Here is a 72,089-nt window from a genome sequence, read left to right as displayed (position 1 = left end):
TCGACCGTATCATCAGAGGCCCTTCCTGGCCTAAAGGCTCAGCATATTCTTTCTCTTGGTAGAGTAGATGCTGAGGAAGATAGGCGGGGAGTTCTCTTAGGTACTTTCCAATTGCTTCCTGTCCCGGCTGTACCAGTCCCTGCTGCATGAGAAACAATCTGGAAGTAAGGAAATTAGTAGTAGAGGAATAGCCTCGGGTGCCTGTTTTCTTCCTCTTGTCTATTCCTTTTGAAGCTTTAAAGGAATATTGAGTTTGAGAAAGCAAAAGGGTTACTCTGCTGTGTACTTTTTAAAATATGTGCAGAGCTAGGGTTCTGTGGAGACAGATAAGGAATGTGTGCCTACGAAGCAAAGTGCCACGAATTACCACTCCTTCAAGGCTGGCAGGTTTTACAGAGAACTCGAACTTTCTCTGATGGCTGGAGGAACTTGTATTTCACCTGGAGGGTTGGAGAAAAGTGAAATTTCATATCTCATTGGTTTTCATTACTTTCTCCTGTATATACCTGCATGAACCATGGAGACATCTCAGGTGAAGAAGGGAAGAAGACGCCCAGTTCTTCTCAAGTACTCCTGGAAAATGAGAGTACTTAAACCCTGCCATAAAAGCACCCTCTTGTAATCCCAGTACCCGGAAGGCTGAGACAGGATGGCAGGATTGAGGCCAACATCAGCAACTTAGTGAGGCCCTGGTTCAAAACTAGAGATAAAATAGGGCTGAGGGGTGCTGCTTAGAGGTACAATACCCCCTAATCTGTCTGTCTGTCTGATATCTATCTATCTATCTATCTATCTATCTCTCTCTCACTCTTTCTCTTTCTCTCTCTCTCACACACACACAGAAGTACTTGATAACCTTCTGAAAATTATCAAATTCTGAACTGCAAAACCACAAAACCAGAAAATGAATTCATTGTTCCAAATTATTGACTTCTACCACCAAAGAGTAATTTAACCTGTTTTTGAATTCCATATATATATATACTATGGATTGAATCCAGGTGCATTCCATCTCCAAGCTATATCCCTAGCTTTATATTATTTGATTATTATTATTATTTTTTTTTTTTTTTGCGGGTCTGGGGATTGAACCCAGGGGCATTCTACCTCCAAGCTACACCCCAGCCCTATTTTTTGTTCTTTATTTTGAAATAAGGTCCCACTGAGTTGCAAAGGGCCTCACTAAGTAGTAGCTGAGGCTGTCCCCAAACCCAGATCTTCCTGTCTCAGCCTCCCAAAAGCTGGGATTACAAGTGTGCGCCACCACACCTGGCTTATTTGATTTTGAAACAGGTCTCACTAGGTTGATGAGAGTCTCACTACTTGCTGAGGCTGTCCTTGAGGCTGGGATCCTTCTGTCTCAGCCCCCCAAGTACTGGGGTTACAGGCATGAGCCACCAGGCCCATGCCTTTTTTGTGTTTTGCTTTTCTTGCCCAATGTGTCTGTGTGATTCAACCTTGTTATGTGTAGCAACAGCGCATTCTTTTTATTGTTGCAGAGTTATCCACTGAATGAGTAAACCAAGATCAGTCATTCTGCTCCCCACCTTCTGGTTTATATCTAGTTTAGAATATACTATTTATATCTACAAATATAAGAAAATCTATACTCTAAATAAACATATCTATAAATATAACTAAATAATATAAATAAGCATATTAATATATAACATAAATATAAATGTATAACAAAAATTATCAGCTATAAATATATAAATATCTATGGATATTTAAATATCTAGTTTTTCTCTCCAGATGTATATGTATATAGAGTTTAGAACATCCGGTTCATATTTAGTTTAGAACAGATCCATTATGCACTAATTTTTCATGCATCTATACCTTGGGGGGCTATTGCCGGGTCATAGTATAGGCACGTGTATAGCTTTAATTAGTACAATATCCACTAAGCTTTTAGGTTTGATGGGGGCCGGGGGATGCCCCAAGCCCCCCCAAAAGCAATCAAAAGTATACATATAAGACAGAAAGTTTTATTTTCTCTTTCCAATCAGATTTCCACATAGATAGGATTTGCTTTCTGAAACTCCTAAATCTCAAGCTATACACATTTTAAATTTGAACTTTCATGCAGGCTACATTAAGCTTATAGGTGGCTACAAATATGTTTTGTTTCACTACAAAATTGAGTTTTTGTTATTTGCATATATCGAAGCTGGTATACTGATAAACCTGAGCCTATGTGTCCAACAGAGCAATGACAAACGAGAGTTGAGTAGGAGCCGGGGTCCTTAGGAAGGCCCACACTGCTCTGCCGAGATCCCAGCCCTGCCTACTGCATCTTATACCACCTGATCTCCATGGGCATGAGAACCGGGCTCTACTTTCTGACCTCTCAATCAAATTCACTTATATTTCTCTCATGTAGGGTATAATGATTTGGCATTTCCAAAGATGAGAATTTTCTGGACAGTTAGGAATTGTCTTCTTACATATCAAATTTTAAAATGTATGAAAAACATTCTAAAAAGTACTATATACTAGCTTATTCCCAAGAAATGATTGAAATAGAAGGAACAGTTTGGTGTGTGTGTTTCATGTGTGTGCGTGCGTGTGTGTGTGTGTGTGTGTGTGCGTGTGCGTGTGCGTGTGCGTGTGTGTGTGTGTGTGTGTGTGTGTGTGTGTGAAATGAGAGGCAGCGCATGGCCAGGAAAGCCAGGAGAACTTGCTTCTGCCCAGAGCAACTGCCCTCAGGATGTATGCCCAAAGGCCCCATCTTCTGATCAACATCTGCTAACCACGTGAGCAAGATATTTGACAAGGCAAGAGAAAAAAAGCCTCTCTGATCCATTCAATTAAAGACTTCCTGGACAAAATTCAATTCCATTATGATTTGCATACTGGGCAGCTGCTAATCGCTTTAAGTCCTTTTCATGCTGATAAAGATGTTCGTAGGGAGCCAATGTTATTTCATTTTTTGGTACTATGTATTCTAGATAATCTAAAGGACCATTATGCTAAAATTCAAATATGTCTTGGATACATTTAAAAAGTGATGAATTTGCTAGGCTCACTACTCAGCAAATGAAATATTAAAGCTCCCCAGCCTATCCTCATCCACAAAAAGTAAATGACAGAGAAATGAAACCAGAAACCTAAATAGGGTCTAAACTAATGGAAACTGTAAGAAGGCCCCACGGGGATACGGCCATGACAACAGGGTCTGGAGACCGAGCATTAGGCCCTTTGCCAGGCAAGGTTGAACAGCTAAGCCTGAAAGTCAGACCCTGGAGGGGGATCCTGGGAGAGGATCAGTGGGGTTCCTGAGTTCTGGGGAAAGCAAAGCAACACCCTGTGTAGGAAAACACACTCAATTAGGTCCTGAGGACTATCACAAAATGATGCCAACAATCAAACTCTACCTGTAACACAAGGAGAAGTGCCAGGAAGAACAATAGTCAATGACATAGGACACTGATTTTCTGCACCTGTTATACTTTAGGTATTAGAATTTGCAAATATAAAATCACCGTGAAATGTATACACACGATGGAGTAACAATGAGCATAAGCTGACTGCCATGATTCCTTTACATCTGTGAACTGATGTAAATGTGAAGACGTGGAAAGGGACCATGCTATTCCTCCATGGTCGTGAGCTCTTGACCACCCTCCTCCCCCATTGTCTAAATTGCATAATATCTCAGCTGTTCAATTCTGTTCAGTTGCTTTGTACTAAAGGTTTCCACAATCTCTTAGCCACTGTCAGATTCCTATGGCCTGAGGCACACTGACAGGTTCTTTGATTTTGCCCCCCCCCCCACTACAGCTAGTAAGCCCCTGATCTTGCCTCAAACAGTAATGGCTGCTTTTTAGCTCCTATTATTCTTGGTTTTATCATCCCACTTTTTCTGGGAAGCTCATGTCCTTGATGGCTTCTTCAGACATTGGCCCTAGCCCATAGGTAATAGCCTTTAAAACATTCTTTGGTACCTAAAGACATTTTAACGTGCATTCTAATATCGCTCCTCTCTAGAACCACCTGACCTTTGAGCAAGCATGACTATTAAAAAAGTCGAGGGATATTTTTATTTGCTGTAGGCCATCATAGCATAGAGGGAAATATCCCCCAAAGCCATCAGGACCAGTTACAAGTGTCCTTGACAAAATATTGAGTCTTGAGTCCATGAGTGAGTGCCTCTATATCAAAGATTACTATTATCCACCATTATATACCCCTTTTCTTCAGCCTAATATACTCAAAGTCCACTCCTATGTGGGTTTCCTTGCTTTGGATTCACACATTAGCCAGGGGCTCTAATTTCTCAGGTATTTCTCAGCCACATATTCCTGGAGAAAGGCATATTTCTCTGCTGCGATAACACTCAATCCATCAGCTTGGAGGTAATGAGGAATGGTAGATAAAGATTTTATGGAAAACAGGAATCAACTTATCAGGCATCTGTGCCAGGCAAGAGTCTTTGCAACCATTGGCCAAAGAGAGGCTGCTGTTCTCTGTCAAGGCAGAAGGATTGCTCCGGTCCTCTAGAAGGTAGTAGGGGAACAGAGATGTTCAAGGCCTTCAAGCTCATTCACCCAAATGAACCCATCCCTGATTTCAGCATCCTGGCCATCTCTTGAATTTGAAATAGGAGATCTCACAAAGCTGTGCATCCATTCTCTTTTACCTTATAGTCAGGTCCTGGACCTGAATTTCATCATAGTCTGCCTTACAATGACTTACAATAAGTCTCTTTTGAGTTTCCCATAGATGTCCTCTGCCTTTCAGAGCATGCTTAAGTTGGCAATTAACCCAATAGCCTAATATTTTCTACTTGTGGGTCAAAAGCAGCCAGCCTACTCCACAAGCTGCATAATTAGCATTCCTCTAATATTTATTGTATGCTGCTGCTGCTAGATCACCCAGAGCTTGACCTTGTCCTTAAAACTTATCACAATCTACTACAGGTGAAAGCTTAAGTAATTGTGATGCTTCTGCATATGTCTGGATTCATTTTCACTCCAATTTACCACTAAATATGTGTTCCCTGTTGCTTACAGATAGATCAGTATTCCAATTCCAAACTCCTATCCACAGGGCATCTGTCCTACAACTATTTGTTTTAGCTCAGCTTCCTGAAGAAATCCAGAGACAGACATTAGGTATCAATGCTTCAATAAGAATATGCAATCCTAGCCGGGAATGGTGGCACATGCTTGTAAACCCCGTGCTTGGGACGCTGAGACAGGAAGATCACACAGGTTTGAAGCCAGCCTCAGCTACTTAGTGAGGCTCTCAGCAACTTAGTGAGACCTTGTTTCCAAATAAAATATAAAATGGGTCTGGGAGTATAGCCCAGAGGTAGAAAGTCCCTGGGTTCTACCGTCAGTAACACACACACAGGCAAAGATAGAAAGTAAGAAAAGGTGATACATTACTGACTTAGCCACTGCACTTCCATGACCCAGACAGAAATGTATTCAGTGGCCAGAAAATACTTCTTCAATGTGACATGGATATCTCTAAACATTCCATACAGAGAACTATTCCTTGTAACAGCCCATCAGAGAGAGGAACAGAGCAGAACTTTATCTGCCTTGCTCCTTCTCTCCCATAGAAGCAAGATGCTAAGATCAAGGGCAGTTGTTCTTAACTATTCCTGAGAGGAATAGATATTTGGCTAGAGATATTCTTATGCCTAGAACTATTTTTCATTGTCACAAATGGGAAAGGGTGCTTTTGCAGAGAGTGGGCCAGGACCCAGCGTGTTGCTTAAATGCACTATAATACACAAACAGACCCCCACTATAAGAACTAATCAGTTTAAAATGTCCTTAGTGATACTCTTGTAAGTCTAAATGATGGCAAAACTGAAAGAATACAAATAGCTACACAAGATGTGTCTAATTAAACAACCCAAAAGAAAAAAGATGAAAGATATAGAAAACATTTCACAGAAGAGAAAACACAAATGGAGAACAAAACATGAATAGATGCTGAATCTCATTAGTAACTAGGGAAATCAAATTACGGTAAGATTTCATTTCACACCCAATTGCTTGGCAAACGTTAAGATATCGAGAACACCAAGCACAGAGAGAATGGTGTTCAAAGGGAATACTCAGACATTGCTTGTTGGGAGTATAAATTGCTAGCAACTCTGGGGAAAAGAGTTTAGTACTATGTTGTAAAGTTGAACATGTACATATTTAATATGACTACTTAAAGCATTTTGCCTGAGACTATTCTGAATTTAGTACTGCAAAAAAACGTGCACCCTAGTGAACCCCTCAGTTGTAGGCAATTTGTGATGGTGTCCACCTCTATCTTATATCCCACTAGCAATCTACTCCTGTGTATATTGCCCTGAAAAACTCTTGATCATGTAACAGGAGATACATAAAAAATGATCATAACCTCATTGTTCATAATAGTAGAAAGTGGAAACGATAGAAATGTCATTCTATTAGAGAATAGAAAAATTGTGATATATTTGTACAATGTACTATTATTTAGCAGTAAAAGTTAACAAAAGCTACATGCAATAACATGGATGAACTTTGGGAACATGTATGTTCAGTTAAATGAGCAAATCTTCTATAAATAAAATGAGTATTAAAGTCACTTTTATAAAGCTTAGGAGGAAGCAAAAATTGATAGCTTATTGATTAGGGATGTGTTCATGATTGATTCAACTTTTTTTTAAGTAAGGGAATAGAGGACCCAAATTTAGGATAGTGACCACCTCTGGAGAGGAGGTAGGACGATGGAATGGGGAGGTCCTTGTTTCCCTAGATTAAAAGTTAATCAATTCATTAGGTTCCTAGATAGTACTCATTGGATCTTATATCTTTGTTGTCAGGTTTTACGAAATTACTTAGTTTCCTTTGGCTATGTTATTTTATGATTATTTTACCCCTTTTAAAATAATTTTATCTTACTTTTTAGAAATATGAAGCAAAGAATTGCCAATATATTTGGAATGAAAAAATGAAAGCAATACATTCCATAAGTCAACAAGGGCAGGTGTTTTGACTCAGGTTCTCCATCTAGGAGACTTTCAGCATTTATTTCCAGTCGCATTCCTATTTTTGCTGAGCCTCACAGCTCGTTGAGCCTTAGGTTACAATTGCTGCACCAGGCAGCTGGGAGGACGCCATACTTAAAACACAGGACCAGTGGAGGCAATGAAAGTAGATTAGAAAACTATAGAACAGAGCTGCTGTTTAATTTGCACAATTTATTTTCCATGTGCAAGACTTTTAAGAATTGCACATTTCTATTTCACATACCTAATAGCCCTATGGACAAATCTCAATATACATATATTCGTAATATCAATGGACCTCAGAGACTTGCCCTAGAAACTTGGCCCTGTGAGCAACTACAGCCTCAGCATGGGATCATGAGCCAAAATCTTCATTAGTTTCCAGAAAACCCATCCACTATGCTTAGCATACTTAAGAATGGTGCAGCATGTGTGTCCCCTTTCAAGCCTTCTCGCAACCTCACTTCTTTCTCCAAGTACTTATCAAAGTCTCTCCTCCTTTCCTTTTGAAATACGTACAAATCCCTTCATAAGATTATTCTATAACTTTCACAGCCATATTACTGCAGTGATCTTCCCATCCACCAAACCACTCATCCATTGACCAGACGGTGCTCCTCTTCCTGTTGGCCTCACACTTTTTCATAAGAATATTATTCCAAATTAGCATTCATTTTTTTTAATTCTGTACATCATATATCTTCCTGATCTTTTCTGTATTCTCTTAATGATGTTTGTCTATTCCCTTCCTAGCTGCTAGGTGTCTTTATTTCCAAGTCACCTGGTAGCATTATGGAACTGTGTATTTCTATGTCTTGAACACATACTATCTTCCTGCCTTAAATTCTCTTTTTCTACCTTATTTGGCTAGGGAATGCTTTCCTCTATCTAAGCTTTTATTCATATTGAACCCAGAAATTTTCTACCTCTGTGTTACAACCCCAGTCCGATTTTCTTTTCTGTTTTGAAACAAAGACTCACTAAGTTGCTGAACCTGGGATCCTCCTGTCTCAGCCTTCCAAATACTGGGAATACAATCATGCCCCACCACATGTAGCTATTATTGTTATTTTGCAATGTGACCTAGTAACTCATCTTATCAAGAGGTAGAGTCTATGCCTACCTCCCTTCAATCTGGGATGGCCTGTGATTTGCTTTGACCTAAGTAACGTATCAGAAGCAGTTGCTCTGCTACAAGTCATAAGAATCCTTTCACAAGTTTATTTTTTATCTTTACTACCCATATGCAACTAGATATGCCCCAATTTAACCTGTTGGGGAACTTAGATATCCTAGCCACATCCATTAAATCACCAAATATGTGAGTGAAGCCATTTTAAACTATTCATCCCACAACTGACCCATCAGCTGTTTACAAATGACTGAGAAAAGCCAGCTAACATCAGTCAAGCCTTGACTAAATCATCCAGATCTCCTTACATACTCATGAAATCATGAGCAATAGTATATGTTTGTTGTTTTAAACCACTGAGTTGTGGGGTAATTGTGTGTCAATTACCATGTGTATTTCTATGTCTTGAACACATACTATCTTCCTGCCTTAAATTCTCTTTTTCTACCTTAATTGACTAGGTGTTATTCCATAGCTGCAACATTCTATTGCAACCATTAGAGTACCACACTTTCTTGTCTTCTTCCACAAACATGTACACCCATCACAGAGGCACAATTTTTATTGTGTTCCCCAAATTAAATAATACATGACAACTTCTCAATAGGTGGGTGCTAGAAAAATATCAGTGAATAAGTTGATTAGGTATTACAGTGTTGTCCTTCCAAGGTATAGTTTTGGAGGGTGTGTGAATTCCAACTCTATTTTCTATATATGTTACTTTAGAGAATTTGGTTAGTCTTTTCAAGTCTTTTGCTCCTTTGTCAACTGAAGACTAGAATAATAAAAATACTGTAGGATTATGGCAATGGAATATATAGTTTCCTTTCCCCATGCCCTACCTTGCCTAGAGTGAGTAATTAAAAATAAAACTGAAATGGTAAAACATGTATAAAGCAACTTGTGTCATACCTGAGTTATAATTTCTCAAATAAATGATGCCTTTATCAATATGATCATATCATTGTTGCTGTTGTTTGTTTCCTCAATTCCTGTAGCAGGAACTGTAGGTGGTTCATCTATATTCCCTTGGCAGTCATCATTCTTATGCATGCTGACCAAATGATGGCTTCTAGTGGTAAATATCTGGGACTCTACCTGGGGGCTTCCTCTGATTGCTGATGTTCTCTAGGTCTACCTTTAAGCCATTCTATAAATGCCAGGGATTTCACAGTCCTTCCTTTCTTCCAGGGGAGCAACCTTCAACCAAGGAAGATGGGAGAAGTTGGTTAAATACTCCAATTTCTTTGTTCTCAGTTAGGATAAATCCAAAGTATATTTTATCCCGTATCTCAGAATTACATAATAGGATTGTGCCTCTCTTGGTCACCAGAGTGAGAAGGAATATTTTTTTTCTTTTCTTTTCCCTATTTCACATCTTCTTTCCTCTGCAAAGGTATGTCGATATTATCTTCCAAGTAAATACCAGTATCCAATTAAAAAAAATTTGGTGCATGTAGTTATACATCTTAATGGAGTACAAGATGGTAGAGGCATACATGCACACATCACTCAATTGGCCCTTACCCAATTCCTACCCCGTTCCCTCTCCCTCCCTCCTTCTCATGTTTGGCTTAGTGATTGGCTTTCATATTTTTGTGAGTGTACATCATGTGCATTAGGGAGTTTTCCTCTTCCCCCTCACATCACCCTCAGTTAGCTTGCCTTATATTCTCATCTATAGTTTCTTCTTTGTCTAGAGTTCCTCCTACGACCCATTTTCTCCCTAGGGAAAAGCATCTGATTTCTTAATTTTTGTGACTGATTAATCTCACTAACCAAATGACAATTACACTTTCTGGATTATTTTATCCTTATTGATTCAGAATCTGATTACTTTTTCTAGGTAATCTGACATCATTTTAGTGCTCTCTAGTTAATCAAAGAATTGTGTTCAGTACTGTGGATAAGACCAACTGTAGAATGTGGCTTATCACCCTCAAATCTCTGGTGTTTGCATTATGGCCCACTCCTCTGAGTCTATGAAGATTGGCTTGACTTGCAATTGATCCTGGGTAGCTCTGTTTATTATGCTGTGCACACAGAACCATGATATTGACAGAGGTGTAAGGTACAGCTTGCAATTTATCTTCTGCTGCTAAAATCTGTTTCTGTTACCTATTATAAAGCTTGCTTTAAGTTAACCAAGGTGAGGGTATAAAATAGTCCTTAGTACACTTGAGCCTTGGCTTCCCTGCGAACACTATCTCACATATACATCTTGGTGGTTCATGATCTAAAGAGGAATCACAGCCTTTGTGATTGAGAAAAAGCCCAATAGCTTTGCTGGAAATCTCAGACTTCTCTGATGTTTTCCGGTTTGCATTTTCCCATTTTACCGCACACTTTATTACTGTTTACATGTATATTTATTGTGGAATTGCCTGACTTTTCATTTATCCAACATGATATAATTGCTGTACAGAGGCTGTTTTCTGATAACTGGAGGCTTTTAAGAGGAGTATGGGGTAGAGGAAGGAAGGATTCTAACAATTTCCAAGTTTAGAATCATTTCAGACAGTTATGATAGTTGGAAATCAGTACTCTATACTTTTCTGAGACCTTAAAATGTGATTCAGCTGAGTTTTCATGAATAATTCTGAATACAGACTTCCAGGTCGTCCATACTTCCATAGTATCTTATAAACTTGGACCTATCTGAAAAGATCACTGCATATATTCCTCATCCTTCTACTTCCCCTGTGGGCTTTGCACAGTGGTTACACACTCCAGGACATGAAAACTTAACCACTGAGAATGTTAGCTTATCTCACAAATTTTATTTAAATCCATATATCATTCTCTTCCTAAAACACCAGTTTTAAGTTGCATTTTAGTTTTTCTTTCAGTGTCCCATCTGGGAATAACCCAGAAGAAAAGTTTTAGTCTCGAAGCACATTTGACTGACCTAAGCCACTAGTGTTTAAAAAATTCATATGTTTCTTATCTAGAAGGACACCTTTCACACAGACCACCTCTCAGTGGTTTGAGTAACAATATTCCAAGGAGTAAGGAGCATGCAGGAAGCAAGAAAGGAGTTGCAAATACATCTAGGGGGCTCAAAGCTCTGAGTGTTCAAGGTAACTACCTGGAATATGGAAGTTCAAAACAGAATTTCCACAATTTTTTATCAACACACTCTAAGATTTAGAAGCAAGTCACAAACATGCACATCATGATTAGTCCTTTCAAATAGTGTAACAAGTGTTTGATTGTTATGTATTAAAACACATGGGCAACATACCCTACATATGGAAATTAGAATTATGTTTGGAGATTTGCAAACAACATTGGTGGTCACCTATGCTCTGAAACAGATCCAAAATATATTTAAGTCCATCCATCCTCACTATCACCTTCCTAAGCCAACTCACCAGCATCCCTTACTTGAATGAGAGCACCCTCTTTTCCACCACTGAAACTTCATGCCTACTAGGTAGTTTAGTAAAGTAGAATGGCCTTTAAAAACATAACACCGCTTGGGCACCAGAAGAGTTTCAGATTTAAGACTTTCCTTGGACTTTACTGGTGGTATAAACCTAAGCTGAATATCTAAAACAAAATGCTTTAGAATCTGAAACATTTTGAGTATCAGGTAGGCACTCCAAAAGTTTCAGATTTTGCAGCATTTCAGATTTCTGATTTTTGAATTAAGATGTTTGACCTATATAAATCCTTGTACTCTTCTGCTAAAGACTCTTCAGTGATTTCTTTCTTCATTCGAACGAGTGAGACATTTTTCTCACATTATAAAAGATCTTAAAAGCTTGTTTGGAGGTTCTAGCAGGAAAGTGCAGCTATTCATATACCCTTGACCAAAGACTGGTCCTTCTGTATTCGGGGAAGGTCATCCTCTTCAACCGAGCATGCAGCTTTGGGATGGGGTACATATGGAGTGGTGAGAGAAGGAGGAGACACCTCCTAGCCAGCTGGATCAGCTAAATCAACCAGGTGATCAATGGAGTAACAGATGTCACAGCCAGATTGCCCCCACATCGATATGATCATATGACCCAGCTATACCACTGCTGGGTATCTACCCAAAAGAATGGAAACCAAACTACTAGAGTAATGCATGCATATCTATATTTATAGCTGTGCAATTCACGATTGTCAAACTAGGAAACCAGCTGAGGTGTCCATCAACAGATAAATGGATTACAAAACTATGGGACATGTACACAATGGAATTCTACTCAGCCATAAAGAAGAACAAAATCATGTCATTTGCAAAAGAATGGATGGAACTGGAGAATATATGCTAATTGAGAACAGTCAGTCACAAAATGTGAAAGGTTGGATGTTCTCCCTCAAATGCAGAAGCTAGGGAGAAATTGGGACATAGGAGGGACTCCAGACAAAGGAGGAGGAACTAAGCTGAGTGAAGAAGAGGACCTTACTGAGGGAAATGGGAGGGGCAAAGAGGGAAACCTCATTGGTCATGATGCAACACACAAACTCATCAAAGCCAATCACTGTGCTGAGATTAGAAGGCGGGGCAGGGGAGGATGGGATGGGAACTGGGGGAGGGCTCAAGAAGTACTGTGTGCATGTATGCCTCCACCACCCTGAACTTCAACAAGATGGATGAGTATACAATACACCAATAAACAAAAAGATCTTGAACTTCACCTTCTACACATGCCTCTTCAACTTTCTTCCTTTTAAGCAATACAGGCTGGCTTTCTAAGCCTTGATCCATATTCATCTGGATCCTGGTTCATGAGGGAGAGTACAATCTTTGAACTCTTACTAGACAGCTCTTTATCCATCATCCAGTCATCAGCGCAAATTCTCCAGGTGGTCTGCTCTGATACTCAAACTAAAGTAGCTTTCCAATCACCTTTTGTCTCATTAGCCTTTTTACCATGTCCATAAACGTCCCAGTGGCTGCCAGCTGCTTTTACACATTTTAACATACTTATGACAATTGTTCAGGGCCACGCCTTTGCTAGTTTAGCTCACCTTTATATTCTTAGAAGACGCAACCGTTAGCTGCCTGCAGAAGTCAGTCACTAAACATTCGTTGAATAAATACACACATTCCCTGTTTCTTTAGTGCATCATTTAAAATAAAATTTAAAAAAGAAAAAACAAAATGTAACTCATGTCCCACCTTTCTTACAATGGCTGTGGGTGAATTAGAGACTCCAGAGCAGTGTGGCTATTTCTCTTCTGTGGCTTTCTGTGGGAGCTTCTCAGCCTTCTTCATATTTCCTCCGTGTTCATTTTGGCAAGAGGCAGAAGCATTTTGCCACAGTGTGTTTCTGTAACAAATGGTACCAACATGACTCAGAACCCCACCAACATTATGCTCTGTTTTAAAATAAACATATTACTTCTTTTACTTTACAATATCCCAGATGCAGTATATCTTTTCTTTATTCTGTTCACCATTTTCTCAGGCATAGAACTACAGACTCATATATGATTATTTGATCCCCCTCCCAGTGGTATTAGATCCTCTTAGCCCCTTCCCTACCTCTACTGTAGTACTTTCTCTACTCTATAGACTCCATTATGAGTCCATCTCTCCAGTAGATAGCAGGGCTTTGGTCCCTCAGCCTTGGGGGTCTTGCCCACTCACTGGTAATTACATATTGTTAATACAATTGCTTTGCATTATTTATGGTACTTACGTTCTATAGTCATCACAAACACTGAATTTGCAAATACAGAACCATTGCTCCTCAGAGAAATACAGGGTTAGACTCCTACAAATTTCACAGTTCAACATTTTATTAGTCAATGAATCAATAGGTTAATTTAATTTGCATTTCTGTTGAAAACACCTTATTTAATATGTAGTGTTGATTCATCAACATTAAATTTGTAGCAGTAACTCATGCCTGGACAAAGCTTATCTAGCACCTGTATTTTTTTCCCCATAAAGCACATCACAGACTCTTGTGCTTAAGAATTTTAGATAGCATTTCAGTATACAGGGAAGGGAATATTTCAAATAGCAATATTATGAAAACAAAACACAAAATTTGGATAATATGAAAAGGCAAATTTGCAAATATGAAATCCATGAAAATGAGGACCAACTACATATGCACTGACTCAAAGAAAAATGTATATCTTCATGTTCTCAACATTGCACATGGTTAAGCAAAACACTGCCATTTAAGTGAGTAAATAATAAATACTATATAGATCGGGTAAAAAGGAACTAAATACAGATTTCTATTCTTCATGAAATGTCTAGGAACTAACAGTAGTTACTCTCTCCTATCTTATTAAAAAGATAAATTCCAGAAACTGAATTTTTCCTTCTGCCTGATATCCACTGTTGCTTATTAAATTTTCAAGCAAATCCAAAGAAAATTCTTTTGAAATAATTATATATTGACAGTCTACCTTTTATATTACTGGTTAATTTATACTACTCCCAGAATACTTCTCCATTTTTCTCTTTGGATAATACCTGATTTTGCTTTATTATAGAAATTAATTAACTGTAGATACTTATCAGATTTATAAATTATATAAAATGCCAGTATTTTGTGTCATAAAGAATTATAATTTATTTTGGTGTGCTGGCGCATATTTGTAATCCAAATTTTGGGAGATTAAGACAGGTGGATTACAGGCTCGTGGCCAACCATAGCAACTTCATGAGGCCTTCCACAATTTAGTGAGACCCTATTTCAAAATTAAGAATAAAAAATAATGCCGGGTGTGGTGGCGCACGCTTGTAATCCCCACGCTTGGGAGGCAGAGACAGGAGGATCCCGCAGGTTCGAAGCCAGCGCGTGCGCTGTCTTTTTTTTTTTTTTTACTTTTTTTTTTATTGGTGCACTGTATTCATACATCATAGTAGGATACATACTTTTGTAGGCATACTTGCACACTTTTCCCAGTCAGCCCCTACCCAATCCCCACCCCATTCTCTCCCTATCCCTCCCTCCCATGCTTGGCTTAGTAGTTGATATCTAGTATTATGGCAATTTATCTAAAATTAAAAATGGTAATCTCACATAACAGTTTCATTTGTCTGATACCAAGATTTTGATGACTTAAAGATGACATTTCAATATTTCTTTTTGCTTTCTTTCTTACCAGAGAATATTTTTTTTCTATTTTTTAGGTGAAACTATCATATATTTATATATTTATTTTTCAGAAAAAAATCTATCCTAATATGGAATATAGACTCTAAGTACCCAAAACGATCTTGAAAAAAAACAAAGCTAGAAGATATATATTTTCTGATTTCAAACCATATAAAGCTACAATAATTGAAACAGTGTAGTACTATTCTAAAGGCAGATATATAAACCATTGGAATTAAATAAAAGCCTAGAGCTAAATTCTTCCCTATATTGTCAAGTTATTTTTGACAAGGTTTCCACGAACATTTGGTGGTGGAAATATTAATCTTTTAACTAAATATTGTTAAAAAATAATAATTACATGGAAAAGAATAAAATTGGACCCTTACCTAATCCCATATACAAATATTAACTCAAAATAGATAAAAGACCTAAATATAAATCTTAAGACTATAAACTTTTAGGAGAAAATCTGGGTCATTAAACCTCACAACGTTGAAATTGGCAGTGATTTCTTGGTTATGATTTCAATGGCACAGGCAACAGAAGAGTATACAAACTCCCTAAAAAATAAAAAAAATATTGTATATCCAAAGACAATGTAAACAGAGTTAACAGTTACTAATAGAATGGGATAAAATATTTCCAATTGCTATATCTGAAGGTATATTAATATTCCAACTAGAAATCCTAAAAATTAACAACAATAAAGGCAAACAATACCCTTTAGAGATAGGTAAAAGACTAACATAAATAATGAATCTCCACAGATACCCAATCTTAGTTGTCTGTTGGATGGAAATTCTTGTTTCTCTGGTTCTGGTGTGCGTTACCTATTTCTTCTTTGTAGTTAATCTCTTTGAGTATTTTCTCTAGCGCTGGTTTTGAAGACATAAATTCCTTCAGTTTCTGTTTGTCATGGAAGCTTCTTATTTCTCCATCTAATTTGATAGAAAGTTTTGCTGGGTAGGAAATTTTTGGCTGGAAGTTGTTTTCTTTCAGAGTTTGGAATATGTTACTCCAAGCCCTTCTGGCTCTCATAACTTGGTTTGGGAAGTCTGGAGTGATTCTAATTGGTTTGCCTCTGAATGTCACTTGGCCCTTTGCTTTTGTTGCCTTTAAGATTCTCTGCTTGGCTTCCACATTGGTCATTTTGACAATTATGTGGCGTGGGGATCCTCTTCTCCGATCCTGTCTAAAGGGAGTTCTATAAGTTTCCTGGACTTGTGTATCGACCTCTTGCTCTATGTTTGGAAAATTTTCTGCTATTACTTCCTTGAAGAGATTGTTGATCCCTTTGGTTTCACTTTCTTTTCCCTCCTCTATTCCAATTATTCTTAGGTTAGCTCTCTTAAAATGGCCCCATATTTCTTCAATATCAGATTCCTGCTGTCGGATATTTTTTCCTAGATTAGAAACTATGCGTTCATTTTTGAATTGCTCATCTTCTAAGAGTGAGATTCTGTTCTCCACGTGTTCTAATTGGTTGTTTGTGCTTTGGATTGAGGCCTTTACTTCATTAATTGCATCCTTTATCTCTTTTTGGCTCTCTCTGAGTTCTTTTCGAAGCACCTCTATTATTTCTACAGTTATTTTCCTGATTTGATCTTCTAGAAATCTCTGGTTTTCAGTTTTATCGGGTTCTGATGTTGTGGGGTTGTGGGCATTCATTGCTCCAGTATTATTCCTCTTTCCCATGATTTCGGATGTTTGTGCCTTCTCTGGGTTCTTCCCTTGGGTCACTATGACTTCACTTAAGGTGCTCTGGATCTCGAGTCAGTAGTATCTCAGACCCCACTACTCCTTTACTGGGTTTTATCACAGAGTCTCCGACCCAGAGAGTCGATAGAGGCTGCTTTAGACTGTGGGGGGTGCCAGGTTGCACGTTCTCCTATGGTGTGATATCTCTGCTACCGCCCCTTCCCCACTGGGTCAAGTCCCAGGGAGTACAGTACTGGGATTTCTCCTCTGTGGCCCGCAATTTGACTCACTGTTCTTGAGTGCGCAGATGTAGCTGTACTGGCCTCGCTGAATTCGCTGCTGCTGCCGCCGGTGGCAATATGGCGCCGCTGCTACACCCTTGGCTATGGGGCTGGCGTTTTCTTCTTGGTTTTGATTTCGACTCTGATTCCCTGCAGCATGTGCTGAGCTCAGCCACTGGGTGCTTTAGACGCTCTCTGCGTGGAGAAATCCCGCCTGGCTGTTCCACAGTGGCTACCTCGGCTTGCTGTAGCTGTCCTGTGAATTTGCCGGTGCCGCCGGCAGTATGGCGCTGCTGCCGTGTCTGCCGCGTCCTCGGGCGCGAGGCCAGTGTATCTCCTCTGTGGCTCTGTTCTCAGTCCGCTTTCTCTCTGGAGCCTGGTGATTTTTTGTTTTACTGGTGATGGTGTTTTCTGGCTAAGAAAGGCGCTGATTTTTGTGGTAATGGAGATTTGTTGTTAGCGGGGCTGTTAAGCCCCGCTTTTCTTGGTCGCCATCTTCCCGGAAGTCCCGCGCGCTGTCTTAAGAGACCCTGTTTCCAAATAAAAATGTAAAAATAGGTCTGGGAGTGTAGCCCGGAGGTAGAAGGGCTTCCAGGAACCCCAGTACCACCAAAAAAAAAAAAAAAAAAAAAGAATAAAAAATAGGGCTGGGCGTGGTGGTACACACTTGTAATCCCTGTGCTTGGGAGGTGGAGACAGGAGGATTGCGCTGGTTTGAAGCCAGCCTCGCTGGTTTAAGAGACCCTGTTTCCAAAATAAAAAATATAAAATAGGTCTGGGAGTGTATCCCGGAGGTAGAAGGGTTTCTAGGAACCCCAGTACCACCAAAAAAAAAAAAATAATAATAATAATAATTAATAATAAAGAGAGAAAAAAAGGGGAAAAAAAAGAATAAAAAAATAGGGCTGGGGTGTAGCTCAGAGGTAGAATGCCCCTGGGTTTAATCTCTAGTACCACAAAAAGAAAAATAAGAAATCACACTTTATCCATTTTCTATTGCATTTGAAAACTATTTACAATTCTCTTAGAAATATGAATTTATATTTTAAATTTGCTGCAAATATTTTCCAATTAAGTTTGCTTCTCAAAGTTTTAAAATGGCCAAATTCAAATAAATATTAGACATTGTAAACTTACTTTAACATGTGCTACGTCACCACTAAAACTCTTAAGTTTCTTTTTGAACACATCACTAAGAAACATCTATTTATCTATGTATCTAATAAAGCCATTTCATCATTAACTGACCTTAAAAAGAGCAATTTGAACATTTAGTAGGCTGTGTTCAAATAGCAAATGTACCATTTTAAACCTGTTGGCAACATATATGTTAATAGGAGGTATTGATGTCAATTAAAATTAATATTTGCATCTATAACCTTCAAGAGGATTGGATTAGTTTAGGTATCAATAGACTATTTTGTATTAGCTGCTCTAATTAAGGTAATTCATTATTTCCTTAGATTATTGACTACTCTTAAAAATGAAGACAGATGTCATTTTCTAGAATATTGAGTTCTTTACCATAAAATGGAAATTACCTATGTAAAGTAACTGGCCAACAGTGACTAGGAAAATATATTAGCTCATGTTTCTACTAAGTACAAACCACCCCATCCAGACTTGTAATCATTGAATTTAGCTCTTAAAGCCATAAAAGCAGTAACCTGCCACTTGAAAATAACTTGGGGGGAGGCAGTCCTATTTCATACACATTTTAATAGCAAAATAGGCATCTCTATGGTCTTACTAGTGTATCTATTATAAAAATAAAGATACACTCATCATAGATACATCACTAAGTTTTCACATAAGTTCCACTATGTGCATTTTTATTATCATATATTCTCATGTAATTTGATCCCTCGATATTGGGTGTGTAGACCAGCCTGTGGTATGTTGACTATCATGTGTGGTATTCATTAAAAATATAAAATTTCAGTACAAATGGCATCTGACCCTAAAATGTGGGTATATTATTGAGCTCATTGGTAAGTTAATTCCAACCTTAAAATTCTACTTTGTGTAAAACGGGGCAAAGGTTTACCATCAACTGTACCAGTCCAAAGTTCTAGTTCCTGTGTGTGCCCTTTCAAAGATGGCAGTTACCACGCATATACATATGAAGATGGTTAGCGGCAGGATGTCATGGGTCCCATCAGCCTTGCAATCCGGTCACGTTCCCTGCATTATTCACCCTAGTGTTCACGTCACACTATACCAGAGATGTGAATTTGTGAATACTATATTTGTTATGCAGTCTGTGCCATTATGTAGGAAAACCAGACTTTCTCTCTCAAAGAGAACAGATCTGACCTTGGACTCACTAATTTTGAGTTCTGGCCAAATAAACTCCAATGGGTTATGAAATCATGACAGATGTTAAATTCCATCAAATTAAAGTCTTCTAATGATTTAGGAGGCATTGAGGCAAGAGGAGAAAGAGAATCAACTATATAGAGAAAATTGAACATGTTCCCTTTCTTTCTTTCTTTCTTTCTTTCTTTCTTTCTTTCTTTCTTTCTTTCTTTCTCTTTCTTTCTTTCTCTTTTTTTTTATTTTGCAGTACTGGGGATGGAACCCAGGAGCATTCTACCTTTGAGCTATACCCCAAGCTCTATTTTTTTATCCTTTAACTTGAAAAAGGGTCCTGCTAAGTTGCAGAGGGCCTCACTGAGTAGCTGAGGCTGGCCTTGAACATGTGATCCTCTTGTCTCAGCTTCCCAAGTACTGGGATTACAAGGGTATACCACCACGCCTGGCTCTTAACATGTATTTTTTAACCTATTGTTTTCGTAAGGATAGAACCTTTCCAAAAGAAATTGATAAGGATCATCCTTCTTGAAAATATCTTTACTACTGTACCATTTACAATAGCTTTTCCTTTGTATATACGCTGCAACACGGGTAATTTCCTACCTTCAGCTAGAGGCTACGCTCATCTATAGGTAAGCTCCAGATACACAGTGATTCCCTTACCAAGCGTGACGGTGTAAAAGCCAAGCAGAAACAAACTGGCAGAGACAGTTTAATATAAACCTCCTCTGAGGATTTGAAAACAACTTTGCATTTGTTTACTGCTACTCATCTGTCCCCCTGTGATCTTTGTCTCAATATACAATGAAATATTTATAACCACAGCTCAGCATTCTTTCCCCTTCCTTCCCTGAAATAAGGTGAGTTTTGCTTTCATGGGAGAAGACAACATAATTGCAATACTAAAGTTTTGAATAAATAACTTTGAGCGAGTTAAAAACCTAATCTGCTCAAAAATGGATTTTCTTTCATTCAAAGCAAGATAACTGTGACATATGGGACTGCATTTTTGCAGTAATTATTCATGCACTTGTCGACTGCAGTGAATCCTCTCCAGGGAAACTTCTCAGAGCTCACAGAACTCTGCTGTTTTGGGATTTCCTCAAATACGAGTTGAACACTATTTTGTTTTTTTTTTTTTTTCAGGTAATAACAAAACTCAGTTTCCTAGAGGAAAATATCCTGTTTGATTGCCTAGCATTCATTTATGAGAATTTCCCTGGAGACAAGGGAACGATGGCGCTTTTCAGGAATGTGAATTGTGAGAGTCTCTGCTAAATGTTCTTTTCATCTAGTAGAGCAGTGCATAATATGTTAGCTGTTATTTTTGGAATAACTGTTCTTTATATTAAAAAGCCAAGTAAATCATTAACTGAATATAATGATTTTCTGGTCCAGTAAAAAAGCATTTAAAGTTTTTATTTGCTAGATACCCTAGTTTCCAGCCCTTGACACATACTATTTTATATCTGGGCTTAATCTTATTTTGGGATGGTGGGGATGTATCTCAGAAGCCTTTTACCTCTGGGATACATCTCAGGTGTATTTTATTTTTATTTTTAAACAGAATCTCACTCAATTGCTGAGGCTGGCCTTGAATCTTTGATCTTCTTGTCTCAGCCTCCCAAGTACTAGGATTACAAGCACGAAACACCAAGTCTGGCTGAACTTCCTCATTATTGCAATCCATAACTTTCAGAGAACTAAATTAGATCAGATATGTGTAAGATAATCTAGAATATCATAAAATGTTATATTTAGAAAAGTTATTTGGTTCTTAAATGTTTGGGTTATATAGAAATCAACTTAAATTTAATCTGATACAGGATGACAGAAAGGATGACAGCTCAAAACCTGACGATAGTGTTTCTGGAGCATAAGTAGTTTATAACCTCCACTCTCATGGATATTATCTTGTCCTAGATGATTCTGATATATATATATATATATATATATATATATATATATATATATCCTAAAACATCGGGCAAAATGGAAAAAAATGGTAAGAGTGAAGGAGAAAGAGAGTGGTACACAGAGAAGAAGGTGTTGCCACAGTGTTCATTTTTGTAATCTCTTCCCCTCTTCTTAATTGGGGGTTTCAACCACAGATCTTTGGGTTCATAGATAGAAGTCAAGGCTTCTGTTCATTTGAATGGACAAGAAAATCACATCTGTATTTTAATTACTCTGAAACAGGCAACAATCCCCATTAATATTGGAAGTGACTAAGACCAAGAAAGCAGAAGCCTTTTATACTGCATTGCAGTAGCTGTACACCGAGAAACATCCTTTGCACCTTGAATGCTAAGCCATCAGATCTTATAGTGAGAAAACAAGAAATTTGTATGTCCCCATAGCACAAAATATTTTAGCTAATGTTTTATAAACTCCATCTTCAAATTAATTAGTTTCTTTTATAAGCCAAGGCATCTTTATGTTTTCTAAGACATTATATTGCTTGTATGGTTCTGCAGTAATTCCATTCCTCAGAATGTACCCCAAAGAGATGAAAACAGTTACTCAAAAAAATACTTGTCTAGAAGTTCTCAGCACAGCACTATTTGGAACAACCAAAAGCCAAAAATGACACAATGTTCATTAACAGATGAATGCATAAATAAACCGTGGCATATTAATGTAATGAAACATTACATTTAGTTATAAAAAGGAGGAAAGTACTTTATATACACTACAATGTAGATAAGCCTCAAAATCATTATGCTTAGTGAAAGAAGCCAGACACAAAAATCATATATGATTCCACTTAAATGTAACATCCAGAATAATAAAAACAGAAACAGAAAGCAGAGTTTTGGTTGTCAAGGGCTTAGGGGACAGGACAGTGAACAGTAACTACCACACTGGTATAGAGTTTTATTTTGGGGGGATGGAGAAGTTCTGGGATTAGACATAGGTAGTGGCTGTACAATTTAACAAATGTATTAAATTCAACTAAGTTGTTCATTTCAAAGTGGCTAATCTTGTGTTATGTGAACTTTATCTCAAATGAACAAAACCAAGCTGATGTTAAAAATCAGTTCCTGATCTTCCTGAGATTGCAAAAGAATTCCCAGGCATTGCAATGACATGTCCTTTATGTAACCTATCCTGTCGTGGCATGGGCTCCACTTACCTTGGTCCCTTTGAAAGAACTAGGTTTAGTGGTATTCAAAAGTTATCCAATTTTTTCAAGTGTCTGCTAATGCCCCTTGAAGTCTGAGGGTAACATTAGGAGAAAGCAAGTGTGTGGTCACACACACAAGGAGAACAAGGCTTGCTTCCAAAGTAATTCACTTCTTAAATATATTTCTAGAATACATTTAGAGATATGTACATTCTAGTATACATTTAGAATGCACAGTATGACTAGAAACTGCTAAAGATGGCGTTTCACCATTCCAGCACACTGCATCCTGAATGACCAGAAGTGGTACTTGGACAGTGGTAGCATTGCTGTGCTGTCAATCCCATATATTGCTAGGCTTATTTTGGGAATACCTTCATTTTAGGTGGGACGTTTCCACAATTTTATTTACCTTCCTTAGGTTGTTTCATTCAATGAATATACAATATTTAGTAGTAACAAGCTATGAAGAAAAAAAGTGTTTGGGAATGAAGGTGACAGAAAATTACTAGAGAAAAAGGTCAAGAAGATATGTGGGGCTGGGGGTGTGGCTCAGTGGTAGATGCTTGCCTAGCAGTATGTGCAAAACCCTGGGTTAGATCTTCAGCGAGGGAAAGAAGAGGAGGAGGAGGAGAAGGGGAGGAGGAGGAGGAGGAGGAGAAGAGGAGGAGGAGGAGGAAGAGGAGGAGGGGGAAGAGGAGGAAGAGGAAGAGAAAGAGGAGGAGGAAGAAGAGGAGGAGAAGGAGGAAGGGGAGGAGGAAAAAAAGGAGGAAGAGGAGGGGGAGGAAGAGGAGAAGGAGGAGGAAGAGGAAGAGAAATAGGAGGAAGAGAGGGAGGAAGGAGGGAGGAGGTGGAAGAGAAAGAGGAGGAAGAGGAAGAGAAAGAGGAGAAGGAAGAGGAGGGGAAGGAGAAAGGGGAGGAGGAGGGGAGAAGGGGAGGAGGAGGAGAAAAGGAGGAGGGGGAAGAGGAGGAAGAGGAAGAGAAAGAGGAGGAGAAGGGGAGGAGGAGGAGAGGAGGAAGGGGAGGAGGAGGAAGAAGAGAAAGAGGAAGAAGAGGAAGAGAAAGAGGAGGAGAAGGAAGAGGAGGAGGAAGGGGAGGAGGAGGAAGAGGAAGGGGAGGAGGAGGAAGAGGAGGAGGAAGAGGAGGAGGAAAGGGAGGAGGAAGAGGAAGAGGAGGAGGAGGAGTGGGAGGAAGGGGAGGAAGAAGAAGAGAAAGAGGAGGAGGAAGAAGAGGAGGAGAAGGAGGAAGGGGAGGAGGAAAAAAGGAGGAAGAGGAGGATGAGGAAGAGGAAGGGGAGGAGGAGGAAGAGAAATAGGAGGAGGAGAGGGAGGAAGGAGGGAGGAGGTGGAAGAGAAAGAGGAGGAAGAGGAAGAGAAAGAGGAGAAGGAAGAGAAGGGGAAGGAGAAAGGGGAGGAGGAGAAGGGGAGGAGGAGGAGGAAATGGAGGAGGGGGAAGAGGAGGAAGAGGAAGAGAAAGAGGAGGAGGAAGAAGAAGAGGAGGAGAAGGAGGAAGGGGAGGAAGAGGAGGAAGAGAAAGAGGAAGAAGAGGAAGAGAGAGGAGGAGAAGGAAGAGGAGGAGGAGGAAGGGGAGGAGGAGGAAGAGGAGGAGGAGAAGGAGGAAGGAGAGGAGGAAAAAGAGGAGGAAGAGGAGGAGGAAGAGGAAGGGGAGGAGGAGGAAGGGGAGGAGGAAGAGGAAGAGGAGGAGGAGGAGTGGGAGGAAGGGGAGGAGGAAGAGGAAGAGGAGGAAGAGGAAGAGAAAGAGGAGAAGGAAGAGGAGGGGAAGGAGAAAGGGGAGAAGGAGGAGGAGGAGGGGAAGTAGGAGGAAAGGAAGAAGAGGAGGATAGGAAAGAGAGAGGGGAAGGAGGAGGAGGAGGGAGATAAAGAGGAAGCACTTAAGAGGCTTGAGGAAAAACTAAAATATTAAATGGAGTACCCAGGAGTGGTGGTGCATGCTTGTAGTCCTCACCCTTGGGAGGCTGAGACAGGAGGATCACGCAGGTTCGAAGCCAGCCTCCACCGGCTTAAGAGACCCTGTTTCCAAATTTAAAAAAATATGAAATAAGTCTGGGAGGTAGAAGGCCCCTAGACTCCATCCCCAGTACCACAAAAAGATACTAAATGGCATAAATTCATTAAGAAAAATATTAAATAGAATTATGGAAAGAAATAATGGGTTACACTTGTTTGATAATTTGATTAATGAAGAAAAGTAGCTCATATGAACACAGGGAAATTTTAAATTCATACTGATTTGACACAAAATCAATACACAAGTATGAAGATGAAATAAAATTCATTGTAGTCCTAGGAAGACATTTAGGAGCAACTGGTGATATGGTTCACTTTAAAGAGTATTAAGATTAGTTGCTGAAGAAGAAAACTTTGAGTGTACGGGAATCTTAAGTTCAAGAAATGTAATAGAAATTTTCTAAAATTTGGTAATTAAAAGTTTATGTGTTGTTGCTGATAAAAAGTGATGACAGTTGAAATCAACTTTTCTAAGTGTTAGTTATATAAGAAAAATTCAACCCAATATCATAGAAAAAGCTATGTTATATTTTTATTTTCTCTATGGAAAGATACTTAGAATAAATTTTATATTTAAAGGCAAAAGGATAAAGCACTTGCCACCAAAATATATAGGGAGTCAAGATAATATACAGATGGTATGAACAGCGAGTTAATAAAATATAGCATCTTTCTGATTTTATGGTGATTATAATACTAGATTTTCAATTTTATAATTTATTATGAATTATTTTCTCCTTCTAAACATTAACATTTCAGCCTAAGTTTCTATCTATAGGCACCTTATAAACTTGTGATTCTTTAATCTTATGGATCCTGTTTGCTAGTTCATTGGCTATTTTTCTCCAGGAAGATTGCTTAAGGACTTACATGTAAAAATTCAAGAGAAATGTACATACCAAGCTCAACTATGGTTCCATTGATTCTGAAATGTCACAGTAAGAACGCTTTAAACTCAGCAGCTGTATTTGTGATGGTTATACATAGAGATTTAATGTGGAATTCACTTTCAACTGGGTGGTGTATTTAAGAAAATTATTCTAAATGAAACTGATGTTAACCAAATAGAAATAAAAAGTGAACACATGGTATTTTAAGCAAAGAAAAATATGACAAGAACTTGGATTATATGGTTGAAAGGGAAAAAGCATAAGATGTTTTTATCAAGTACTTAAAATGTTAGTGCCCAAACTGTAAGATAAGATAGATATCCTAAAAACTAAAGATAAATACCCTGAGATATGTTTAATTTGGTAGAATAATAACAGTATGAGTTGTGAGTTTGGAATGACTGACTCAAAGACATTCTTAATTAGGATTTTACTTTTCTTTGTAAACCCAGTACAGTTTGTTAAAGAAGTTTTTGACCTCTGTTTTCTTTCTAGAAATTCAACCATATACATAGATACTTCATTTAATCCACTGTGACTAAGTTTTTCTTTAACTTCTTTTGTTTTTGCAGTACTGGGGATGGAACCCAGGGAGCATTCTACCTCCAAGATCCCACCCCAGCCCTATGCTTTATTCTTTATTTTGAACAGGTTCTCAGTGAGTTGCAAAGGACTTCACTAAGTAGCTGAGGCTGCCTGGGAACCATGATCCTCCTGTTTCAGCCTCCCGAATGCTGGGATTATAAGTGTGCACCGCCATGTCTGGCTTCAACTTATTTTCTAACTGGCAAAATAACATTGATTTTAAGGTGTAAACAGGTACAATTGATTTAATATTTACCTTTTTTATTAGTGAAAAAGCTATGGAAGATCATGTATTATCAACGCCGTGCTCTACAGTGGAGATTACAAACTGATGACCCAGGGCAAAATCTTTTCATTCAACTAAATTAATTGAATATGGGGTTCATGATGATAGGTCTTATTACTGGTAAAGTTGATTATTTGACTAAAGTGAAGTCTGCCATGTAAGAAATTACCAAACAAGAAATAACTCTCCTTACATTCATAATTTTATTCAATTTTCCTCTTAAGGAATTATTGCTTTGGGTATGATCTGAATTTTTTTGGTATAAGAGACTTTTTAATGTCAAAATAATTTTCATTGAGTTAATAATTTTAATTGTTCTTATTTTGAGATTCTACTAGTTTTTCTTAGTGCATTTAATTTTCTCTTTATAACTAATAAATATCTTGGTATAATATATTATATAAATAGACTATTTTCTACTATCCTTTACCCACCAATTTTTTTTTTTTTTTGGTGGTACTGGGGTTCCTGGAAACCCTTCTACTTCCGGGCTACACTCCCAGACCTATTTTTATATTTTTATTTGGAAACAGGGTCTCCTAAGCCAGCGAGGCTAGCTTTGAACCTGCGCGATCCTCCTGTCTCCGCCTCCCAAGCATGGAGATTACAAGCGTGTGCCACCATGCCTGGCTTTGCCCACCAATTTTAGTGTCACAGACCTAAATCTCTAGTTCTTCTGGTCCTTTCGAAAAAAAACTTCCCAACTTTTACTTTATAGTATAAAATCATTTTTTATAATTGTACAATGGTGACATAAAAGTGAACATTAGGGATAATGAATATATGGACATTAACACTATTGTTTCAGTTTCTCTGTTGGTTTAAAAATATTTCAAAATAAAAATAAGAATATTTGAATAGATGTTTATTATCTAAAATATAGGATATTTCTTATGAAATTTCAGCATTCGTGTTTCTTCTAGAAAAGTCAAGAATCACAAATATTGTCTTAATAACACTGACCAATAACTGGAGCCAAATGAAAGTTGGTGCCTTTGATGAATGTGTCTGATATTGCCATTTGATTCAATATCAACTTCCATAACATTAGAACCTTAACTCTGTTTGGGCACAAAGCATACCAAATAAAAGACCATATTTCCCAGTCTCTGTTATAGGTAGAAACAGCCAGTGGAATGTAAGTATAAAGGTTTTGATGAGACATTAGAAAACACTTATTGGAATGAGACAGAAAACTGGCATTAGCCCTGTTTTGCCCTCTTCCCTTCTATTACTTCTTGCCTGGAAAATAAATATGTCAGCTGGAATTTTAACAGCTATCTTGGACCATGAGGTGAGAAATGAATCATGTATCTACGCCAACTTTGAGATAGAGCTAAAAGGTAGAAGCTTGCGGTGTGGCATATTCTTTTCCTAAGTCCTTGTATTCATGTCCTTTGCAACATTCCCTACCAAGAGATGGAAACTATTTCTGAGCCTCTTTTATCTGGACTGACACTGTGACTTGATTTTGCCAATAAAATGCTGCAGAATGACAGAGTATAAATCCTAAGCTTAGGCCTCAAGAGGCCAGTGTTTCTACTCTTTCTCTTGGAAACCTCCCACTGACATGTGTAATATTCTATGTCAGAGAATGAGGTGTCCTCAGCTAGGATAGCAAGTCAATCTTAGCTGAGAACATCCTAAACCAGGATCTCTATAGCCAGGCCTTCAAATATGTGAGAGGACCCATCCAGCATCAACAGAACCAGTTATTCAACCTAATGTTGATTTCTCATGTAGGCAAAGCACCAGCCAAGACCAGAAAATTCCCCCAGCTGACCTGACAAGAGCAACAGTGCATTTTTCTTCTTTTATGATGTTGCAGTTGAGGTTGTCTGCTATCAGTTGTCTGTTAACAAACCTGCATTTCTGATAACCATGGAGTTACCATTATAGATTACAACTTCTTGCCTGAGTTCATCTTTTATGAGAAAGGAGGACAGTGAGAGCAAGAGAGCGAGAGAGCGAGAGAAAGAGAGAGAGAGAGAGAGAGAGAGAGAGAGAGAGAGAGAGAGAGAGAGAGACTATCTCCTATCTCATTGACTATTACTTTCAGTCTATCTTCTTACTGGAAAGCAGAATTTCCGCGTGGTCCATGGGAGGCCTGAGCTGTCTAAATTTCTCAATCCCCACTCATCCTGTATCTCTCATTTCCATCAACTTGCTTTGCCCATATTGCACTGCACTTCTGCTCTACATACTGTGAAAAAGGGGAATAAAGATGGTCTTTGAGTTTCTTTTGGGACTTTGAGGCTCACTTGGTAAACTTGGTAGACTTTTTAAAATGTAGCATTTTAGAGAAAAATTATATATATTTTTTGAAACTTAGATATCATACCTAAACTTCCTGAGTTGGAGGCCCCTGATTCAGAACAGCAGAAGAAATACTTGTGGGAGGCCAATGAAATAACTGGAGTGATGTTTGTTAGAGTATTTTGTGCTTATTAAGTTAATGCTAGTTTCACTATATTGTCAAGTGCTGCTGGAAATTTGATGAAATCCCTTTGGAGATGAATAACTTCTCTTAGTAAAGAGTAGTATTATCTAGTTTCAAATATTGAAAAAAAAGTGAAAATCCAGTCCACCATTTCCTCTAACACACATAGGGATGCTGTCTCAAGAAAATGAGAAATTTCAAACAAATGGCTTTCACATTCTTCTAAAAGTACTCATGAAAATAGATACATAAAGAGTTATATATATGATAGCAGTTTTAAAATAATTACAAATATACCTAATGATTATTAAAAACATATGTAACATACAAACCCAGATCCTCCTGTCTCAGCCTTCCAAGTACTGGTATTACAAGCATGTGCCACTACACCTGGCTTTATTTATTATTTAATTATATAGCACAAACTTTCAACAAAAGAAAAAATATGTGCATGCTTAAGAGTGTCTAGGGTGCTGAAGATTCTTTGTAAAAGGTAAAACTTTGCAAGAATCTGGAGAAGATGTGATGGCATGAGTGGGTTCTGAACTCTGCTGTGTCCTATGAAAAGAATGCATGGGATATACTAAACCACTGTTAGCCCAATCAAGTGATTATTTGAATTTTCACTAATTCTTGATTGCTAAATACAAATTCTTGTTGTCAAGTTTTCTGTGCTAACCCTTGATTGACTGTACAAGAACTCAACCTCATCCAATGAAAATGATTGGATTTTATATATGTCAATGAATGATAGGAAAGGCTTCTCAAAAAACAAAACCCAAAGGCCAGAAGTGGAAAGATTCCTGAGCTGCCATATATAGCAAGAAACAAATCACTGAGATCCCATTGACATTGACATATGGTAGAAAGCTTGGGTGGATACTACTTCACCAAAACTTGATGCTATATGTAAGAACTAAAGGCTTCCTTAGTCATCAAATTTTGGTAGAACACATCTCCTTGAGGATTTATATGAGGTTCATTCCCAATCTTTTGAGGCCCCTCCACACTGATTTCTAAAGTAGTTGCACTAGTTTGCAATCAGTCCAACAATGTACCTGCATTTCTACTTCTCTACATCCTTGTCAGTGTTTACTATTATTTGTGTTTTTAATGATTTCCATTCTAACTGAAGGTAGGTGAAGTCTCAGAGTAGTTTTGTTTTATATCTCTCTGATTACTAATGACACTGAACATTTTTTTCATATAGTTATTAGTGATTTTGATTTCCTCTTTTGTGCAATGTCTATTTCACAAAATATTGCTTGTTTTTTTTGTTTGGTGCTTGTTTTTTGACAGGGTTATTTTTTGGCAGTAAATTTGATGAGTTATTTGTATATTAAAAGCTCTCTATCAGAGGAGTATCTGGCCAGGATCTTCCATTCCATTGGCTCTTTATTAAGATTCTTGGTAGTTTCCTTTGCTACACAGAAGCTCTTCATCTACTGCAATCAATTCCACATATTATTTCTCATGTTAATTTATTGTGCCTTTGGCTGGTTTAATGATAAAATATTCTTTTAGCCTTTAAGTATGTCTAATTTTCTCTATTCATTTTTTACTGGTGCATTATAGTCTCATATCATAGATAATGTTGACAATGGCATATATACACACAGTACTTGGTGCCCCTACATCCCCATTTCTCTCCCTCCCAATACCAAGTATCCAGATGGACAATGGTATATTCACATATATACCCACAGTCAATGTAATATTTCCATTACTGGATCTCAGTCTTCTTCCTCCCCCACCCTTCTTCCCTGGCTCCACTGAGGTTTTCCTCCATTATCTGGAGTCCCTCTGGTATCCCCAAAAACTCCCTAGCACGACTATATTAAAGAAAACATATGTCCCTTCTCTGTCTGTGCTTGGCTAATCTCAATTAACATAATGTTCTCTAGGTCCTTCCATCTTCTTGCAAATGATATGATTTTGTTCTTTATTGCTGAGTAGAATTCCATTGTGTGTATTTCACATAATTTTGTAATCCATTCATCTGTTGATGGGTACCTAAGTTTGTTCCATAGTTTGGCTATTTTGATGAACATGAACATCGGTATACTTATATTACTGTAGTTCTCTGGTCTCAACCCCTTTGGAAATATAATATGTTATAGCCGGATCATATGGTGGATCCATTCCCAGTTTTATAAAGAATATACACACTGATCTCCGTAGTGACTGAACTTGTTTGCACTCTCACCAACAGGGCAGAAGAGTTTTTATTTCCCCACATCTTCACCAACATTTATTGTTATTTGGCTTCTTTATGGCTTGCCACTCTGGTTGTGGTTAGATTGAATCTCAGTGTAGTTTTGATTTGCAGCTCCCTGATGGCTAATGATGTTGAACATCTTTTTCATATATGAATTGGCCATTTGTATCTTTTTCTTTTGTCTTCTTTTATGAAGTGTCTATTGAATTCATTTGTTCATTTTTGATTGAATTATTTGTTTTTTAGTGTAAAGTCTTTTAAGTGCTTTGTATATTCTGAATTTTAGCCCTCTATCACTTATAGTCAATTGATCTTTGAAAAAAGGACCAAATACATACTCTGAAAAAACAACAATCTTTTCGACAAATGGTGCTGTAAAAACTGGTTACATATTTGTAGAAAAAAATGGAACTAAATCCTTCCTCTCACCCTGCACAAGAATCACCTGGAGATAAATCAAAGACCTGGAAGTTAGACCAGAGACTGTGAAGCTATTAGACGAGGGCATAGGTTCAACACTCCAACATAAAGGCACAGGTAGTAACTTCCTCAACAAAACCTCCAAAGCTCAGTATATTAATACAAGAATTAATTAAGAAGTGGGATGGCATCAAACCAAAAAGTTTCTGCTCATCAAAGAAAATCATCAAGAATCTAAAGAGAAAGCCTACAGAATGGGAGAAGATCATTAAGTATGCCTATTTTGAAACTGCTACTTTGCAGCATGGAAGAAGTATATTATTGGAAATTGGCTCATTTGTAACTCAAATATTTTACATAGAATAATCATATAGTCATTAAGTATACCAGAATAAAACACATTAATTTTTAGTTAAATAGCACAAGCAAATGATAAATATATTTATTTGTAGTCTACAGCATGGATGATAAGGCATATAGGAATTCTAAAGTGAATATAAACATCAAAATATTAATAGATAAGAAAGCTTCTAATGTCACTATTCATATTTAGTACAGAATTCATTTATATTAAAAATTGACAGGCAAAGATTTTCTCCAAGGTCAAATGAACTCATTAAAATCATCTATAGATTCATTAGGTTGAGTCAAAGGTATGAGGTCAGGTTGCATGTTAATAAGCCATAAAATATGATTACACAAAATATTATTATACAAAAATTAGTGCTGGGCAAAATATTACTTTCTCTGAAATATTTGTAAGTAAGAAATTATTTTCGAGCATCTTATATTACTCTAACCTCAATAAGGCACCTAAATATTTAGGCTGCCAAATACCTGAGTAAATCTTGGAGTGAGTGCATCTTAGGGTAGTTTGTATTTGTAGTTCATAAAATTACAAAGCAATTATACCAACTAAAAATGGGAAGAGTTATGTATTTAACAACTCTGATTATAAATCATTCACACCTTTATTACAGAAAATTTGGAAAACACAAAAGCACTATGTAGAAAAAATCCATCAGAATCCCAGTAACCCACGACATTGCTGACATTCTAGTTTTCATTCTTATGGGATTGAACTAGCATAAAACTTTTGCTGTCAGGACATTGTGACATAATAAATTCATTTTGGCTCTCTTGGAGATCTCATTCCTGTAACAGATCCAACAATCCCACTGGATGCAGAGGTACCCACACACTTCCCCTTTCCTACACAGACATCTACCCAGGGTTGTCCAGAGTTCAGGGACACTCCAAGTTGGTGCTGTTCTGTCAGTGTCTTCTCTCCAGTCTTCTTTCCTGACCACTCCACCCTCACAATCACATCCCCAGCACCCACACCCACATAATAAGAGTCCATCCTGTTATGTTTTCTGCCATTGAGCTCAAAAGTTTGGAACTTTCTCTTATTTAAGACAACAGACATTGTGCTTACATAGAGATGTCCTTTACCAGCATTGCTTATCTCCAACCCAAGATCAGTAGAATAATCAGGAAGCGATATCACCATCTGTCTCTTATTCACAACTACTACTGGTAATTGCTGATAAACATAACTTTTGGCTGTGTTTCCCTGGACTCTAATTTGTGCCTACTTTCTCAGAAATAGATTCAACAAAAAATATTTGCCAAGAGCTTAAAAGGGCAGACACTGGGTTGGGAATTGAGGGTCTGAATCGTGCAAGAATCAGACATGGTCCTTTGGCTAAACAGAAGTAATAGTTTAGTAGGGAAGATAATTTGTGATCAATTAAATAAATGAATGCATAATTACACACTGCAGTAAATGCTATAAGGGAAATGGATATTGATGTCAAGATGGCGAGTAAATTACTTTTTCTCAGCTTTATTGATACATAATTAACAAATAAATATTGTATGTATTTAAGATGTACAAGTGGATGTGTCAGTATTCATATACATGTGATATAATCAGCACAATCAAGGAAATTAGCATATATATATTGCCTCACCTAATCACCACTTTATTTATTTATTAAAATGACACTGCTATCTTATTGTCATCATAGTAGCCCATGTGAAAGATGGGCAGTAATTCAGTTTTCCATTTACTTCAACAGACTTGACCTTCTGCTACGAAAACTACCACTGCTATTATAAAAGGGGCTAAAATGCACTGAGAACTGAATTAAGTGTTCCTTGGTTTTAACAAAGATATTTTAAATAGTTTCTTAAGACAGAGTCATTTACATGTAGGTGTTTATTTATATATTTATTTATTTATTTATTTATTTAGTCATTCATTCATTTTTTAAATTGTAGTATTGGGGATTGAACCCAGGTATCTTCTACTTATCTTCTACTTATAATATCTTCTACATACCCAGCCCTTATTATCTTTTATTTTGAAACAAGGTCTCACAAAGTTGCTGAGAACCTCACTGAATTGCTGAGCCTCCTTTCTCAGCCTACCAAGCACTGGGAATACAAGCATACATCACCATGTCCAGCTGGACGATGTTCTTTCAGCACAGAGTAGAACTCCTTCTAAAGATAACTATGGAGTAAAGGGTAACTTCAGGAAGCCTCTATTTTATTTCCTGTTGTAATAGGGAAATCTTCTTCCCCTTTAACTCTACTGAGGTCGCCCTATGAACTTGATTTAAAATATGTCAAAAAACTGTAATATCCAAGTTTATGACAGCTGTTTATATTATGAAGAATGGAAACATGGGAAAGTTTTTGGATCTTTGTTAAATAGAAATACTAAATTGATGTTAGCCTATGGGAAATTAGACCAAAGGTCCAGTTGGATTTTGGATATTTTGATAGTTTTTTCCACATAAGAAAATCAAGTGTATAGTCTTTTAAGCTCTTTGTATATCCTGAATATTAGCCCTTGATCAGAGGGATAGCTAGTTAAAATCTTCTCTCATTCTGAAGGCTTTCTCTTTAGATTCTTGGTAATTTCCTTTAATGAGCAGACATTTTTGGGCTTTATGACATCTCACTTGTTAATTCTTGTATTAATTTCCTGAGCTTTGCAAGTCTTATTGAGGGAGTTACTACCTGTGCCTGTATGTTGGAATGTTGAACCTGTAGCTTCATGGTCTCTGGTCTGATTTCTAGGTCTTTGATCCATCTTGAGTTGATTCCTGTGCACAGTGAGAGGTAAGGATTTAGTTCAATTTTTTTTTTTTTTTTTTTTTTTTTTTTTACAAATGGATAGCCAGTTCTCCCAGTACTATTTGTTGAAAAGGCTGTCTTTTCTCCAGCATATGAATTTGGCCCCTTTGTTAAATATCAATTAGCTATAAGTATGTGGATTTGTTTCTGTATCTTCTATTCCATTGGTCTGTGTGCCTGTTTTTGTCCCAATATCACACTGTTTTAATTTCTATAGCTCTGGAGTATAATTTAAAGTCAGGAATTGTGATGCCTCCTGTATGATTCTTATTGCCAAGAATTTCTTTGGCTTTTCTGGGTCTTTTGCTCTTCCATATGAAATTTATGCCTGATTTTTCTAGGTCTATAAATAATTTCATTGGTATTTTGATAGGGATTGCATTGAACAAATAACCCAACCAACAAATGAATAACTGAATTGAATAGACACTTCACAAAAGAGATACAAATGGCCAATAGATACATGAAAAAAAGTTCAACATTATTAGTAATCAGGTATATACAAATTAAAACTACATTGAGATTCCATCTAAGCACAATGAAAATGGCAAGCATAAAGAAGTCAAATAACAATAAATATTGGTGAGGATGCGGGGAAATAGGAAGTCTTCTACATTATTGGTAAGGATGAAAATTAGTTCAGCTGCTATGGAGATCAGTGTGGAGATTCTTTAGAAAACTGGGAATGGATCCACCATATGATCCAGCTATAACACTACTGGGTATCTTTCTAATGGGGTTGAAACCAGAGAATTACAGTAATATATGCATACTCATGTTCATAGCAGCACAACTCACAATAACCAAACTATGGAACCAACCTAAGTGTCCATCAACAGATGAATGGATTACAAAATTATGTGAAATACACACAATGGAATTCTACTCAGCAATAAAGAAGGACAAAATTATATCATTCATAAAAAGATCAAAAGACCTAGAGAACATTATACTAAGTGAGATTAGCCAAGCACAGAAAGAGAAGGGACATATGTTTTCTCTAATATGCATGAGGTAGGGAGTCTTTGGGATACCAGAGCGACTGTAGGTAATGAAGGATATCCTCAGAGGAGCGAGGGAGAAAGGGTAGGGGAAGAAGAAAGCTGAGGTTCATCAATGGAAATGCTATCTGCAACAACATGTATTCATGGACACTTAACTTTGGGATAAACAGGAAGACTGGGGGATACCAAGTGCTATGTGCGTGTGTGCTGTTGTGGACACAATCCACATTATAATGTGAGACTATAATGCACTGATAAAAAATTGCAAAAAATAAAAAAAATCCAAGGCTAAGAAAGAGTTTTAGAGTTGTGGTTCAGAGCAAGAGAACCCAAGAGCATAGTACTTGAGTGGCACAGACCGAGCTGAAAGATCAGAGACAAAAAAAGCTGGAGTTTCTAGATGGAATACCAAAGAGGAAAGAGTTGGAGAGGCCAGGAGGATGGGTGGTGTTAGAGGTCTGTGGAATGTCTCTCCAGTACTATGTGAAGAAATGACTTCAGTCTGATTAAAGAACCAACAGAAAACTTAGAAGTAACAATGGCCCACCTTCACACAGGGAACGTGTTAGTTTCTGTTTCTATTAGCCAGACTAGAAAGCCTGAACATTCCTGGGGCATTAGGTAAAGAAATCAGGATGTTCTTGCCTTACTAGTTAGGGATAATTATCCTAGATTGGGCACTGCTTCAGGTACACCTAAGAAATATTCAAGCAAAACTGCCAAATTACAAACTTTCCTCCTGTAACTTGTGTCCCAGAAAAGAAGCTTAAGGGCCTTTAGAGGAATCGCACTGGAGTTAGCTCAGTGGAAGATTGTACACTTAACATGCACACGACCCTGCATTCAATCTCCAGCAAAAACAAAACAGGAATATAAAAATATTAAGCACTTCAATTAACAGGCATAGTGATTGACTTTGATATGTTTAAGTACATTGTGTGCTTTAGAGATTTTCCTCTCCCCCCCTCCTTTCTCCTCCTTTAGGTTGTCTTGTTTGCTCCTCTATAGGATTTCCTCTTTCAAGAGTTCCTCCTATGACCCATTTCTCCCTAACTCTCACATATTGGGGAAAGCATCTGATTTCTTATTTTTTGTGACTGACTAATCTCATTTAGCATAATGTCCTCCAATTCCATCCATTTCCCTGGAAATGATGTAATTGAGTTTTTTTTGATGGCTGAGTAAAATTCCATTGTGTACCAAGCAAGGGAGGGAGGGATGGGGAGGGAATGGGGTGGGAATTGGGTAGGGGTTAAATCAGCGATGAGTACATGTTTGTACACACAAGATTTTACCCCAATAAGTTGTATGAATATAATGCACCAATAAAAAAAATTTTTTTTTAATTAACAGGCATGCAAAAAAAAATGTGACCAAATAAGGAGAAAGCAAATCTGTTAATCAAAATCAGGGCATTACTGATACAGATATTAGGATTAGCCGACAAGAACCCTAAGAAAAAAATTAGAATTGTATTCCATATTCTTGATAAAGTCTTAATTTAATTGTATATAAAATATAATAGGCAAGATTTAGAAATACACTAAATGGGATTATCACAGGAGGTGCAAAGTGAAATATTAGTGACCTTAGAGAAATAGCAATAAAAACTATTTAAAATGAAACACAGAGCATGGATACAAAATAAATGAACATCATTTCAGTGACAAGTGGAACAACTTTAAGTGGCCTAATGTGAGTTTTCCAATGAAGGGGATTATAAAGGAAGCTAGAGAAAAAATTATTGAAGGCAAAATAGCTAAAATAATCTCCAAACTTCATGAAAAGTATATAGTCAAAGATTTAACAAGCTCAATGAGCAAGCCAAAATAGAATCAGTTCACATTTTTAAAATGTATAGGTATTGTAAGCATACAAAGGAGCAGTTTGCAAGCTGAGAAACCTCAAACCAAAAGTGGTAAGAAGCTCAGGGGCATGGCGTTCCAGACTCAGGGGCTGGTTTATAATGCAAAAATGATGTTTAACCTTTACAGTAATTGATCGCTACCAAAACAGTTTCAAGATGACAGAAGACCAGGTGAAGTGCGCCTCTTATACCATAGAGGGAAAATGACTTAAAATTTGTTCATGAGGTTTTTATGAAAAATAACTTAAGTTTTATTTATGTAGCTTAACTGGCTTCATGTGCTCAGATGATTCTCAAGCCTAGTCTTCATCAGTTTGTTTTATATTAACACTCCCCAAACAAGAAAAATGAAGAAAACTACAGCAACACATACCATAATTATATTGCTTAAAAACATTAATAAAGAAAAAAATCTTATAAGAAGCCAGTAGGGGGGAATAAAAGATGTGAATAGAGAAAAAGATAAAAATGACATAAGATTTCTCATTAGAAATAATTTACCTAAATGGTGGCACATGCCTGTAATCTAAGTACTTAGAGAGATCCTATTTCAAAATAAAATAATTAAATAAAATAGGGTTAGAAGTGTAGCTCAGGATGGCTCTGGGTTCAATCTCTAGTACCATCACCACCTTTTATCTCCCCCCAAGACAGTAGGATAAAATATTTAAAATCCTGAAAGAACAACATTATCAATCTAGAGTATTATATCCAGCAAAGATGATAAAATTGAAGGTAAAATAAAGATGTTTATATATTTTTTGGTATTGGGGATGGAACCTAGGGGCATTCTAAAGCAACACCACCATCTCTATTTTTTATTCTTTATTTTGAAACAGGATCTCACTGAGTTGCAAAGGGCCTCACTAAGTAGTAGCTGAGGCTGTCCGCAAACCTTGATCCTGCTGTCTCAGCCTCCCAAATGCTGAAATTACAAGCGTGCGTACCACACCCGGCTAAAGGTGTTTATTTTGAGATTAATTTTAAAAAGCCTGATTGCAACAAACAAAAAGAAATAGCAAGATGATAGATGTTAACATAATCATATCATTAAGTGGAATAAATGTAAATGGTCTAAACAATCAATTAAGAGGCAGAAATAACAGATTGGACAGAAATGTAAAACTGGAGAAGAAAGTAAGACCCAACTATCTGTTCCCTATAAGAAACACATTTGATTTATAAAGACCTAAACTGAATGTAGAGAATGGGAAAAGATAAGTTAAAATTAACCCAAAGAAGGTAAGCATACAATGTTATATTATAAAAAGAAATTTGCAAAGTGAAGAGCATTGCCAAGGATAAAACAAGGCGTTTCATTACAGTAAGGACAATTCATTAGGAAAATCTAATTCTACATGTTTATATGCCTAAAAACAGAACTTCAAAATACATTAAGCAAAAGAAATAGACAAGTATACAATTCTTGTTGGAGATTCCATGCGCTCTCAATAATTGATTGAGCCCAGGCATGCTGGTGCGTATCTGTAATACCCATACTTTTGAGGCTACGATGGGAGAATTGCAGGTTCAAGGACAACCCCAGCAATATAGTGAGGCTCTCAGCAACCTGGTAAGATCCTATTTCAAAACAAATAATAAATAAGGGATGGCTGTATAGGTAGGGGGTAGACTGCCCTTGGGTTCAATCTTAGTATCACACACATAAATAAATAAATAAGTAATCCGTGATTAATTGATAGGTAGACAGAAAGTAGTACTAATTTCAGTAATGATTACTAATGAAAAAGACCCAAGTACATAATTTAAGACTCACAGATGCTTTATAAGCATAGAGTATTAAATTAACCATGGACTGAAACTCTTATACCTTCTAGGTGGGAATGTAAGTGGAAAACAGTTTGGCAGCTTTTTAAGATGTTACATCTATGCCTACTGCGATCCAGTCATTTAATGACCCAGTGTTTACTCAAGAGAAATAAAAGACTATGTCTATACTTTACATGCAAGTTGAAAGCAATTTTATTTTTAATGGCAAAAATTAGAAATAACCCAAATATCTATCAATAGGTGACTGTATAAATTATACAATCTTATGTCCATATTATATAAAACTACTTGGCAATAAAATAGAATAAACTCTATACAAATGTTACAACATATATGAATCTCAGAATAATTATTCTGAGGAAGAATTCAGACCTCTACCAAAGTGTGGTGACAGAAATATGACTGGTGGTCACTTAGGGGCAGAGGTAGAGGCAGATAGTAAGGAACATGAGATAGAAATTTTTAAAAGGCCACAAGAAAAATTTTTAGAGTGATCTTTGCATGTATATTTAAACATGCATCATATAATATGCTTTAAATATGAGCAAACTCATATTAAAAAACTCAATAAAGCCTTTTACTTTTAAAAATGTAAGTTCCTGAATTACACTAGTCCCATTTCAAGTACATGATAACCACATGGGGTTAACGGCGACTGTACTGTCAGTGAAGACATGAATATTTCCATCACTGCAGAAAGTTCTTTTGGACAGCACCATTCTTGTGCCATATTTAATAAGTGTGAGTTAAGTTTAAAGAGCATCCAGGGATTATTTGTCATCTCACAAATGCCTCAGGTACTTTATCCATTATTTGTAATCTTTTATAATATATGCAAAGTCTCTCAAATATTACACCATGCCATTTGGAACATTCTTTCCTGCAGTCTAATCACCACATGTCCTTTCTTTTCTTTCCTTTTGTTAAAATTTAAATCACAGTTTGCAACCATTTTCTAAGTGCTCATTGACTTCTCCACTTGGCTAGAATCATACAAAGTATGAAATATTTTAGACTGGTAAAATCATCTCCATATTTAATCTCTCCTGTGATATAAAAATAAAAGGAAACTGGCGTGCATCGGGACACAATTCATGCTCGTGAAATGCATTACTAAACTGAAATGCCTAGAATTTATAACACCATCCTTTGCATATTTTATGTAAGTTTGGGTTGAAACAACTGAAAATTCAGACACAGATAAATTGTATTACCTGTCCAAGATAAAATGTTATTTTTAAATCTATCCTATGCTTTCTTTTGTTGTTGTTGTTTGTTTAGTTTGGTACTAGAAATTGAACTCTGTAGTGCTGTGCCTTTAAGCTGCATCCCCAGTCCTTGTGTGTGTGTGTTTGAGGAGTTCCTGAGGGTTGAACCCAGGGACATTCCACCTTTGAGATATATATGTATATATGTATATATATGTGTGTATATATATAGAGAGAGGTTTTATTTATTTAATAATTTATTTAATAATTAATAATTTATTCAATTAATATTTAATTATAATTATATATATTTAATTTTAAAATGGGTCTCCCTAAATTGCTAAGGACCTTCCTAAATTGCTGAGGTTGGCCTTGTACCTGCAATCCTCCTGTCTTGTCCTCCCAAATACTGGGATTACAGGTGTATGCTACCACGCCGAGCTCTCTTGATATTTGAAGCAATCTTTTCCAAAAACTAAATGACATCAATTCTAACATGAATCCATACCTCTGCATATCATTAGGATTTAGATTAATAACATTTCTGACAGAGACTGAACAATAAATGTTTTTTGAAAAATGATTAACTTTTGATGCACAATTGGAGAGAAATGGACTGACTGACAATAGGGAAGGGTGATTTGTCCATAGAAGAGTCTTGTTATAGAAAAATGTTCAAGATAGAAGTGCATTTAATCACTATGTATCAATCCAGAATCAATGAAGACAGACATGAGAGTCCAAAGGCATAAGCAAACTTGTAATATTGCCAGGAAAACAGGTCCCAGCTAACAGAAGACTGACAGCCTTTGCTTTGGTCTACCTTTGCACACTTCAGTATCTCATGCCAACCAGGAGCTCAGCTTGGCAGCTTTCCATGTGTTATAATTGTAAAGAAAAAATAGTTATTAAGAAGTCTGGTATAAAACAATTTCCAAACATGGAATCTGTAGGGAAAAGAAATTAAAAGTATTCTCTGGTGGTAAAAATGCTGTAGCCACTATTGGACGTTATCAGCAAACACCTCAATTAAGTGCTAATACCTTGGCAGGGATTAGGTGAGGGCTGGCAGAGACCAAGATCTCTGCAGAACTGAAGAATTAGAAGCAGCTAGGTAGGGGCCTGGGGGCTCTAAATACCAAAGGATTACTGGGGCAGGGGAGGGGCATATCTAAGACAAATGGAGACTCTTTAGAAATTATGTGAAAGGCATTAGAGTGTGGGGTGAGTCAGAGGCCTGGTGCTATTCTTTTTTTTTTTTTTAATCCCCAACCTGCTAGACAATTCTGATAGATTTTATAATACCTTGATCATTCACCTACCTCAAAAACCATGTGATTTTGGAGTTGCTACCCAAAAATGTAAGGCACATTTTTCTACCCTATGTGACCAGCTTCAGCCAACAGATTGACAGGTTTCTACTCCAAACCTGTGTCTGAGAGACTGTGTGTTTCTTCTTGTGCTCTTGCACTATTATCCCAGCCTTGAGAGCGTGCCTGGGCGTATCCTGCTGGAAGATGAGAGACAAGTGTGGAAGACTGGAGTCACCCAATCTCCCTAGGTGAGGTCAGCCTAGATCAGCCAATAGCCAGCAAAGTAGACCAGACTGAGTGAATCCAGACCAGACTGAGTGAATCCAGACCAGACTGAGTGAGTGAATCCAGACAAGCCAAGATGGTGAGAGCTTGGTCCTAGCTCATGATTAAGATTCACGAGCAATAAACATTTATTGTAATATGCCACTGAGACTTTGTGGCTGTTATGGAGCATTATCGTGGCAGTAGATAACTGATACATTACCTAGACTTTGACATGCTTGAAAGGATTGAACTAGCCTCCACATAGCTTAGCCTTCTGCAATTGAAAAACACAATGTCTTCTGCTGATCCATCAAAATCATTTCCCTGTGACTTTGGGTGTATCTATTACAGACTACTCTAACAAGCCATACCCCAACAGTTGGCCTCTAATTAAACTTATTTCTGAAAGATCCTCTGCTGGACAGTCATAGTTTACAGGTTTTGTATAATCTATCTTTCAAATTTTCTGAAAAGTTGAAAAATGGAAGTGACAAAATTTGGGACTCCATGAGACCCAAGTGTCCAGTCTTGATGACAGAGAATGGAAGAAAGGAAGAAGGAAAAAAGAAAAAGAAGGAGTGTATTATGGTTTAGATCTTATGTGTCCCCCAAAGGCTATGTGTTTAAGCCTTCGTCTCTAGTTTCTGGCACTACTGGAGGGTGGAAGAACCTTTTGGAGGCACAGCCTATTGGACGAAAGTTAGTTTATTGAGAATGTATCCTTGAGTGGATAGGGTCCTGGAACCCTGGACCCTTCTCTCTCTTTCTGTGATTTCTGACCACCATAAGGTAGACAGACTTGCTCTACCATGCACTGCTTGTCATGATGTTCTGTCTTGTTACAGGCCCAAAGCAACAGAACCAAGGAGCCAAGAACTGAAACCTCCAAAACAATAACTCAAAATAAATCTTTCCTCCTTTTAATTTGTCTAAGTATTTCACTCTAGATCTATAAAGCTAATGCAGAGTGAAAACACAACACCTTAAAGAAGTCTCCATACCTCTTTAGATGGCCCTTGAGCCCACTACTTTTCCTTACTCAGGCCAGCCACACTCCACTGTCATCCTCACAGTTGCTAAGGACTCTGAGTATGTTTGTCATGCTTAGCAGGAAGACTGTGGGCTTAAGCTCCTGGAGGCATAAGCTCTGTCGACACTGCTAATAATGTCATGACTTGGGCAAGTCATTTGACGTCTCAGCCCCAATTTTCTCATGTATTAATTGAAGACTAAAACCTGCTCAGATTATTTCAGAGGGTAACGTAGAGGAAAAAATGTGATGGCATCTTATAAAATTGCTTTAAAATCTTTATGTGCTCTATAAAACGTTACTCTATCATGAGGATAGTTGTGGAGGGCAAAGGTCTTTGTAGGGGAGTCATAAGGCCTCTAGTTAAGACTTTGGGGCCTCTCTTGAGTCCTTGCATGAAGTCTTTGACATGCCTACTTCTGTAAGCAATACTAAGTAGAATCCCAATGATCCAGCCGAGAATAAAATCATCTTTCTTCCTTTTTCTGAAAGCAAGACTTTGAAAAATATCAGACAGATTTTGGCAGTAGCAACTCAGGGATCCTGACTTTTTGTCATTACTTTAAATCCTACCAAGAAAGATGTAAAAGGAGGTTGGGGGCCAGCAGTGGTCCTACCATGAGCAGGTCTTATAAGATGCAGAGCAGGTGGAGCTGAATACAGGAATATGCCATACGACCCTCACCACCCAAGGACATTCAGACGCCGTGAGAGTTGACCTTCTGAGAAAAGATTCTAACAAGGATCCCTCACCCACCCACCCACATGCTACTGTGATCTGCTCACAGCAAGGAGACCAACAGACAGATGGCACTGCTAATATCAGGTGCCAAGTGCGCACTGTTTCTTCTAGGCAAAAGCCAAAGAAAAAGTAAAAGAGATTCATCTTACTTTTATTATTATCATCTCCATAATAAAGGTTAACTGTGACACTAAAGCAGCTATGCCTTATAAATAAAAATAAGAGTCCTAGTATTCTATCCATGTCACTCTTTTCATTCATCAGATGGGAGTAGGTTTTAATTGTTTTCATTTTGTGCAAGGAAGATATCTAAATATCCCATAAATAAATTATACACACTGATGATCATTCTCTTAGCTCAAGCCCCTAAGGCTTCTTCTGTATAAGCAAATATACCAAATTTTGTTCAAACAGCAAACGTTATTCCTAAAACATTTTGTGTTAAAATCATCCCCTTTCATTTCTGTTGTGTTCCCTAGACTCTGCCTATGTGAATACACACACACACACACACACACACACACACACACACACATGTATGTACACAATCATTTTAGGATGGGCCCAAGAAACTAATGTTATCTTCTAGATTTACTTGCATACTTGGTCTCCAAATAGTAAGGCTTCAAAAGTGCCACCGATATCTGGTATAGTCATCCATTAACATCTTCCAAATCTGCCTAAAACATAATTTATATGTAGAAGGGAAAATATTTAATGATGGGTCTGTCATTTGCCCCCTATTCTTTGGGATGCCCCCAGTGAAGTGCTGGCCTCGATAAAAGCAGAGCTCTCTGCCACATTGCTGGGAATTATTCTAAGGAAGATAGGCTAAACACTTCTTATCTGAGATTTTACAAGTTATTCCTGGTCTGCCTTGATTGTTTGTGGATTTACCAGATACAATCTGCAGGCGAATGAACTTCAGTTACACAGGTTCTCTGTCTCTGTGATTAATGAAGTATCAAAATAAGAATCCCTAAATATAAATCATTTTATCTAAACTAATTTCTATCATATTGCACCTTTAGGTAGTGCTTCTTAGTTACTCCTAAACCAAAAATACATCCAAGAGCAGAGAAACTGAGTCTTAAGAACTGCATCAGAGGTTCAAGGCCCCTTCAGAGACATGTTGGGATGCTGAGATCATATGTGTGTGTTGCTTGCATTCTTTGTTAATTATTAGTGACTCTTGATGTTGCATAAGAGTCATGATCCCTTGTGGAATCACAATGTGCTAGACACAAAATCTATTTTTAAAGAGTAAGTGAAATTTAAAGGAAAGTACCAAAATTCCTCAAAGTCTGTAACAAGCTGAAAAAATGACCCCTCATAAAGATACTAATGTCTTAGTTCCAGGATCCTGTGAATATTATCATGTATGAAAAAGACATTAAATATGAGTAAATTAAGGAGCTTGAGATGGAGACATCACCCTGGATTACATAGGTGTGCCCTAAACGCCATTCTATGTATCCTTATAAGAAAGAGAGAAAGGTGATGCATGCCTGTAATCCCAGTAATTGGGAGGCTGAGACACAGAATGCAGGTTCAAAGCCAGCCTCAGCAACTTAGTAAGAACTTTAGAAATTCAGCAAGACTATTCCAAAATAAAAAAATAAAATAGCACTGAGAATTTATCTCAGTGTTATAATGCCCATGGTTTCAATCCTCAGTTCTGGGAGGGGCAGAGAGGAGGACTCACAGATGAGAAGGCATTATGAAGGGTGATTTGAAGATGCTGTCCTTGAAGACCTAATGATGTGAATGCAAGCCAAGGAATGTTGGCATCCACTGGAAGTTGTAAGAGGTAAGAAATATATCTTCCCCCTCTATACTCTAGAAGGAATGGCTCCTGCTGATACCCTAAGTAAAGCCCATTGGTACCAGTTTCAGACTTCTGGTATCCAAGCGTGTGAATATACTTTTATACTTTTAAGCCACCAAGGTTGTAGTAATTGGTTACAACAGTCATAGAAAAATAATCCAAAGCCTAAGAGGCCCTAAAACCTTAGTTCATTAAATGCAAACAAGAACATAAGAATGTTATATGGCTTATTCTAGAACAAATAATGTGTGCATAAGAGCAAACTTAGCAGCAAAACTGGCTCTGATGTAAGAGCTAGATTATTTAAGCTCATTAAAAGCAAAAACTTTTCTGATTACATAAACATCCCCAATATACAGTTCTTCGTCAACATGTTACATATATTTAATGAGTAGTTGAATTAAATTAAAGTAGTAATAAATGAGGAGAATGAATTAAAAAAGAAAAACACTGGGTGACCAAATAGATAGATAGAAGGGTCATAGATTAGATAGAAGGGTGGCAAAGCATGTTGGGGCCTCTCCCTGCTAGGTGGTTCCATCACAGTAGAACTTCACACCTGAGACTACCATCCTGAGTGATGTCTCACAGCAACTCAAGGTCACAAATACTGGGACACTGACCTATTTAATTTTGTCTGTGGTACAATGGTTGCCACACTCACTACCCTTAGGCTGAGCTCTTTGTTTCTGTGTTATTCTCAGTTTCAAGTCTTGAATTTCTGGGATTTGGCTCCTTCGCTGATTTGAGCACAATCAGATCATTTCACCATGCTGAGAGGCCTCTTGGGGGTGAATGATTTTGTTTTTCTATGGTCTGAGATGCTGAAAAGGTTTTAACAAGTGAAGGGTAGGGTAGGAGAGGACAGTAGATAGGCTCTTTGGTCTTTCCAAGTCAAAATTTTAGAGCATGCTCTCACCACATTACTTGAAATGAAATCATCTCTAGTCAAAAGTAAGTAGCACATAGATTACATAGCTAATCATAAGTAATATTAATTATCTGACATTTGGGCTTATTCATTCTTTTTTTCTTTTTAGTTTCAGCATTAATTGAAAGCTATTAGTAATAAGTATTTCTTGTTAGATTATCATGCTTTAATCATAGGCTTAAAATGGTGCAATTATCCTTTGTGTGTGTAGGTATGGTGCTGGGGATTGAACTCAGGAGCATTTTACCACAGAGCTACACTCCCTGTCTTATTTTATTTTTATATTGAAACAAGGTCTCTCTAGGTTGATGAGAGTCTCACTACTTGCTGAGGCTGTCCTCAAACTCATGATCTTTCTATCTCAGCCTCCCAAGTACTGGCATTACAAGGCACTCCACCATGCCCAGCTTACACATAACATTTTGTACATTATTTTTTACACTGAGTGACAATACATCAAAAAGTAATTTAAACATTCAACATATGGAGCGTGTTTTCTCAGGTTTGAAAAATAACCTTTATTTTTTAAAGTTACTATATGCACTACCGGAAACAAAAACACAAGAAGCAAAAAACAGAGTCATCCAGCCACAAGCAGCTTAGTTGGCTGTGGACTTGCTACTCCTGTGTAACGTACACAACATACCATTTGTGTGATCAAGATTGTAGCATGTTGTCTGCTTTTCCACACAGGAATATTCGATTCAAAATCCCAAAGCTACAAAAGTATTTCTTGATAACTAATGATATAGTGCACCAACTCAATCTGTTAGAAGAAACTGTAATCCTACCTTCTTTTGGGACAAAAGTTTCACTGAGGACAGAAAAAGCAACAGGCCTTTAAATAGACATATTGAAAGAGTTACAATTAAAATACTGCATTCTCTTAATGCTCGATTAAAAATGAGACATAAAGCAAGAGTATGCCAAGCATGTTTCGAAGAGAGTTATCAGATTTCTACCACAAAAACATCAGCCTTTAAGCATGTTGACAGTGAATTAAGATATTACTTTGGGGCAGTATAGAAGGTGTGCACAAACCAAGGCTCACATCAAAATCAAACTGTAAACTTGAGAAACACTTGCTCCCATCTCTGTACACTTTCTTCTGCCCCTGGTACAAATTGCCCAGAGGTGTAACAATCCCATGCCCAAGATACACCTTTCTTAACAATTATAACGAAAAGGTATTTACAAGTTGGTTAATTCACTAGCTCTACGTTTTACTATACACTGTCACCTCAGGACATATTTAAGCTAAGGCGTTAGGACTTAAATAGAAACTTTTGTCCACAATAAACACAAGTATTTACCAAAACTTCACACAGAAACAAGTTTGTCTTGTGCTCTCATTTCTAACCCAAAGATTATCTCTCTTCTGGTCATATATTTGAATGCATGTAGTTGTTTTTATGTAATTTCCCACTTATGAGGATAAAAATATCCTGATGGTCATTATTATCTTGGTAAGAATCTAAATCTGTCTTCCAGGTATAGAGATACTAAGAAAGAGCTCTTCCCCATTCCAGAAACTAGTGTCATGCATTAAGTACAGGCCCTCTCCTAGCTCCAAGACACAGATTAACAAAGGTCATTCCAGAAGCGAGCTCTTCCTAAAAACTAAAAAAAAGGACAATTATATAGGGATTATTTTCCTACTTCCAACATACTTTGGACATTAGAATTTATCCTTTAATACCCAGAAATAGCAACTAAAATGTGGATATACAGCAATAGCTAGACATTATGATCTAGTCTTAGGGGCACAGAAAGCTGCTCTTAGTGTACTCCTCACCCCACATATCACCCTAAGTCAAACAGTATACTTTCTAAGATATCAAGTTTAATAATTTCATTCTCCAAATGCAACCATTCCTATGAAGTAACATTTTTTTTTTGGTGGAACTGGGGTTCCTGGAAGCCCTTCTACCTCCAGGCTACACTCCCAGACCTATTTTATATAATTTTGGAAACAGGGTCTCTTAAGCCAGCACGGCTGGCTTCGATCCTCCTGCCTCTGCCTCCGAAGCGCGGGGATTACAGGCGTGTGCCACCACGCCTGGCTTGAAGTAACATAACACTAGAAAAGCATAACTTTATCCCTCTACTTTTACCATGTGCCATGCACTTTTAAAACATCCAGAAAGCCTAGATGTTTCCAACGAGGATTTTATTTCCCACTATGCATAATGTAGTATGTATGTAGCACACATACATACTTTAAAAAAGCAATCATTTGAAAGTATCATCTATAAAGGTCATCCTGGCCTAGAACCCTTCCTGTCTTATCAACCCAAGGGTCAGATATAGGCATCTGCAATGCTTAGGACTGTAATAATATCACTTCCTAAGTGGTTTGAAGTTTAATCTTTTCTATAAATTTTAACACAGAGTGTACTCAATGTATTAATTTGCTACTTTTGTCATACACTGGCAACCTCTTTAGTACCTAGAAAGTCTAGACGCATTAGTCCTCTGTGTCCACACTACATACACAGCAGAGTAAAACAAAACACAAACACAAGGGCCAACAATGGGCAATCTTGCTTCACCAAAACACTTTGGTATCATGCCCTTTGAATTCCTTCCCTCCTTTCTGGGGCCAGCACAAACACAATAATGTGTTCTGCTCAGGGAAGTCATTTCATCATTCTATTTCCAAAGACAATTAATTTCATTATGAATTTTAACAAAGAATATCTACAAAACGTATCTACTACCTTTACTTTTAATATAATTTGAGCACTTCTAAACATCTAGAAAGACCGGCTGTTTCAAATAAGGACTTAAGTTTGTCCACTCTATACATAGTAGTGTTGGATAAACTACACACATGTCAACAATGGTTATATCTGAAAGTGTCTTCTAAGTAGGGGCATTCTGGCCTAGAATCCTTCATTTCTTCTAGTTCTTTCTCTCCTGTATCACATTTGATATATGCACATATGTCACTTAGATGTGATGTTCTAATTTTGCTTCCAAAGTCTTTTTCAGAAGGCAGTCTTTTTGTGATTTTTTTAATGCAAACTGTACAAAATATGTTAGTTTACTGTTTTTGTCATATATTGGCAACCTCTTTAATATCTAGAAACTAGATATTATATAATCAGGACCCATTTGTCCAATATATCCATAATATATACAGTATAACAAAGTTAAATTAAATGCATATAACATACAGGGCAAGGATTAAGCTGAAAATTTCTATCACATACTAACCTCTTTTATAATTTCTTTCCACCCACCTCCCCTAACCCAATGAACAGATACAGACAATATACTGTCCACAGAGGTGGTCTAACAATGCTATTTCCAAACACAGTATTTCCCATCAGTTTCAAAAAGCTATTTACAAAAAGTTTTATTTTACTACTTCTACTTTTTTTGGACTATTTTGTATGTGTGTGTGTAGTAAGACCTTAAATGAATGACAGAATAATAAGTTACTTTTGCTGAAATCCTCAAAATCTGAAAAGAAAGAGGGAAATTTCAATGTAAAAGACAAAAGAAAGGAGAAATTGTGAATATAATAAAATATACTATTTTTTCACTATTTGCTGTCTCAATATTTTCCTACCATTAAAAACAAGTGATGAAGAAAATATCTGTATTACATAGAAGCAATTTTTAAAAATAGCTAAGGGCGAACCAGGCATGGTGGTGCATCCTGTAGTCCCAATTCTTGGAAGGCTGAGACAGGAAGATCGAGTGGTTCAAGGACAGCCTCAGCAAGTAGTGAGACTCTCATCAACCTTATGAGACCCTGTTTCAAAATAGAAAAAATAGGGCTGGGGATTTTTGAGCATCATGTTAGCACTCTTAAATGTGGCCATTGTAACCAAGGAACTTACTTTTTAACCTTACTTATCTTAGTTAGTTTAAACACAGAGGCTCATGGTGTTCATATTGGACAGCATAAAATAAAACCAGAACACTTTTTAGCATCTGACAAGTTTGTCTTGTGCCTTCATTCTAACCCAAAGATTATCTCTCTTCTGGTCAGATATTTGAATGCATGTGGTTGTTTTTATGTTTTTTCCTACTTATGAGGATAAAAATATCCTGATGATCATGATTATATTAGACATTTTTGTAGATCTGACAAGATCAAAAAAGTTGTTTTGCATATACTACCCATTCAGGGTTTTCTTATGGGAATAAGAATGAAAAATTAGGGCCCTTAAATATGCACTAATTTAAATGTTTATTTTGAAATAAATGTTAAGGTACATTCATATTTTGGTATTGATGTAATTGCTTATTTTCTGTTTTTGTAATATTTATTATCTACCCAACTGTTATTACTTAAAGTTGAAAATATTCAAACTTTTTTTTTACAAGTGATCATTTCTTTTACTAAGAAAGACTTATACCAGAGAAATCATCAGCTGAGCTAAACAATGTGCCAGATGATTTATACCCTGGCATAAGTTTCTTATCGCCTGACTAATAGCATTCTGCAGATGTATGGGTCTATGAGTCATACTTTGAGTACCGCTGTCCTACATTATTAGTTCTTTAGAGCCCCAGTTCATAAAAGGAAATTACCCAAGTATTATTGGTTCTAACTCCCTAATGCTTTGTAGCTCCTGCATTATTAGTAATTACTTTATTTTAACAATAAAATGTCTTAAATAAGCAAATAGTTGTTAAGCAAATAGATCATTAACCATTAAATACATTAAGCTTTATCAATTACTGTCCAACCTTCCTACCAGAAAGGGAATTCCTCTCTTAGTGGTGGTGGACACACCTAAAACAAACAGTGAGTATGTTCAGATTCAAAAGAAATATTGCTAAATAAACTATTCTATTTAGTGAAACTCTGTTCCAGGACAAAAGTGACATCTTTTCAAACAAAGTAAAACATAACATTAACGAAAGAAGTTCTAATTTTAAAATTATGGTTATGTTTTTAAAATAATAAATAAAGACTTGGGAAACCAATACAACAAAACTTTCAAAACCCCCTAAATAAACTTCTCAATATTTATATGGTACTCAGTAACATAATTAAGTACGATATATTTGATGAAATGTAATTTATTCACTGTAATGTACTAATAAGTAAAATGGAATCTGGGCATGGTTGCACCCACTTGTAATCCCAGCTTTTGGGAGGCTGAGACAGGAGGATCATGGTTCGTGGCTAGCCTCAGCTACTTAGACCCTTTACAACTCCGTGAGACCCTGTTTTAAAATAATGTATAAATAATAGGGCTGAGGGTGTAGCTCAGAGGTAGAATGCCTCTGGGTTTGTGGTCATCATTTTCTATTGAAGTGAATTAATTAGTCATGGTTGTTATATGTAAGCAAAAAAAAAAGTGAGAGTGACCTTGTTTTATTTCAGTACTTTTAATGGTGCATTTTAATTATACATCATATTGGAGTTCCAAAGAATATTGACATACATGCAAACAGCACTTGGTGTGCTTCTTTCTGGATTTCACTTTGTACACTCCCTCTCTGGACAAGGCATTATCCGGGCTGTTTCCTTCATCAGTTCTTTCCCCACCCCCAACGGGGGTGCAGAGTAGTTTTCTCTCTTGGGAAACCTTGTGTTGGTTTTCCAAGTCTTCCCATAGCCCCCTTTTACTATTTTACTGGTGATCTTGCTTTCTTTTTTTTTTTTAATTAAGATTAAAGAAATTTATTGAAAGGATAATAGATAGCTCACAGAATTGTTAGAAAGCCTCAAGAAGCAGAGAATGAGAGGAGGGTAAACAGCAGATGGACTGTTACTAGAATCTCACTGCTGTCTGTCCAGTGAGGACACACATGTGTGTCATGGACCAACACCGCGTATACTGCTACCATCATCAGCACTGGTCACAGTACCTACTCATCCCATGCCCCCAGCTTATACCATCTCTACCAATAAAATGGATTCTTTCTCACTCCACTTTTTTATATTATACTCTAAGGTAAGTTTATCTGATTAAACCCAGACCTTTTGCTTGGGCACTAGCTGCAAAGGAGGCTGAAAAACTGAGTTTGGCTCTTTTGATTTCTATGGGCTCTAAAAGCCAGGAGTTCCTGCCAGCTGTAAGAGGGAGTTCACATATTTGTCAGCCCCCAAAATTACAAATGTACATTGCAACACCAGACTATTCATGGTAAGAGATATATGAGTAATTACTAACCTAGAGCTGTGAATTATTACTAAAGTATAGTGTCCCTGTAAGTTGAAAGGTCCTCTAGCATCCTCAAAACACCAGCTGTCTCCCGTTCAAAATGTAGCTCTATGACTCAAAACATTTCGGCATAAACACATTTTGATGTTATCCACCTAGGGAGAAGCTCTGCAATATTCGTCTTCTCCCTCCGTTTCTCAATCTCACAAAGTATTTCCCAAGGCCATTGCCTAATTAAGTCATGGAGCTTTCTGCAATACAGCGGCCTGCACAATGGCTGGTTTCTTCATTAGCTTGTTCTGCTCTCCTCATCGCTTCCGATTAACAGCTGATAAAAGGAAATCAAAAGCACCTGATACCCATTTTCCATGATGGAAGGATTTCATTTCTCGCTGAAGCATGAATAAAATTCAATTTTAGTGATCTCTCTTTTCCATTTGGAAAATAAGGCTCTAAACACGGAGGGGTTTGTCTGGCAAAGACCCCTTTCTGAAAATGTTTACTTTCATTGTGTCAATGAAGCAATGTCCTATCTTTTTTGTAACTGCCATCACTATAGATATAGAGCATCGCATGCATCCAATTTTAATTCCTTAGACCATTCCAATTCTATTTCCATAGCAAAGATAATTTGTCCTGATCAAAACGTATGAGGTGTAACTGCGTTTATTGCCTTGAAAATATGGGGGGGGAAAAACTCATTTTAAATGGAAAGGTTTCAAAGATTCTTTTGTTTTTAGTAAAAAATTTCATTAGGGACTCTGCCTTCTAAGACATCAACAAACATTTATTAAGTGACTACTCTGGGCAATAATGTCCACAATCACACCATCTTTGACTTTATGAAGCACATAAAGAAGATAGGCAATAAACATGTAAATTAGTACACTGAACAGTATTGCGCAGGAAGTACACAAAGTAAAGGATGCAAAGTCATCGGGGGAGGGGTGTCCTATTTAACATAGAGGCTAAGGAAGGATCTGGATGCATTAGAAGAAAGAAATCATATTCAAAAGGAGAGAGAGGAAGAGGGCCCAGCAATTAAAAGTCCCTGGAACACCATGGGCTGGATATATTCCAAGACTTCAAAGGATGCTGGTAAGGCTGGAGTTGAGCCAAAGTTAATAACTATGGGGTAAAATGAATATAGATTTATTCTAAGAGCAAGCTAAAGGAGTTTATTTACAGTTTCAAGTGATTCCCCATGCCTCTCTGTGAGGAACAGATCAGGGATGGCCCAGAGTGGAAGAGGACCCTCAAGTTAGGAAGTTACTATGATCAAGGTCAGAGATAATGGTGCCTTGGATTAGAAGTGGTGAGAGGTAGGTAAATTTTCGAAAAGTGTAGTGATAGAATACACCAGAGGCATTGATTGGTTCACTATGGCGAGTTGTTGTGTGGCTGAGGGCAAAAATGACCTCAATTTCCATCTTTCTCCATATCACCCAAGTCCTTTGTGGTCTGACTGTCATTCCTCCCATCTGGAAGCGATCCTCCTTCTTCCCTCCTCCTTCTTGATTCTAGGCTTGGACATATGACCTGCTTTGGCCAAATGAATGAAGTTAGAAGCCACAGGTATCTGTTCTGGGGCTTGGTTTCAGTAAGACTTGTGGTTTCCACTCTCACTTGGAACCCTGCCACTACAAGGAGAACAAGCTCAGATTAGTCTTCTGAATATGGGACTACAAAGAAGGCATCTCCTGCCATCCTGAGCATCCCAGTAGAAGGCATCTGAGACCAGACATGCCATGCAGGCCAGAGCCAACCAGCTCAGAGCAAACCAACAAGCAAGCTCAGCTTTGAGCCACATAACGCCCCAGACAACCTGAGGACCAATGAGCTAAATACATACCTGTTGTTTTAAATTGCTAAATTTTAGATACTGTGCCACACATAGCATAATGTGCATATGAGAAAGCAAAGAATCAAATTCATTTATATTATTTAATTTATAAAACTGTAATACCTTTCCTGGATTTTGCATTTTTTAATTCTGCAGACAGCCCTGGGGAAAGTGATATTATTATCGGAGAAAGGCCATATTATTTGAACATATACCATAATGTATCACTTTAAAATGAATCTATTATAAGATCTATGGTATACGATAAACTGTATGATAAAACTCCATTCTTTAAATTTCATATTACCTAATAAAAACTTCCAAGTAAGAACGCAGGAGTATGCATACTATTGAATTTCCCAGAGAAGTTCTTTTTTCCTTTTTTTTAACTGATGAACATCTTAATTCTGACATTTCATAATGTACAAAGAAAGGACCCTGTGTGTTTTAGATTTTCTCCACCATGTTCTTCTTAGCCCAGTACTGAGAAAATAGATACATATATTATTTTTTACCTTTTCCTTCTATCAAAAAATGTATATGGGAGCGGGGCATAGAGTACACAACTGTAATCCCAGTATTTGGGAGCTGAGACAGGAGGATTATGGGTTTGAGGCCCATGCATGGGAACTTATCGAGACCTTGTTTCAAAATAAAAAATAAAATAGGGCTGGGATGTGGCTCAGAAGGTTCAATCCCCAGCACCACAAATAGATAAATACATAAATATATACAAATAAGTAAATAAATCTATATGCAAGACAATGTAAAATCAGTAAAGAAAACTCCAAAGTTAAACTTTAAAGTCTCAGTTTAAACTGAGTCTGCCTTAATTTAATGCCATCATAGATTCAAGTCAATGAATAAAAACAGACTGAGAGAAGTTAAATATTTTATCAACTTTCCCAGCTGGTTGGAGACTGGGCATATGATAATCATATCACCCTGTGAATATCTTCTCTATAGGACAGGCTTGACTAGCTCTGTAAGACTAGCCAGGCATGTTTCAGTCACAAGCTTCACGATATTTCCTCTAATGTCTTTGCATCATATGTGAACAACTTTCATGTCACTGATGCTATCTAAAGGGGTGGTGGTGGTGGTGGTGTGGTGGTAATGGTGGTGGTGGTGGTGGTGGTGGTGGTGGTGGTGGTGGTGGTGGTGTGTGTGTGTGTGTGTGTGTGTGTGTGTGTGTGTGTGTGTTGCTGCAGATTGAACCCAGGAACTCATGCATACTGGAAGTGCCACTGAGATATGCCACCAGCCCTAAAGTCATTTTTTTTTAATGTCACACTTGCGTTTGTGTGCAGAGGGGAAACTGCTATCTTGGTTTCCACCTAAATAACCTGGACTACCTTTAGAAAATTTAAGTCTGCCATTGACATTGCCAAGAGCCACATTCAAAGAGGAGAAGGCAGCAGTTACAGAATCAGTGTTGAGACACTAGACTGTTTTCAAGGCTGCTGGCATCAATGAGCAATTTACTCTTTAGAGCACTTAGCTTTCCATAAGAATGAGAGCTTTGTCACCATGGGTCAGTACTTCATTTTAGCCATTTCTCCATGAATGCTAAGAAGTATTAAGCTGAAGACCACCTGAAACTCATCCCCATAAATTACCCGTTTTCCATCCTGGTTCCAGTTTATCTGAGCCTGAGTGGGAAGAAGGTGAGACACTTCTGTCTGGAGACCTTCGTGGCATTCATGGGTACTTTCTCCATTCTCAGAGGTGTTTTTTTTGTTTGTTGTTGTTGTTGTTCTTAAAGGGATGTGATCTTCGCTTTCCATCTGAGAGCTCTATAAGGCTGATTTCTGGGTAGCTCAGCTTTCACTGTAGTAATGGATGTGGATGTCACTGGAGACAAAACAGGAAATGAGGGGACAGAGGACTGTGCCATGCAGAATCTGGTAAGTGGTAGTGTTAATATCTAAGAAAGTCATGTCTGGTGACATTGCAGTAAGACTGACAAATGTTTGATCTTGTGTCATACTTCAAATTATTTGGTGATTTTTGCCTCAATTTCCCTATATGTCAAGTCAAAATGAGAATATATCTCTCTTAAGACATGTAAATTAAGAAAAGTCAAGGGCATAAAATAAGTATATCAAATATTTGAACCTCCACAAATATAAGTAAACAAGATTTTAAGATCTCATGTAAAGTCGGGCATGGTGGCATACGCTTGTAATGCCAGTAATGGGAGGCTGAGATAGGAGGATCAAAAGTTCACGGCCAGCTTTCACTAGTTAGTAATGCCCTCCACAATTTATTGAGACCTTGTTTCAAAATAAAGAATAAGAAATCAGGCTGGAGGTGTATCTTGGAAGTAGAATGTCTCTGGGTTCAATTCCCAATACTGCAAAAAATAATAATAAAGATCTCATGTAATAACACCCAAAATATATGGTTTCAGAGTTAATTGATTTAACGGTACACTGTGTGGACTAAGAGTCAGCTTTTCTGTGATGCCTTTGGCTTCCTTCTCATTATCATAAGAGAGCTGCCATAACTCCAAGCATGTTCAAACCTGACATCACTTAAAACAGGAAGAACAGATGTTGAGGTATCACTTGATTCACGACTGTTTCCTTTTTATAAGGGAGGCAAATATTCCCCCAAAAAACTTCCAGCTGAGGGGAATGCTTACTCCCCATCATAGGACTTCCTATTGGACCCATGATCAAAGTTGGATAATATTTCTATATCCTACATGCAAAGGGTATTGGAAAAGCCAATGTCTGACATTTTCAGCTTCTTTAATATTAGCCAGATTCTACAGGCAGGTGGGGAAGCAACCAGCAATTTCTGCTATGGTATATTAAGTAGCTAAAACAGTTGCTAGCAAATAAATATTGACATTTAAATTTTAAAAACACTCATTAAATGTGAATTCCTTCTGTTACAATCCTGCCAACTTCTACTCCGTATGGATTGAACATTTACCACTGATACTTTGCGGGTGGTCACCATCATGAGAGCTCCCTGGTATCCTGTTTGGCATCACCAGGTTTTGTGTATTTGTGTGGGAGGGAGTGCTTCCTTCTCCTATGGAAGCACAATGGACCAGATCTGTCCTCAGACTTCCCTGGTACAACCAGAGGGTGGGCACCCACTTTCAGCAGGGTGGAGTTTTCCTTTACTTCAGGGCTCTGGGTTTTGAGTGAGTGATTCTGGGGCAGTGGACAGACTGACGGAGAGGAGGCAACGGCAATGAGAGCCTCTGTTGACGTCCCTGCTCCTGCTGCAGGCAAATAAATAGTTGCCAACTAAATGCGGGAAATATTATTTAATATTATTTTAAAACAAAATTTGGGAAAATATATGATCTTAAGCATTGCATCAACTGGCCCAATCTGATGCCAACTCAGCCCTTTTTTAGGGATTTCTTAGATTTCCTTCAGTGAGCCAATAAAACCATCATCAGCTGCTGAGAGGGGCAGCTTGCTCACAACTCACAGTGACCCCATTTGTCAAAGAACTGCTCTCATCAGACAAGAAGCCCCTCTCCAGGAGGTTCATAGATTCAGTGATTTGCAGGACCTAGCTCAGAGTGGCTCCCCACCTTATTGTGTGCATTTGATGCTACAAATCTGGTCCTTGCCCTCACCCCATCCCCAGAGTCTGTAGCTAATAATGACTGGTAAAATTGCACAGAAAGGCTGGCCCTGTGCCCCAAGGTGGAACAATCCTCTGATGTTATTTAAGCTCCAGAGGTCCCCGTGGAATCAGGCGTAGGCTCGACCTTACCTTACCCGAACCCTTATTTTTTGTTTGACTTTTTCTCCTGCCAGTTCTGTCTCCCTCAGTCCTTTACAGATTTCTCAAGAGATCATTACCTCAACTGTTCTCTTGCACAAAAATCCTCATCTCAGGTTGTGCTTCCAATGGCCCCAATGTAAAATCTCTTAGAGTACCTGCTCCTGCCTGTTTGCAAACAATTCAAGACTCCTCTATCATTTCTCTTATTCCTACATCTTCCCAGAAAGTTCCTTTTTGCTTAAGATAGTCAATTCCAGTTTCCATTTTGTTAGCAGCTACTGGAAAGTTAGATAATATGACACAGAAAATCTCAGCCACCTTTGCCTATTGGAAAATGGCTTTAAAAGTCTCCTGAAGCAATATATACCAAAAAACTAAATCTGGGAAAATATAGTATATTAAGCATTGCATCAACTGACCTGATCTGATGTGTTAACAAGGGTGTTTACAAAGTACATGTAATTTTTCTTTTACAATTACAGTAGTGTGATTCCAATAGCCACATGAAATACAATCATTAAATACATCAATTAGTATGTCATAAAACATCCCTCTTATCATACTTATTTAATAGCCAGTTAAATCCTCCTGGAAGAATTTTTCCAGCATAATACATAACTCCAAGTAATATCCTGCATATGTGATAAACTGTAGTAAAAGCGCCATTGCTTCAAGTTAACACTTTTAATGTCTGAAGACTCCGAAGTCAATTAGGCTTTGAAAACATCAAGTCTTTAAATTATTAAATGCTTTCACATTTTTCCCAATGAATAAAATGGCCTTAATTAATTGAGAGATCACAGCTTTGGTCACATTAGCAATTTAAATAAATACTTCACAGGGTTCAACTGGAGATATGGTGATGCAGTGTCTTTGACCTGCCCTGCTGGCGGCTACTTTTCAAAGGTCTATAAAGTTTACACCAGAAAGATGGCACAATGATTTAACCATGCATCTTAACAGCCTGTAGGGAAGATGTTGCAATTGCCCATAAATTAAGCATCCAGGGATACAAAATAGGCAGCATAAACAACACTGCTAATCAGATTTTGTCCAACTAATTTTACAGGATGGTTAAGCTCCTAAAAAGTCCACTGTAAATTACTTCAAAGAAAGAATCTGAATCTGAATCAAGGCCCTCCCTAATTAAAGGAATCTTGACATTGAAAGTCCCAAAAAGTAACCTTCTAAATCCAATGAACATCATCTAAGTTATTTATTTTTACATATGATATTTGACTAAATTAAGATAAAGCCTAGCGATTTTGTGCAAAAACCACTTTCTAAGAACCTATTTGTGAGTCAGGCATGGTGGCACATGCTTATATTCCCAGTACTTGGGAAGCTGAGACAGGGGCATTTTGGTTTTCAGCCAGCCTCAACTACATAGTGAGGCCTTCTGCAACTTAGTGAGACCGTTTCAAAATAAAGAAGAAAAAATCGGGCTGGGGTGTAGCTCAAAGGTAGAATGCTCCATCCCCGGTACTGCAAATAATAATAATAATAATAATAATAATAATAATAATAATAATAATAATAATAAAATAAGAACCTATTTGTTACATGTATAGATTTATATGGCATTACTACTTAATCTTTGTCTGAACAACTGAAATATATCTGCTTTCCCCCATTGAAATATAAGCATGAAGACAGGTCTTATATCTTTTACTAGGGGCCACAAGGCCTGTGGCAGGGCCAGTTCCACAGAAAGAATTCACCAAAAACTTGATGAATGGAAGGAGAAAAGGAAAGAGGACCTAATTTACACAAATTAAACCCCAAACTCATATTCACACTAACAGCAACAATTCCATTTATCAGTCAAAATAATAGCATAAAATAAGCACCACAGAGCATTTTCTGGGGTTTGTATCTTAAGAAACCAGAGAAGCATAACCTCTTTGACACAGTAAACCATCCATTGGACCAAAATTTGACTCTACACATTTGGTTATCTGATAAACTTGGTAGAGTTGACTTTTGGGGCCACTCAGAGTAAGAGACATGCCCCCGAATTCCAGGAAACAGTAAGCCAAACTCAGGTAGCTCCCTGTATGTCTGTCCTGTCCAGCTCAGTGGGCCACCAGCTCACATCCTCACTGTGCACTTGAAAAGTGATAGTTTGAATTGAAATGTGTGATGTGTTATAAAATATATGCCAAGTTTTGAAGACTTGGAGCAAAAAAGTAAAAATGATTCTTTAATAACTTTCAGATCATCTATATACTGAAATAATGTTTAAGTGTACAAAAGTTAGAAAGCATATTCTTAAAATTAATTTTACCTGTATCTTTTTTACTTCTTCTTTTGCCTCCTGGAAAACTTAAAGGTAAATATGTAGCTTCTGTTCGTGGCTCACTTTAGACTATTTTGGATACAAATAAACTGAGGAATATACCTGCCTCTACATAGTGAAATTTTCTTACTGTGGCCATCTTGTAATGTTTTACCCAGAGGAATTTGATGGGACTGTAGGAACAGTTAGCCCTTGCAAGGGGCCAGCAACAGCCTCAAGTAGTTAATGACTCTGGAAGCAGCCTTTAGCCAGTGGTGGACGGAAAGCTATTGGAAACACAGTCAGCTGTCCTACCCTCCATTTGGTAATCCAGAGGCACATTCTACAATGTCTCCAAGAGTTTCCCAGCATGATTCAATACCAGTTGCCCACACTGATGACTCGCGTAAAAATATAATGGGTATTCTTCCCATTCCTTGCCTCACTTCTACTCTACTGGGTTTTCCCAGGATTCCTTACTTTGGAAACTCTATTTACATCAGAATCATTTCTCAAGGCCTGCTTCTAGGATACTCCAAATTAAGACAATATGAATAAGAAAAAAATAACTACCAGATTTATTACATATCTTTTAACATGTCAAGGATTTTTATTTCAACTTTTCATAAACCTAACGACTTCTTAAAGGTTAAGTGTAATAACATCCTTATGACCTTTTGGACTTATTCTGTCTTATCAAATATAGGTTGAAAATAAACTACATGACTATAAAAGAAGGTATAAATTAAATGCCATAAAATGTAATGTAAGTCTATTTTCACAGACATTTTATAGCATTCCACTCAACCTGGTCTTCAAGATCATTTTATAGTTCTATTTTGATTATTCTGACTTCTTAAAAGAAACACCAGAGCTCAGAGATTCTGAGCTATGAGGATTTGTTGTACTTCAACTCAGATTTGAATCCTCAGGCCGGAGGCTCATCATTTTCTCCCTGATAAAATGGCTTGACATCAAGAACTATGTAAATTAATGAATACACTAAGGAGGTAAACTTTCTCCATGCAGGGTCTCGCTAGAGCATTTTGATCCACGGTTTTACTGACCTCCTTCATGCTGGTCTATTTTTAAACTTTTACTTGAATTCCTTTCCTCTAGTCTTCAAACACCCAGCTGGTAATAATAGAATCGGTTCCCTAGATAGAATGCACCTACTCGTTACTATCTTAGAGCGTGGAATCCATCATCACGCTATTTTAGACTCCGAGCCCCATGGTGACAAAAACAACCAGACGTTGACGTTGATAAGAAAAAAGGCAAATATGAATGTTTGTTGCTCTTGATGTATAAATAACAGGATTCTTTGCAGAAGTTTGGCTTCAAAGGTTATGCTGTCCCTGCAGCTCCTTTGTAGCTTTTATTTTCTGTCTTCTTTGTACTGCAGACTCCTTTCTCTATTTTTCTACAGTAGCAAATGTACACAGTAGCTTTCTAAGGCATGGAAGGGCTGTGTGCATGCATGCCTTTGGCTCTTGCAGAAGCCTTAGTTGGAAAGAAGGGTGTTGCTAAGCCATCTAACTAAAAATCTGAGGTATGGATATCATTTGTGGCCGTCTGCATTGTGGCAAACTCATGCTATGCTGGGTTCTAGAGAAACAAAGAATTCAGTGTTTTAGAGCACCCCATCCAGATGGCCAGTACATTAGCATAGAAAAGAGGAGGGTCAAACATGAATATTTTCTCATCTACTGAACATCATAGATCTGTCTTCCTGCCCATGTGCCAGGCCTGTGCTAAACAGTGTGTCCTTCCTCTCTCTCAGTGTCCACCATGGCTAGCTCAAGTATTAGCTTCTTCAACATCATAAATGTGCCTGGAAGGGAGGACATTGGGAAGCAGTAAGATGGAGCCTGATATAAGGAGAGTGGCAGCCAGCTGTGTGCCCCTTGCCTCAGCTCCACACATGGTGAAATCACATTAGTAGCCTGATATTGCTTATGAAGTTTATAACTTGAAAATCAGCCAGCGTTAAGATGTGAGGTCCCTCCGTACCACCCAGAGTAGGTTGTTAAACATTTACTAACACACCACTGAGTGTGGGAACACTAAAGCAAAACAGGAGCTGGGTGTGGTGGCACACACCTGGCATCCCAGTACTTGGAAGGCTGAATCAGGAGGATCGCAGGTTCTTGGCCAGCCTCATCAACTTCCCAAGACCCTCCGCAAGTTAGAAAGACCCTGTTTCAAAATAAAAATAAAATAGGGCTTGGGTTGAATGTCACTGAGTTCAATCCCCAGTTCCACAAAAACAAACAAAAATGAAAACAGGAGATTATCGAAATAAAGAACGTCCTTTCTACATAGGAGGAAACCCCCACTTCTTTTAAGGACAAGCAGTGACTCCATGGGCTTTGTTCTCCATGAATTGCTTTTTGCATGAGGCCATGTCTAAGGGAAAAATGGGCTGCTAACTTTTACCAACACAGAAACAAGTGCTGGGGCTCAAGTCTCAGGGCCCCCTTAACTCTATGTCTGATTTCCAAAAGGTACCAAACCCCTTGTGACTCTAGCTACAACACGGTCCCTTGAGGAGTTACACACCACTGCCATTTTTGCTTAGCTCCTAAGGAATCTTAAAGGGTAAGCAAGCAAGCACACATCCAATACGGGAACAAATCTAAATGAGGAACATTTCACTTAATACTGTGTCCAATAAGATGACAGGACAATCTAAAGAGAAATAAGGGATTGGAGTTAGATATTGGTGTGGGATAGAAGAAATAAATAGGAAGAAGAAGTAAAAATATAACTTTGATATAAGAACCTGGTGCTAAAGTTCCTCAACTTTTCTTCTCCAAACCAGGCCTGGGAAAAGTCCCAGGCCTATCTATCAAATGCCTGAGAAATCTGTAGATTGTAGAGTTAACATAAAGATACTATAATTGCTCTGTGCACTGTTAGCAAGACAGATATGGTATCTTGAGAAACCTATAATTTGGGGGATTTTCCAGCTTATCTATTAATCAGATAACAGAGACTTTGACTATGGTGAGGACCCTGAGAACACTAGACCACCAAGAACTGGCTTGAAAGTACTAGACTGATGTCAACCTCACATACAGTCCCTAACCCTCCCTTAACCATGTTTCCTTTAAAAGAAGAGTCAAAGAGCCCTCAAGTGGTTCTCCCCTGCAGGCAGCTCACATTCTCCCTTGAATGTTATTTCCTATTTTCCTAAATACACCTTTGTCTATGTTCCTGACTGGCATGAGCTGAAACATTTTTGTCACATAAGCCACTGATGCTGCAGGTCTTGAAGTAGGTTTCCCTTTGTGGGAATTCCTCCTGTTATAGGGTGAGAGATCTGAGAGTTATTTCACACAACCTCCATCCTTGCTTATGTGCATGGAAAACATTCAGACAGAAAACACAGATGGAAGATACAGAAGGTTTAGAGAAGGGTGCAGCATATGAAAAAGTCTATGGGGAGAAGAGAAAGGGTCACAGACTGGGAGAAAGTGTCTGGAATGGGCCATTCCCTGGAATGGAAAGGCAACCTGGGGCAAGGGGATTCTACTCAGAGGTGGAGTCTGAAGTGGTCCTTTTCCAGGTATAAGAAGCAGCATGAATGCTCCACGTGTTAGGTTTTTTCAGCTCCTCTGGACACCTTCTTTTTATCTAGTACCTTTGGGTGATTGGCTTCCCATTGTATGTTACACCTTAGTGACCCTGCTTTGCTTTTCTGCCTCTTCATCACAGGAGATGCGATAAGGTGAGCAAGGCTCTGCAGAGAAGCTTCTAGTTCATCCCAGACAACCCCATCTCTGCCTCCTTCCCACAGGCAAGGGAGTCAAGGTGCATCTGTGTAGGCTCAGTCTGTCCACATCCATCTCTGCTGGCCCCATCTGCAGTGTCTAGTAGCTACTTAACATGCAGACCCCTCACAGAATCAATCTCTCTCCCCAACCCAGACAATGATGTTGCAGAATCTTTTTATCCGAGTATATCTTCTCACCACTAAAGATCTGATAAAGGCACAGCACTTTAAGGAAATTACTTTTAGCATATTTAAATTTTTAAAAAGTTACTTTTATCACATCCTATAGATAAATGTTTGCATTTTGGGAAACAACTTTTATTTGGCAGGGTAAACAGATGATTAAGATTATCTTCTGAGAATGTTTAGCTAAATGTCTGATTGTTGCCTCAGTCTATTAGAAATTTAAGGTTGCTAGATTTGACAGAATTAACCAGACTTGTTAAAATACATATTCCTGGGCGCCATCCCCAGGATTTTGCCTCCATAGGTGAGAGCCACACATTACTATCTCTACCAAGCTCCCAGTGAGGGTGATGCTACTGGTAGGTGATTATGCACTTTTTTGGTGTTACCCCACTCTGTAAAAAGTCACATCTTGAATAGTCCTAAGCATAGATGATACCCAAGGTACAAAGTCCAGAAAGGAGGTATCCCCGGGTCATTTGTTAAACTCATAGGTAGTGCTAGTGCTATTACAATGTTTATACAATCACAGCTGGAAAATGAGTCCCCAGGGTCAGGAAGACAATGTTGCCTGGTGACAGGAATGTTGGTAAGAAGAATTTCTAAGACTTAAGGAAACTATTTTAAGTTCTATATCTAAGGTTACATTCAGGATATAATACACATTAATCTCTTCTCATAGGTTCTCTACCTATGAACCATTTAATCAAATAACATTTTTAGGTGAAGTATACAGCTTCATTCACATTGTGATAAGCTACTGCCCCGCTGGTAAGTTTCCCCCTTTCCCATTTTCCCTCAGGGTTTATGTTGAAAGGTATTAAATATTTATAATTAAAAGCAGACAGTGTAGATGCACTTTCCAAAGTGGCTTTATTGAGTTGCTGTGGCAACCAGAATATTAGAGCTGCATGAAGTATGCATGCTGCAAATCATGATGGCTTCCAGTAAATGAAGGTGACTTTTGGGGGTGGGGAGACAGACAGACAGACAATTGATGAGCACACAACACAGAGAAGCTTGAAAAGTTTATTTCAAACTTTTAGAGCCATGACAACATAGTGAAATCATCTTAAAACTTTAGTATGACAACATAGTGAAATCATCTTAAAACTTTAGTATTTATTTCTCCGTGCTATTCACTATGAGTTCCAGCACTGAGGATGAATGATAAGTTTGATCAACAATCCATTCTGGTAACAACCAAAAAATATTAAAAAAAAAAACAGCTCTTGTTTTTAATTCTAAGCAAAGCTATCCCACACAGATCTTCTGTTCTCCCAGTTGAGGATAAACTCATAAAAGGCATGCTAAGTGTCAATATTTCTCGTACAAATCCATTATCCTGCTTCTGACAGAATGGCCGGAACGGATTCTAGAAGCTCCCCACACAGAACTTCAAGTTTCAGATGCCTTAGTGAGAATGCATATTTATCTGAATTCAGATCCCTCCCTCATCATCTGTGTCAATTCATCTGACACTGCAACTTCCCACAGAATTACAGCTCTTGTTCTAAAGAAACAGATTATTCATTTTGTACTGCAGGTTATGGTGAGTAACCTCTCTTACAGCTTAAGTCTATGAAATATTATTAGTAGCTGAGTGTGGTGGTACATACCTGTAATCCCAGTACTTGGGAGGCTGAGATAGGAAGATTGGAGGTTCAGGGTTACCCTCAACAACTCAGCAAGGCCTTTGAGATTTAGTAATACTCTATTTAAAATAAAAATTAAATTAAGGCTAGGGTGTAGTTCAGAGGTAGAGTCCCCCTGGGTTCAATCACCAGGACTCCTCCACATCACTAATAACATTCTAGAATTAGATAATAATACTCCCCAACTTTGGATACTATGACAGAATAATCTAAACTGTCAGAAATTATAAAGGAAGAAGTTTTCTTTAGCTTTTACTCTTCCAGATGTCATATTTTTTTTTACAGAAAAGCAAACAGCATCTTTAAAGCATGATGCCATATTATCTGCGTGTCCCATCCAAACACACATAAGGTAATCTTTGCTTCTGATGGGAGTTTTTGTTTGTTCCAAGTATCTTTAGGATCGAGCAATGATTGCTATGAAGCCTTTACCTTCATATATCTATACGTGGAAAACTATAAAACACTGATGAAAGATACCGAAAAAGACAAATTAATGAAAACATATCCTATGTCCATGGACTGAAGGACATTTAAATGTCCATTCTACCCCCAAAAGTCCATAGATTCAAAATTGCAAACATAAAAATGGCAAGCACGTATGTAAAGAAACAGTCAACATCACTAATTACTGAGAAAATTAAAATTAAAAAATCATAATGAGAAGCCAAGAATGTTGATCTGTGCTTACAGTTCTAGCTATTTGGGAGGCGGAGGTAGGAGGATTTCTTTTCAGAAGTTCAAAGCCAATTGGGGATTATAGTGAGGCCTCCATATCTCTCTCTCTCTCTCTCTCTCTCTCTCTCTCTCTCTCTCTCTCTCTCTCTCACACACACACACACACACACACAATTACAAAAAGATGTTATCTTATATGTTAACAAGATTGTAGAGAAAAGATAAACCTTGTGTAGTGTTGGTGGAAATAAAATTTGGCATGGCCATTATAGGAAATATTATGGAGGTCCTTCAAATTTTTTAAAAATAGATCTATTATATATGATCACAATCTCACACATCTATATATTTATCCAAAGGAATTTAAATCAGAATCTCAAAGAGATATCTGCAATCCCTTGTTAACTGGAGCAGAATTCATAATGAAAACAACTTAAATGACCATTGATACATAAATGGATGAGGAAAATGCAATATTGATATAAAATGGAACATTATTTAGTTTTAAAAAGAAACTTTTACTGCTTGGATTCTACTATATGGCTGCCATATACAGAACAAAAAATGCTGTATGATCTCACTTATCTGTGGAACCTGAAATCATCAAACTCAGAAGAAAAGAATATCATGGTGGTTGCCAGAAGCTGGAGAAAGGGTAGATGGGGAGATGATAGTTAAAAGATAAAAAGTTTCAGTTATGCAAGATAAACAGGTTATGAAGATCTGTTACAGAGCATAACTTCTTTAGCTAACAATAATACATTGTATGCTTAAAATAACCTAAGCAGGTAGATCTTATGTTAAGTGTTCTTTCCATACTCACAGGAGATAGGATGGTAGGAGATTTTTAAGAGGGGGTGGACGTGGTGGCGTTGATGGTGGTAATGGTTTTGCAGGTGTTTATTTACCTCCAAAGTCATTGAGTTGTATATATTAAAATATACAGCTTTTAACATACCAATTATATCTCAAAAAGTGGTTTAAAAAGAAAAATAACTTAACTCATGTTAATTGATATAGACCCTTAGCAAAAATAAACCAGTAAGCTATTAAATGGAAAAGAAGAGTTTCAATGTAGAAGAATCCATGTCAACATAAACTTCACCTAGATTTGCACTTTAACATGTTTTCATATTCTCTCTCTCTTTCCATGTCTGTATATTATATCTGTATGTATATACAATCATACATACATATACACATATAAATATATGAATTTGCTGATTTTCTGAATCATTTGAAAGTACTTATAAATATGATACTTCACTAATAAATACCCAAGATTTTTTTGTTTTTTTGGTGGTACTGGGGTTCCTGGAAATCCTTCTACCTCCAGGCTTCACTCCCAGACCTATTTTGTATTTTTATTTGGAAACAGGGTCTCTTAAGCCAGCGAAGCTGGCTTTGAACCTGTGCGATCCTCCTGTCTCTGCTTCCCAAGCGCGGGGATTACAAGCGTGTGCCACCATGCCCAGCCCAAGATTTTTTTCGAGACCAAGTCATTCCTCACATAACCACAGTGTCACATTTGGGAAATTTAACTCTGACACAATATTACCAAATAGATGGTCTACAGTAAAAATCTCCAAATCATCTCATTAATGTCCTTGAAAGCTTTGTTTTCCCAGGATTTGATCCAGAATCACACATTGCATCTAGTCCTCATGATTCTTCATCTCCTTTCATCTAGGACACTGTGTTGGCATGACATTGACATTTTTAAAGAGTACAGCTCCATGTTGTCCAGAAGGCCCCTCAGCATGGATTTTCTTGATTGTGTTCTCATGGTATGCTCAGGTTTAACCATTTTGGCAGAGCTACTGCACAGATGATGCCATGGCCCTTTCCCAGTGCAGAGGCGTTCAGTTTGTCCCACTATTAGTAGCACCAACTTTGGTCGATTGAAAAAGGTACCGCCTGCCAACTTTCTCCATTTCAGTGGTATGTTTTTCCATTTGTAACTAGTAAATAATCTGCAAGTGACACTTCTAAAACCTTGTGAATATCTCCTTATGCAACAAATCTTAACCCAGTGGTTTTACCCTCTACAGATGACTCCTGCCTAGATTAATTATTAATATGCTAATTGTAAAAGCAATCTGCCTAAAGTATTTCACAGACTAGAGACAGAATCCGATGGAAGTCCACTACTGCATATATAGAAAATTTTCTTCATTAAGGTTGACCTTGTTATTCCTTAATAATTTCCTCTATTTTCTGACCTAGTACATTCCTAGTGGATAACTATATGGATACAGATGGCAATTGTTTTCCTAGAACAGATAGATGCCAGGATGGAAAATTACAGAAATGAATTCTAAGGAACCTTTTAAAAATAACACATTGCTCTGAATGAATAGAGTTTGTGGCATAGATGTTTACATTATGTCAAATATCCATATGTTCCCCCACATTTAGCAAGGGACTTTGCAGTTGGAAGGTAACAAGTAATTAGTTCCAGCCAATGGTCTAAGAGTAGAATTGAAAAATTATTTCTGTACTGAACCTCCTGCAAACTCAGGACTGACCCTCACTGGCTCCCTCTTTTGCTTTAGCAGTGACTGTAGAGGCTGAGAAATTATGAGCCGTACCACGGATGCTGCTCACTTGCTAAATAATGGCATCAACATCAGCTGCACTGGAGAGTTCCTTGACCTAGAGTGGACTTGGCACGAGAGAAGCAAACTGCTCTGTGTGAGCTGCTGTAATTCGAGGTTGTTTATTACACAGTATATGTCTAGCCTGCCTAACCCACAGTTTCTAAAAGCCAGCTTTCATTTTCATCAGTAATTTAAATTTTATAAGAAAACTCTTTGAGTAAGGATGATGGTAGTTTATTAATTTTTTCATGGGACTGACTCAGTAATTGATGGAGAAACATTGCTTATGGACTGATCAGCCTTTCTTATCCTTCCCCAAATTGTGTTCTTTCTCTGGCAGAGCTAAACTTCAAATGTAAAAGATAAAAATTCTAGCTATTTTCAGTGGTATACTGGAGTTAGCCTATACAAGTTCATTAGAGCAGCTTTTTCATGCTAGTTGATGTGACATTGGTGGCTTAAAATTGGCCATGGTGGGTTATTTATACCAAGAAAACTGGCAAATGCTACAGATCAGTCCTCCTTTCTGTCCCCACCCTCCCCAACACTTCTGCAGAGGAGTTGGTTGGGGAACATTTAACAGCAGGTTTCTGGCTACTATCTTTACCATCTCTTGCTTAAATAGGAGATGGGCATGTGACCCAATATTAATCAATAAGACTTGCAAGGGAATTGGATGCAGGAGGACTTCAAGAAAGGACTCTCTTAAAACTGTCTCCATATCCAAAAGAACTGAGTATGTATGATCGCTAAAAGAAAGGCACTAGCATATTTATTGTATCACTATTCATAACCCCAAACTGGTCACTATTCAATCATGAAATGGACAATAAAATACTACAGAACAATGAAAATAATTTACAACTACATGCAACATTGGCTATGAATATCACACACATAAGGAGTAAAAGAAACCAACATAGACGGCATGCATATAGCACGTGACTCTTCCAAACAGGTGAAACTAATCTAGGACGTTAGAAATTAAAAATTATGCAACTTGTCAGAGTTGGGTGTGGTAGTGATTAAAAAGGAGCATATGGGAGACTTCGTGGGTCTAATTATATTCTGTTTCTTGATCAGAATGCTGGAAGTGTTCAGTTTGTGAAAATATCTAACTATACATACTGGACATATGTGCAGTCGTTTTCTTCATTAATTTTCTTTTTAAAGAGAGAAGTTGAGAAAAACTGACTTTGCTTTTCTTTCCTATATTAAAATAAAGTTGTATGAGGCCCAGAAGCTGAGGCCGTAGCAATCTTCTTTTGCTATACCAGTAGGGGCCCAAGGAAATCAACCAACACCCTGAGAGTAACAGAGCTGGGTCCTTAATGACCAAGGGGACCACTGTCCCATTCTAGAAACCTCTCTGGGCCTCTTGTTTTGGAAACATTAATCATTCATTTTGTTAGGCCAAAATTTCATAGTTAGGTCATCAAGATTACTCACTTTCATTGTGGATGGAGGCAAATTTTGATATTATATAAAGAAATAATTTGAGAGACAAGGTTGCAAATAAGAATGAATAACCTAGTAGGTAAACAATTTTCAATATGGCATAAAATCATTAACAAAATTATTCTCATCATTCAATTTATTAAATTGCATCCAGCAAGGTACACTCAGCTGTCTGCTTAAATGTCACCTCCTCGGGAACAGAACTTCTCTACTCTGGTCACATTTTATTCCCATTGTCCTTCTTAAGCTTTATTTTTATTTTTATTTTATTTATTTTTTGGCACTTGGAATTGAATCCAAGGGCATTTTATATCTGAATGATACCCCCAGCCCTTTTTTATTATTATATTTTATTTTATTTTGTGGTACTGGGGTGGCACCCAGGGGATTTTCTACCTCCAGGCTATACTCTCAGACCTATATTATACTTTATTTGGAAATAGGGTCTCACTAAGTTGCTGAGAGCCTCACTAAGTAGCTGAGGTTGGCTTCAAACCTGTGCGATCCTTCTGTCTCAGCCTCCCAAGTGCGGGGATTGCAAGTATGTGCCACCACACCCATCCCTTTTATTTTTATTTTGTAACAGGGTCTCACTAACTTCCTGAGGGTTTTCCTAAATTTCTAAGGCTGGTCTCCAACCTGTAATCCTCCTATCTCAGCCTCCCAAGTACTGGTGTATTACGGGGTGCCCCATAAAGGCCTAGCTCTCCTTAATCTCCTCTAGCATTCCTGGCTCTGAAATTGTATTACTTGTTTATCTCTTTCTCTTCTAGAACATAGACTGTGAAAGAATTGGGATTTTTTTGCATCTTGTTTAATTTGGCCTCCCTAAACTGGGCCTGGCAGAGTCTGTTCAGTAAGTACTTTCAGAATAAATGAAAAGGAGTGCATATGGCGGCAATATTCAGGGTTGCAGTCTGCTAGAAGTCCCCTCTCTCCTGGCCTTGCTTTCCTCTGCTTCTTGATGCCACGCACAGGCCATGCAGGTCTCTGTGTTAAGAGATTTGTTCTATCTTACTTGTTCTTGGGACCTAAGGCAACAATTTGTCACCTACTTTTGCTCTATAAGTTGTCCGTGGGTTTTCAGCTCTGAACCCAAGTG

This window comes from Muscardinus avellanarius (assembly GCF_963383645.1).
Source record: "Muscardinus avellanarius genome assembly, chromosome: 19".
Taxonomy (NCBI): domain Eukaryota; kingdom Metazoa; phylum Chordata; class Mammalia; order Rodentia; family Gliridae; genus Muscardinus; species Muscardinus avellanarius.
Note: the sequence above shows the minus strand (reverse complement) of the source record.